Source organism: Bubalus kerabau, chromosome 15, assembly GCF_029407905.1.
Source record: "Bubalus kerabau isolate K-KA32 ecotype Philippines breed swamp buffalo chromosome 15, PCC_UOA_SB_1v2, whole genome shotgun sequence".
Classification (NCBI taxonomy): Eukaryota; Metazoa; Chordata; class Mammalia; order Artiodactyla; family Bovidae; genus Bubalus; species Bubalus kerabau.
Window position 1 is genome coordinate 56,647,829 of NC_073638.1, and position 71,410 is coordinate 56,719,238.

Genomic DNA, 71,410 nt, shown 5'->3' on the forward strand with positions numbered 1-71,410 from the left:
TGTAGTCAAAGTTTTGTTTTTTTCCAGTAGTCATGTATGCATGTAAGAGTTGGACCATAAAGAAGGTTGATGCTTTTGAACTGTGGTGATGGCAAAGACTCTTGAGAGTCCCTTGGACAGCAAGGAGATCAAACCAGTCAACACTAAAGGAAATCAACCCTGAACATTCATTGGAAGGACTGGTGATGAAGCTGAATCTCCAATACTTTGGTCACTTGACGCAAAGAATGGACTCATTAGAAAAGACTCTGATGCTGGGAAAGATTGAAGGCAGGAGGTGAAAGGGATGACAGAGGATGAGATGGTTGGATGGCATCATTGACTCAGTGGACACGAGTTTGAGCAAACTCCAGTAGATAGTGAAGGACAGGGAAGCCTGGCATGCTGCAGTTCATGGGATGGCAGAGTTGGACTCAACTTAGCAACTAAACAGCAACAATTACAGGCCTCTCAGATCCCCGCCAGCCACTGCCCACCCTTCCTCTAGTCTCCTCCTGGCTGAACCTATCAAGGCTGTTGTCTACTCTTGTGACCTCCATTTTCCCCACTCACTTCACTGCTTTCTCCACTGTCTCCAGCCCTATCATTCCATCCAGCTTTCCCCCAGCCTCCACATCTGGAACTGATACGGACATACACTCTTCTGTTCCCAGCTCCTTTGGTCACTTGGCTGCATTCTTCTCTGCTGCCTGCTAGAGTGGCTCCTTGTAACACCCTCTCCTGGTCCTCTTCCCGCCTCCCCATCACCACCTCCTGTATCCTTTTGTGGCAACTCACCCCCACCCCCTCCTCCTCGTGGTCTTTAAATGGGTCTCCCTCCTCCTTGGCCTTGCTCATTTCTCTTCTCACCCTTCTCTCAGGAGAGGTTCCTGCCCCAGGGTCTCCTTTTCCTGTTCATCCAGCCAGCCATTCACCCGCCACATGGTGGCCAGATGGAATCTCTCTAAAACACAGGTTTGACCAGGTCACTCCGCTGCTTAAAACTCTTTGATGGCCCTGGGGGTCCAAGCATATGTCACATTTCCCGTTTTCCTGTCTCTTTCACTACTCGTGAGGCCAGAGTCCCTATCAAGCGGCCACATACATCCTCCATTGTCCCCTCTCTCCTTTCCGGTTTTCCCAACTCTGTGTAGTCATCTGTCAAACTCCCTATCCTCGCCTCTCTCTTCTCCCTTCTCCCTGACGCTTCCATCTCTCCCCTCTGTCTCTGTCTCTGTCTCCATTAAAGAGCTGGTAGAGGGGAGGACTATAAGAACTAGTTAAGGGGCTCCCATACAAAAAGAAGGGGCTTTCCAGGGGCACAGTGGTCAAGAATCTGCCTGTCAGTAAAGGAGACGTGGATTCGATCCCTGGGATCAGGAAGATCCCCTGGAGCAGGAAATGCCAACCCACTCCAGTATTCTTGACTGGAAATTCCATGGACAGAGGAGACTGGTGGGCTACAGCCCATGGGGTCACAAAGAGTCAGACATGAATAAACATGCACACATGCATACAAAAAGAAAAGGGGAAAAAAAAAGCTAAGGCTTCTGACTGAGAGGGTGCTTCATGTCAATGAAATACAAGTCCAGGGGCCAAGAGAGGAGATATTGTGGCCGCAGACGTGAGAAACCCACGCTCCCTTGGGCTGCTCACAAGGGGAGCCTTAAAGACATCCTGTCCAGTGACCAAACTGGCTCTTTAAAAGGCTTTTGGACGGTCAGAGTTAATTCACTCTCCCACTGCCCCACTCACACTGCAGGTTCCAACCTCGACCTCTGTCCACAAAACACGCAGCTCCTCCATCCACCATCCAGGCCCTGGCTGTTGGTCTTGGCTTCACCCGGGTCCCCAGCCTCAGCTGCCTGCCCCTCCGGACCTCACCCCAGGACTCACACCACTTCCTTTGGTTGGTCTCACCCCGCGGCTGGTGGCTGAGGCTGTCACTGTGTGTGCGTCACTTTTTTCCGTGTAGTGTGTGGCTGCGGCTGACAAGGAAACCAGGATGGCGTGTGTTCCGGGGGCTTTGGAGTTAAGGTCCAGTCCCACCACTGACTTGCTGGGTGACCTTGGGCTGATTTTAGGAGCTTCATCGAAAATATGAGGGGAATGTGTCTACCTTGCATGACTGCCTCAGGTCCTTCTTTACAGTGAAGTACAGCATATTAAAAAGCAGAGACATTACTTTGCCAACAAAGGTCCATCTAGTCAAAGCTATGGTTTTTTCCAGTAGTCATGTATGGATGTGAGAGTTGGACTATAAAGAAAGCTAAGCGCTGAAGAATTGATGTTTTTGAACTATGGTGTTAGAGAAGACACTTGAGAGTCCCTTGGACAGTAAGGAGATCCAACCAGTCCATCCTAAAGGAGATCAGTCCTGAATATTCATTGTAAGGACTGATGCTGAAACTACAATACTCTGGCCACCTGATGCAAAGAACTGACTCATTGGAAAAGACCCTGATGCTGGGAATGATTGAAGGCGGGAAGAGAAGTGGACAACAGAAGATGAGATGGTTTGGTGGCATCACCAACTCAATGGCCATGAGTTTGAGTAAGCTCTGGGGGTTGGTGATGGACAGGGAAGCCTGGCATGCTGCAGTCCATGGGGTCGCAAAGAGCTGGACAATAAGCGACTGAACTGAACTGAACTGAAAGACCCTCCTATGGGCTGCCTGCAGGGGGAGCCTTGAAGACCTCCCCAGTGTTTAGAAGGCCTGAATCAGCCCTTCAGAAAGGCTCCAGGCTCTGGCCCTTTGATCAATCCTGCAGTTGCTCTTTGGGTAACTACCAATGGAGCAGGAAGCTGAGACTAGGTGCTGGTTGACTGGGAGCAACAGAGGGTGACAGGGAGGGACAGCGGGAAGAGCAGGCAGCTGCCAGGGAGGGGCCTGGGAGAGAGAACTGAGGTTCAGAGGAGTTCATGAAGCTTGGCTGCATGAAGGGTGAGGACATACTCTCTTCTGTGGCTCCCAGGAAATCTCTGGCAAACTCCACATGTTTCATTGCTGCACTGGGAGGTTGGGCCTGATTTTAGGGCTGTATCAAGTACTGAGCATGGGCTCAAGGTGGACAAGCAGAAGAATAGAGCCTGTGCCATGACCTAGCTCCCCGCCCAGGCCAGGCACCTAAAGACAACTCTGGAAATGGGCCAAGTGGTTATTGTGATGTTCCTCAGACTGGAAGGGTTTTGTCCCTGGACACAGTGGTGACAGGGCAAGGTTACACAGTTTCCAGACTATTGCTCCCCAGTCTTAGGGGCATTATTATAATGATTAATAGCAATGCGTTTACAGTAAAGATCCTCTAGGTTCAAACTGGGGGTCTGAGCAGTTTAAGGGGACAAGACAGGACTGGGCATGGGGGTGGGAAAGTCTGGGCATTGGGGGAGATGGTGGGAGGGTCCACTGGCAGGAGTTCTAGGAAGGGCCCTGGTCATCAGCAGTGGGGGGCATGCCAAGTAGGAAAGCGACATGGCGAGGGCTGCCCAGGGGGTCAACTGGGGCCGGCACGGGCTAGTGGGGATGGAGGCCAGAGAATGACGGGGAGGCTGCAGCAGTTGCCAAGGACCTACATGATGGAGCCTAGACTAAGGCAGACTTCATCATGGTAGGTGGTAGGTGGGACTTGAGGATTGATTATGGGGGGTGAGGCAAAGGGTCATGGGAAGGACAGGGAAGCAAGGGTGGTCATCCGTGGTCCTGAGCAGGGAACATGGAAGGGTATAGTCAGGGTGATCTGCAGCTCACTGGGGAGAGGCCCAACAGGTGGCCAGGCACTAAACTGGAGCCCAGAAGGAAGGCCTAAGTCAGCAGTGGAAGAGAACTGCCAGAATTGCCGCTCGCTCTCATCTGAGGGCATGGTAGGCTGCCTGAGACCGTGTCCAAAAGAGCCCTGGATGAGGTTATCATCAACTTTGTGTTATTTAACAAGAAATGCAAATGGCTAGAGACCAGACAAACCTCTGGCACATGCTGACTTGGGCCAGGCCTTTCTGATGGTGACAGATGCTGAGATCTGTTGTCCTGTCCATCCGCCCTCAAGCACGGCTCCTCAGTGTGGTGGGGTCCCGCCCATCACTCCCTCCTGGGCTGGAGGGCTGAGCCCAGGGACCCTGAGGGCTTGGGGAAGGGCTAGGAATCTTGGGGTTGAAGCAGGGGCTCTGGTTCTTTTGGGAACAGCTTGCCTGCCCCCTAGTGGACTTCTGAAGAGTCTTGAGGACTCAGGGAAACTTCTGGGAAAGGAGTCCACCCGTCCATGTCTTGTCTTAACGGAGAGACTGGAGCCCAAAGTAGGAGTGGCTTCTACAAGCAAGTCTGGAGGCAGAGCCGGGACAAGAGGCAGCATGGCCTGCCCCCAAGAAAGCACCCGGGCTTTGTCGTCCCGCAGCCCCAGATGAACTCAACAGCCACTGTGGTGAAGGCACCCATTTGCTAGGGCTGCGAGGACAGCTCCCTGAGACAGAGCACACACAATAGGCCAAGTACACGTGAGGCCCTCCCGCCGCTCTGTCACTTCATCCCCCACCCCCTTGTAAGGGTGTAGACTCATCTCTAGACTTTGAATGAATATGAATTTGCAGGCAGGTGTATTTCCTTAAAGCAATGCTCACCCGCCATCACTGTGGCCTTCTTTACCTCCCCTGCCCTGTTATATTTCTTCTTCCACTGAAGTCACAGAAAGGGGGTTTCAACCCAGCCCTGCCCTCAGGAGGCCCCCAATATGCAAGGACAGGGCTGGACAGGGTGACTTGAGGGCTGCTAAGAGGGCAGAGGAGGTGCCCTTCCTACAGTACAGAGGGGTGGAAGGGAGGGTTTCAGGGAAGGCTTCCTGGAGGAAGTGGCAGAAGAGCAGAGGCATGGAGGGTGCAGAGGAGCTGGCCAGAAGGGGTGGGAAGCAGAGGGGCTGGGGAAGAGCACCCAGGCCAGAGCAGAGGCTGGAGGTGGGGAAGAGAGACAGGGCAGCCAGGGAAGCCATGGGGTGACACACTGGCCATACCCACAGCCCAGAGGCAGAAAGAGCAGAGGAGAAACGAGGCAGGAGACTCGGGAGCTGGTATTGCAGGAGCAGAGACTGTTCATTGAAATCTTTGGGCTAACTAGTTCATTAGTTCATTCATTCATCAGTTCAGCCTCCCAGTGCACACCCTGGCCATTAGAGTAAAGCAATGAGCTAGATAAGGTTCCTACTGATGTGAAGGTCAGGCGAGACAACTACTAATCACATACAGAGGGAAGTTGGGAAAACGTTCTAGCTTTTTTTTTTTTTTGCCAGGCCACACAGCCTGTGGAATCTTAGTTCCCCCACCAGGGATTGAACCTGGGCCCTCAACAGTGAGAGTGTGGATTCCTAACAACTGGACAGCTTGGGAATTTCCAGGAGATAGCTTTTAAAGGATGTGTTCACCAAATGTTGAGAAAGAAATAAGGTCATTTAGATAGAGAAAACACGTGGTGGCATCGTGAAGGGTTTGGGGAGAGTAAGAGGCCTGACATGGCCCGAGTGTCAGAGTACAGGGAGCTGATGAGCTAAAGGCAGCGTGAGGAGAGCCTTGAATGCCAGGCTAAAGCATTTGTTGTTTCCAAGAAGACCATCCCAAACTGTGCCAGCCTGAAGGACCATGAACTGAACCACTCCAGACCAGGCCCCGCAAGGACCTTCTAGAGCCCTGTGGCCCCATCTGTCATATCAAGAACCCCAGTCCCCAGAGAGGCCGGGGTGTCCCATTGCTGGAAACCGACCCCGAGGGACAGAAGGATGGCCCCAGTCTGGTGGAGGAGAGTAGGGGACTTCATGGGGACCAGCTGGCACTGATTCATCTTGAAAGTCATGACTTGGGGCCCCATCTCTGGGGTTCCATCTGAGCTTATGCACGGAAGCCCCATGCAGATGCTAGGCCAGCTCCTCAAGAGGGAAGGGCCAGCTCCGAGCGCCTCCTCAGCCTCAGCTCGTTCACAGAGACAGTCGCTTGCCCCTGAGGGCACCCCTTCAGCATGTTCTCTCCTGGCTTCTGTAGCAGCTGTGCAGCCGCCTTGAATCAGGAGACAGAGGTGGCATGGACAGGTCCTTTCACTCCTCTGAGCCTCTGTTTTTACTTCTAGAAAGTGGGTAAACACCTCCTGTCCCAAGACTGGCTGTGGTTAAAATAATGTGTGTGGAAGCTCCAGGCATAGGGGCTGGCCCACAGCAGGCAGCTTTTGACTGTAAAGTAAATAAGCCCCAAAGGCTCTGGGACAGAGGAAACTGGCCCAGCCCAGGAGGGACCACAGCACAGGAGCCAGGTGAGCACTGGCTGTCCCCATGGGTGACCGCCTCCTCTACTAATGGGGGGAGGCTGGGGAGAGATGAGGACCCCAGAGTCACAGGGTCTATTCTTAGGCAGTGTGTTGGCTTTAGCACCAGAGTTTCTCCCTGGAGCCCCCAGGTTGTACCCTGGAGGGTCTGAGTAGAGGCCTCTGAGAACAGAGCCACCTTAGCCCTTCTCAGCACAGGCAGCTCTGCTCTTCCCACACTACCATCCTGGAGGGCAGAGCGAGGACACCTACCCACAGAGGGATCCAGACACCCCCGGACACACACCCACATACACACAAGGCAACACACACCACACCTGCAGACCCACATTGTGGGCACGGACACAAATATTGGAAGCTTGGCCACTATTCCCAGACTTTGGTGCCCAGAGAGACACAGACACATGATGTACACAGCTAAGGCAGCATATGTGCAGACACACCAAGGGCGCACACACATATCAGTTCACATGTACACGGATGCACAGCACACACACAGACGTCCGTAGACAAGCACACACATGCAGACACAGTCACGTGGTCACCTGCCTGCTCGGGGCCCCCGAGTGCTGACATCCACACGACGTACACAAAGCCACCAGGTCTGTTCACACACGTTCACCCTGAGTCACGGCTGCAGCACCCTCCCGGGGACACCAAGCTTTCACTGCTGCCTCCTTTGACCTTCAGCTGCGCTGTAAGGCAGGTGGGGCCACAAGCTGATCCCCAATGTGCAGTGAGGAGCTAGGGGCATAGAGGTGCCCACAGACCAGCTCCTGGGAGGAAAGTGGAACGGAATCCTGGTTTGAATTCTGGTCTGTGCCCACTGCTAGCTCTCCACTGACCACCTGTGTGCCCATGGGTACGCACAGAGGCTCACGCAGAGGGGCCTCATGGCGATTAGACCAGAAGCTTTTTACAGATGAAGTGGCTGAGGCCTGGAGAGAAATCCCTCAGGCCTTCTGGTCGCTGTGGAGAGTTCAGTAGAGGAACCAGGGCCATGCTTCTGGCCAGGCCACAGGGGCACGGCACGCGGAGACACAATTATGCACAGAGCCCTGGGCACGTCCCAGGATGGGCACGTGGACACCCTCCCTTCTCAACGTGGACACCACAAGCTTGCTGGGGCCCAGTTGTGGTGTTTCCAGTCCTTTCCATGAATCCTCACAACAGCATGGGAAGTAAGGGTGACCCATCCCACTTGGCATTTGAGGAAATTGAGGAGTAAAAAGATTAGGCCCAAAGCTGTGCAGGTCAGGATGGCAGGGGCATCTCTCACAGTGGAGTCTAACACTTTCCACCACACAGCAGCTCATGGCTCCACACACGTCACCCACATCCCTCTCACATCTACACACACACACACCCACACACACACACACTCGGCACAGCCCCCAGTAGAACATTCTCCCCACTACTCCCAGTTCAGCTTTAGTACCAGCTCCGCCCTCCCAAGGGGTCTCTTGAAGAAGGACGAGTTTGTTCAGGGCTTAACCTGTCCCCTGGCCCCCACCCTCTCCCCTCAGTCAAGGAAATGAATTCCATGTGTGTCTGGTCCGGCTGCTCTGAAATCAGCCTCGGGGATTTGGAAAGTAACCCTTTGATGTTGGAAGCCAGTTTAATGAGCTAGTTGTGGTTTGGTTCTTTTTTTTTTCTGTAAGACAGAAGTCTCATTTTCCTAACACCCCAGGAATTATCACTCCCCTCCTTACCCTTCCCTGAGATCTTGGGAGCCCAAGACCTGGACTCTCAACACAGTGCGCACAGAGGTTAGGCCAGCTAGGGAGGAGAGGCGGGGAAGGAGGAAGCTCGCTCTGAACATTTGCTGTGGACAGAGCCCTGTGTTAGGATCAAGCCTCGTGTGGGCCCTCTCCAAACCCATTTTAGAGATGACAAAACAGAGGCTTGAGAAGTGATAACAGAAGAGGATGACCTCCTCTCTGGGCTCGGGCACCGCGACTGTACAACAGGGACAGCGTTCTCGATGAAAGGAATAGTGAGCTCTATAATGAGCTCTGAGAGTCAGAACCGTTTGTCAAGAACAAAGCACAACATGAAAGGAAGGGACTATTTCTATGTTTTTTATTGTTTCTATGTCAAGAGGCAAGTTTACCCGTAGAATTCACAGAGGAAAGCATCAGTGACTATTGCCCTAGGGCACATATTAATGAGAGCCAGTTGGCTGCCAGAGAACTCAGCAAGGGAGCTTGTTGCAGGGAGTGGAGGAGGGAGAGGGCCCGGGGGTGTCCAAGCATAGGAGTCTCTGGGCTGGTGCTGGCCCCTGCCCCACTCCATCCTGCTCCTCAGGGCCTGGCCGAGGCCCTCCCCGCACCCCAGGGCCCCGCTGGGCTCTGGAGGGCTTTGGCAAAGGCCACTTTGATCTCTTGGTTTATGAGCTCCTGCCAGGCATCCCTAGAGGAAAAGGATAGACAAGAATAATAAATCCACCACCCAGAACAACAGTGGTGGGCATTCAGAGCCCACAGCTGATTACAAGGAGCCCCCTCACTGTCCTTGGAGTCTCCTGATTCCCGCAGCAGCCCAGCCACAGGCACACCACTGCTGTCCACACTTCCGTCTGTAGGGGACGGGGCCCAGGGAGGTGAAGAGCCGCTCACTCCTTTACACGTGGGTCCAGAGGCCTCCCAGGAGTTGGGCAGCTAGTCCCAGCTCTGTGCCTAACGCTCTGGGGTGAGGAGCTCTGTGGCTCTGGGGTTTTAACACAAGTCAGAGCAGGGACACTGGCTCCCCAGCCTGCACACACTTTCATTTTCTCACCTACTTCCCACATATGCCCAGAGGAGTGTGGAATGGTATTATTACCTATGCACGGAGAAGGGAGCAACGTGGTGAGTGACAGCCAGGGCCTTACAGCAGCTTGGCAGAGCTACTTCTGAGCACAGTTGTCAGGGGCAGAGTGGAAAACGGGTCCCGGTGTGGAGTGTCTCTGTGACAGGTGACGGGAGGCCCTTCTGTGGGTTCTGCTGCCTAGGTCATGGTTATACCAAATCACGAGGTAGGGGATTCCCCATCCCCTGATCTCGACCAGCTTCCCCAAACAGCCCTCAAAATAAAGATAAGTAACTTCAGCAGATACGGCAAATACAGAAAGTAAGGATAAAAGCATTGTTAGAAAACGACTTAAAAATCAAACTATTAAAAAAAGAAATCAAGTTAGAGCATACAGTTCAAGCAAAGATTTGGTAACTGCCTCATAAACACAAGTCCAAGACAAGTTCCCACCCAGCTGGTCCTTCCTGCAGAGATTCTGTGTGTCTGTCTAAGCATCTCTCTGTGGGTCTATGAGTCTGTCTGTCTGTGATCTCATGCCCCAGTAAACAGAGGGGCACGTGGTGGTGTTTCTGCGTGCATACGTATCTGATGCTCATGCAGGGTGGAGGGTGTGTGTGCACAGGCGGGTGCACTTGTGTGCTTGGACTCCCGTTCCCCCACCTGCTGTATCTAAGTCCGTGGGCCTAAGTGGATGTGAGATTCTTCTGTGCTTCCGAGAGTCCTGGGAGGCTCCCAGGTCAGGTCGAGCTTGTTGGGCCTAATCTCCGCTCTCTTTCCTCCCTGAGCCAAGAAGATGAAAACGTTGCTGGCACTTTCTAAAGTTTCTGGCCTGGAGTGGAAAAGTCATCAGCTGAGAGAGCTCAGGGTGACACATAGCTGCCAGACCTGCTGGGTCCCACTCCCAGGATGGGGCAGAGGGGTCGGGAGAGAGAGAAGATGAGAGCTCACCTCCCTGGGAGTCTGTCACCTGCAGACCTGCAGGCGGATCGGCCAGCCAGCCAGACCCTCCTGGGGGAGGTTCCATAAATGCATCAGCAAGGAAAATCAAGGAGTAACAAGTGCTTCAGGGACACAAGGCTGGGAGATGGGGTGGGACGGCGGCAGGACTGATTAGAGTGTGTGGTGAGAGCCTCTTTGCGAAGGAGGCAGCAACAAAGCTGAGACCTGCAGTACAGGAAGGGACCAGGCACAGGGTACAGCGAGAATGGAGGCCCTGAGGCGGGAAGCTCAGTCAGTGAGTCTTAAGGGGCAGGAGGGAGGCCCCGAGGTGGTAACTCACAGTACAAGGTGCTAGAAAACTGAGCCCACGGGGCAGGCCCAGGCCCAGGCCCAACAGAGCAGGGCCTCAGAGGGAGCATGAAAGAGTTCAGGTAGGAAGACCCAGAGGGTGTTAAACAGGGAACAGCCATGTGAATCACGTGTGTGTTGTTATTTAACGATCACGCTGGCTCCTGGGCAAAGATGGATAAGGATGAAAGCTGAAGCTCCTGCAGCGGCCAGGAGAGAGGAGGTGATGGAGAAGCCATCTGGCTGAAGTCTCCGGGACAGGGACTGGCTTTCTGACTGTGGATGGTGAGGCCACCCACCAGAAGAGAACTCTGGGGGAGGCCAGGCCTCCGGTGGACCTGGCGAGTCTGAGGTCCTCTGATAGCTCCAGAAGAAACTGTTGAGGGGGCAGCGAGAGCTCCGCGGGCCTGGAGCTCAGAGCAGGTTGGGGGCCGAGGCCCAGAGGGGAGGGGGCTGTCATCAGTGTCAGGAGAGGAAGGGCCGCCTCAGGGAGGAACTCTGTCCAGCCCCAGCGTGGAAGGGCTGGGGAGAGGAGAGGAGCGGCGGGGAGCCGGGGGAGGAGGAGATGGGGAACGGGGTGCATGGGCAGTGTGCCGAGGAGGCCTTGGAGAGCCTTTCTAGGAAGAGGGAGGCGGGGGAAACGCTACTGCGCAGTCAGGTTGGGAACTAAAACTGCCCACGATGCTGGTGACATGGGTGCAGGTCACCAGTGACCTCACAGAGCCTTCTGGGCGGATTGGGGTGGAAGTCAGGCTGCGGGGGCCGGGCGGGAGTGGGCGATGAGGAAGTGAGGTCAGCGTCAGCAGACGGGCCTTCTGAGAAAAGTGTCTGCACGTAGAAGCAGAAACGGGCCGCTGCTGAGGATAGTAAGCTCAGAGGACAGTGGCTCTTGGGGGCTGGAGAGGCGGCTGGAGTAGAGGACCTGGAGGGACTGAGCAGGGCCAGGGGGCTGCAGCCACTTGCCTAGGGGAAGGCCCTGGGAGGTCAAGAGCCTACTCCAGGTCACAGAGCCTGGCCGCAGCCTGGTCCTCACCCAGCAAGCCTTCTGCCAAGCTGAAGGACCCAGGGTTCTGTGGAGGCTTCTGTGAACACAAGCTGGTTTTGCACCCAGCAGTCTGGAGTGTCCTTATTTTTTTTTTTAAAGGGTGCACCTGTGTGTGTTCTGCACCTTGGGGGCTTCTCCATATGCCAGTGTGTGTGTCCCCCTCTTCCTTCCTCGCTGGACCCCAGGGATGGAGATGAATGGGGCACTGCCTGCCCCCGGGCACGGCCCTGCCTGGGCTCCCTGGGGTCCCAAGGCCTGGAACACCCCAGCAGCGGGGGTAGGAAATGGCCACTCTGACTGCCCTCAGCTCCTGTCCACACCAGTCCTTCCACGTGGAGGATGTGCTCTTGAGGCTGCTTGAGCACTGGTCTTTTCCCAGGAAGCCCGTGTCTGCCCTACATGGGGTTTCTCATCTTTGAGAGATAGCAGGGGGGCAGCCTGGGATGGGGCCTGTCCTGGAAATGCTGAGAGGAGTCAGTTGGAAGTTTTAATGAAGGAAAAGCCCCACTCAGGAAGCTCTGATGTGGTTGTGCTGTGGACCCCTGATGGGGCTCTGTCCATCCCCAGGCCGGCTGCCCATTGGTAGAATGAGCCCATGGGCCCCTGTGGTCCCTAGGTCCTCCTCATTTCTAGGAAACTAATTCTCAACAAGAGGCAGCACCTGTGCCCTCTGGCCTCTGCAGACTGCCTGTGGCTCCAGTGGAAGGGAGTAAGGAACAGCATGTTGCTGTAAAATGTACTTGCTACCCCTCTACCAGCATCCCTGGTGGCTCAGCAGTAAAGAATCTACCTGCAATGCAGGAGACTGAAGAGATCCAGGTTCAATCCCTGGGTCGGGAAGATCCCCTGGAGGAGGGCATGGTAACCCACTCCAGTATTTTTGCCCGGAAAATCCTATGGACAGAGGAGCCTAGCGGGCTATAGACCATGAGGTTGCAAAGAGTCGGACATGACTAAAGTGACTTACTCACTATCATTTATAGGAAGTGGGGGGGGGGGGCTTTCCTGGTGGCTCAGATGGTAAAGAATCTGTCTACAATGCAGGAAACCCAGGTTCAATCCTTGGGTGGGAAAGATCCCCTGGAGGAGGGCATGGCAACCCACTCCAGTATTCTTGCTTGGAGAATCCTATGTACAGAAGAGCCTGGTGCAGTCCACAGGGTTGCAAAGAGTCAGACATGACTGAAGCAACTGAGCACAGCACAGCACAGCACAGCACTCTCCTACCTCACCCTCATTGCCCTCAGAGTAGGATGCGGGATCACAGAGGACAGAGGACAAAGGGAAGAGCCCAACTGCAAGGCAGGCACCAGCTCTCCAAGAATTTGCTTCTTTTGACCTCCTAAAATATGAGGACCTTTGATCTGTAAATTCCTCATCTGCAGAAATAGTCTGAATGGTGACAAATGCCCAGTGATATTTATCAACGTATCACCTAGGGCTTCCTTGGCAGCTCAGATGGTAAAGAGTCTGCCTGCAATGCAGGAGATCCAGGTTTGACCCCTGGGTCAGGAAGATCCCCCAGAGAAGGAAATGGCAACAGAGGGCATGGCAACCCACTCCAGTATTCTTGACTGGAGATTTCCGTGGCAGAGGAGCCTGGCCAGCTACAGTCCATGGGGTCGCACAGAGTGGGACACTGAGCGACTAACACTTTCACTTCACCTCTAACCGGCTCAGAATGGGAAGAGTCTCCATGCTCGGCGACAAGAGGGAGCTTGAGCCAATCATGGTGCCCACATTCTGCAATCCCGATGCTATGAGTGTGTATGTAAAGTGCTCTGAATAATACAGAAGGGTGCTCAGGACTCTGAGCAGAGAACAGACCAGAATGAGAAGTTATGGAGACAGAATGATCTCATTCATGAAAAACCTCCCAGAAACAGGCTGGCAGGAACCATGCTGAAGTACTAACAGCAGCTGTCTCTCAGGAGAGGAAAGATGGAGATTATTTAGTCATGAAACAATCCTGTATTTTCCAAGTTTTCCACACTAGGCAGGTAATACCTTTATAATTAGAAAAATAACAAGTGTCAAATTTCAAACAAAAGAGGCCAAGCTTTGGGGGGAAATTCCTCTTACTCACCCTGGTTTGATGTCCAGAGGTGTGGGGAGGGGTCTGGGGAAGCCCACCTTCCCCACCAGCCCTTCCCCTGGAAGAGAGAGGAAAGGAGCTTAGCAAACCTCCTCAAGCAGAGAGTAAGGGCAGCGGCGTGATTCCCACCGCTGGGAGGAGAGCAGCCTAGAGCCTGGAGGCAGACTGTCTGGGTCCAAATCCTAGCTCTGTCACTTGGTAGCTGTGTGACTTTGACCAACTTACATCACCTCTCTGTGCCTCCATTTCCTAAATACTTTACAGAGTTGTTGTGAGGATTCAATGAATTTATGTTTATCCATTAGAGAAGTAAATAAATCATGAATCTTGAATTCTATAACCAGCAGACATGGAACACTAAGATCCCAGGAGTCTGTGATCTGTGAGTCTCCCAAATAGCCAAAGGTTCCGGTGGTCTTCCTTGGGGTGGGGGTGCAGCTGCCTGGAGGTTAGGAGTGGAGGGGCCACGAGGGGTACAGGGATCAGGGCTGGCTGTCCTAGAAGTTTCTTGTCCCACCTGGCCCAGGGATGGGTATAGACCCTGGGATCCCTCAGGTCAGGCCAAAGAACCTGAGGTTGGCATGCTGCCCTCCCCACTCCCACTCTGCGTCCCCTCCCGTCATCAGAATCCTCCGCTCCTCAGGACTTCTAGCACCCACTCCCCTGAACAAGACATGCCTGCCCTTACTCCAGCTCACTCTCTCATAACCTCAGCCTCCAGAGCAAAGTGTTCCACGTACACTGGCCCTCTCAGGCTATGTGACCCTGGGCAAGTTACTGCTCGTCTCTGAGCTGCACTCTCCTGCTCTGACATCTCACCGTGTGATGAAGTCAGTCCCGTGGGGCACCCAGTTGGTGGGGCCCAGTCACAGCCCTCGGCCTTTAAATGCCTTGGCTGCTTCAGTCACTCAGTAGGCCCAGCTCTACCTGAGGAATTGGGGATACGAAAGGGGGTAGGGTAAGAAGAAAAGTCATTCATAGGATGGTACCATTATTAAATGTGATATTAAAAAAAAAAAAAGAATACAGAGGTGACGACCAATCCCTGCCTTTTCAGGGCTGAGGGGCAGGGACAACCCAGCATCACTCTACAACAGCAGAGGGTCAGCCATGGGACTGGTGGGTGCACAGAGAAGACAGGATAGTTATTGTTGGGGGAAAGGAAGAAGAAGTATTCCTGGGTCAGGGCAGGCTTCAGTGAGAGCTGAGGTCTGTGCTAAGGTTCTGAAGGATGAGTAGGAGCCCGACAGTGCTATGGAGAAGGCACAGGCTTTGGAGCCACCAGATCTAAGACCAACTCTGTGACTTTGGACAAATCTCTTTGCATCTCTAATTTAATTTCCTCAACTATACAGTAGGGACATGGAGCCTCCTTTCATCATTCCTGTGGTAATAAATATGTTAATATCTGTTGCGCATCAGTATGCCGCCCAGGTAGGCCATCAGTAGAAGTAACTTCTCTGCCCTGGCACTTCTCCTCATGAGGAGCCAGATGAGGCTGTGGCTCCCAGGAAGAAACGTTTCCACAGAACTAGGGGAATACGGAGGACACGGAGGGCGATCAGCTCCCAGGCTGGCCTTGCTTCAGCGACATCAGTCAGGTGAGAATCTCTCCCACTGCCCACAGAAGCTGGACCTCTGGAGATGTTTCCAATCAATTCCAGGAAAGCAAGTCTCTCACCTTTATCTCAGTCTGTCCTCTGATGTCAATTTTGTAGCCTTCATCCAGATTGAGCAGTGTCTGGACGGTGCTTCTGCTGACATGAATTCTGTACGCTGAGGAGAAAGGAAGGTAATAGTCAAGTTATTCCCTGGTGAGATCATACCTAGTGTTTGGCAAAATCACTGAGCGCCTGTAACAGCCCCCACTTCCAGCCATCAAGGCACACAATTCTGATTCATGCAATGCCCTTTGCCTGGCCTTCTTGTCCCCCAGTAGATTGTTGGGCACTAAAGCAGCAGTTTCAAGGAAAAGCAAATTACGTGGATTGAGGTTAAGAAGAACACAAGCTGAAGCCAAAACAGAAGCTGAAGTCTGAACGTAATCTCTACTTGTAGGGAAGTCTTTGAAGGCTGATCAGTGCAGATAAGCAGTTATTTTACTTTCAAGGGCAGGACTCCATACTAAGGCCACCACATCTGGTTAAGCACGATGTGTATGGAGCAACATCAGAGAGCACACAATCTGTGCAGCCAGAGCAGAGGCTGAGCTTTTTCACTGCTATCAGATCAGATCAGATTAGATCAGTCGCTCAGTCGTGTCTGACTCTTTGCGACCCCATGAATCACAGCACGCCAGGCCTCCCTGTCCATCACCAACTTCCGGAGTTCACCCAGACTCACGTCCATCGAGTCAGTGATGTCATCCAGCCATCTCATCCTCTGTCGTCCCCTTCTCCTCTTGCCCCCAATCCCTCCCAGCATCAGAGTCTTTTGATTTCACTGCTATAATCAAGCCATCAGAGTGGCTCCTGCTGCCAGCAAGTGGCTAACATGGCATTTTAAAAATTGAAAGGGGTCCACTCACTGTGTGTGTGTGTGTGTGTGTGTGTGTGTGCGCGCGCGCACGCATGTGCGCACACTCAGTCATTTCTGACTCTATGTGACCCTATGGACTGTAGCCCTCCTGGCTCCTCTGTCCACGGGATTTCCCAGGTAAGAATACTGGAGTGGGTTACCATTTCCTTCTCCAGGGGATCTTCTTGATCCTGGGATCGAACCCACGTCTCTTACAGTGCAGGCAGATTCTTTACCACTGAGCCACCTGGGAAGCCCATTCATTTTAAAGATGGGGAAACCAAGACCTAGAGGAGCATTTTGGCTCAAGGACACTGTGGATGCTGGGTCCAGCTGAGGACCCAGGTTTCCTGCCCCTCAAGTCATTGTTTTCCCTGCTAATTCTCTCATGAGATCATCACAAAAGCCCTGTGTTAAGTTTTTTTTTTTTTTTTTTTTTAAATAAGCGACATCCATCATCTCCTTATGCCGCACTGGCTTCACTGGTGACTAGGGCACGCGGCCATCAGGTGGTGGCTTGGTTACTAAGCACTGGTTCAAACAGCCAGGCTGTAGCGGTTATTGAGAGTCCCTCCCTGGACAGGGTAGAAGTATGAGACACTCACACAGCCCTGTAGACTCCATCTGGGATGTGGTGTTAACAGTGTCCCCAAAGAGGCAATACCGAGGCATGGTGAGACCCACAACCCCCGCCACGCAGGGCCCTGAAACTCAAATGTGCCCAGTGAGCTCCTAGACCCAAGAGAAGTCCCTGCAACAGTCTCGTCCTTCTCACCCTTCCCCCTAAACTACTGTCCCCACCCTACATTTTGGGCTCCAGCTACAGGGTGAGGATGAAGCTGTATGGCGTCTCCAACAACACCCAGAGAAGAGGTGATATCTGTGCCTGGCTCTGGGCTGGGGGTAGGAGGACACAGAAAAATCTAGGCTCTGCTCTTAGGGAGCCCTCAGCCTGGCAGGGGGAGATGTGTAAACTATAACCAATGTCATGAAGAGGGAAGCACCAGAGCTGTGCCAGTCCAGAAAGGGGACTCTGACCCAGCCCTGAAGACTTCCTGGAGGAAGCGGTATATAAACTGTGTCTTGAAGGATAAGAAAATGAGTGGGCAGGGAACAGCAGGTGCAAAGCCACAGAAGCAGAGAGCCCACATGCCTGTGGGAAACTGCAAGTGGCTGAGTATGGATGAAACACCAAGTGGGAGATGAGGCTACAGAGATTAGCAAGGGTCTTGGAGGCTATGTGGGGCTGAGAAGTTTGGACTTTATGGGGTAGGGGCATGAGAAAGATATACTATAGTAGAGGCCCCGAGGCATCTCCTAGTCCCCACCCCGCAGAAATTTAGTTGTCTGCCTGACCACAGAAGGTCTCTGTCCTGCCTCTTCTATCAGCTTCTCACCAGGGACTTAGATGCCCTTGACAGATGATGAGACCGAAAAAAAAAAAAAAAAAAGTGAATCTAAGCAAAACAGATTGTTTGATTTATAATATCTTAGAAGCTTAAAATAATAGAAGAAAATTGTTAAAAAAAATTGTATTATGGAGTTTTAGAATCTCAGAATTTCAGAACCCATTGGGTTGTCCCAGCCAGCGCCTCCGGCAGGGCTGGGAGGCTCCCACAGCCCCAAGTCCTTACCTGAGTGCAGGCCAGCCCTGATGCAAATGGGCACAGGGGGCACATGCCTCATCTGGAAGTCACCCACAGAGCTGAGGATGTCCAGGGCCATGTTGGCATCTCGGCAGTGTGCCGGCTCCCGTTGTGCCTGGGCAGTCCCGAGGGCACCATGTAAGCATCCCCGATGGTCTGCACCTAGAAGTCACAGCCTTCATGCTCCAGTACAAGCACTGTCCTCCCTGGACTGATCCACGTGCCACACAAGGCCACCTCTCAGGAACCCCTGGCCCACCCCTCAAATCTCTGGCCCACAGTGGCATCTTTCCCCGCCTCTCTAGCAATGATTAAATCTGCATGTTTAAGATCACCTTTGTCTGAATTGAAGGTAACCGTGCCTGTCTCATCTCCTTTGAGCCCAGGCCATGAGCATCTTGACAGCAGAGCTGGGTGTCCCAACTGCACAACACTGCAGGCAGATCAGGGCCTCATCTGGAGAGAAGCACACATATATTGGATACATAGCCTACTTTCCCAACCCTTGATCTTCCAAGATGTACTCCAAGAATGTAGAGTTTGAAATCCGATAGATGGATATAAACCTTGGGTCTGCCATTTACCCTAGTCTGGCCGCTTCACTTGTGCGAGCCTCTGTTCCTCTTATATGAAATGCATATTAAAGATACAGTAGTAAAGAGCCAGTTTCATCATAGATGTTCAATAAGCAGAAACTTCAGTCTTTACCATCACCACCATCACCACCATCATCATCTCCTGCACTAACAGTTTTGGAGACAACAGAATCTGAGTCTAAGAACCAGGAGGGACTTTAAAAGGCCACCCATCTGCCTTTCCAGTGGCTGTCTGGGCCTGTTCACATCTTCTTCTTGAGGTGGCTGCTTCTCCCTCTAGGCAACTCTAATTCACAAAAGTTGAGTTGAATGGCAACTGCCTTTCACCTGCTGGCTCCAGCTCTACCTTCTGAACTCAAGCTACAAACCTTTCCTATTCTCAAGCTCATTCTCTATTCTGAAGACACCTTTTCAGTTCCTGGGGACACAGATGTGTGCCATGGCCTTCTCCCCTGTCACAGGCCAGGCCAGCCAAGCTTGAAGGTAGCAACTCTACTTCTCGAGTCTTCCCATTTGCAGGTTAAAGAGCCCTGCTCCTGCACTGCCCCTCCTCAAGCATCACTGGACCTGAAGAGCAGAACCTTCTTTCTAGCCAAGTGTGTGCACTCTCCCTTAGCACCTGGGACATGGAATAACAGACTGGTTCCAAATCGGGAAAGGAGTACATCAAGGCTGTACATTGTCACCAGGCTTATTTAACTTTTATGCAGAGTACATCATGAGAAACGCTGGGCTGGATGAAGCACAAGCTGGAATCAAGATTGCCGGGAAAAATATCAATAACCTCAGATATGCAGATGACACCACCCTTATGACAGAAAGTGAAGAAGAACTAAAGAGCCACTTGATAAAAGTGAAAGAGGAGGGTGAAAAAGTTGGCTTAAAACTCAACATTCAGAAAACGAAGATCATGGCATCCAGTCCCATCACTTCATGGCAAATAGATGGGGAAACAGTGGAAACAGTGAGAGGCTTTACTTTTGGGGGCTCCAAAATCACTGCAGATGGCGGCTGCAGCTGTGAAATTAAAAGACGCTTACTCCTTGGAAGGAAAGTTATGACCAACCTAGACAGCATATTAAAAAGCAGAGACATTACTTTGCCAACAAAGGTCCATCTAATCAAAGCCATGGTTTTTCCAATAGTCATGTATGGATGTGAGATTTGGACTATAAGGAAAGCTGAGCACCAAAGAATTGATGCTTTTGAACTGTGATGTTGGAGAAGACTTTTGAGAGTCCCTTGGACTGCAAGGAGATCCAACCAGTTCATCCTAAAGGAGATCAGTCCTGGGTGTTCATTGGAAGGACTGATGCTGAGGCTGAAACTCCAATACTTTGGCCACCTCATGTGAAGTTGACTCATTGGAAAAGACCCTGATGCTGGGAAAGATTGAGGGTGGGAGGAGAATGGGACGACAGAGGATGAGATGGTTGGATGGCATCACTGATAGACATGGGTTTGGGTAGACTCAGGGAGTTGGTGATGGACAGGGAGGCCTGGTATGCTGCAGTCCATGGGGTCACAAAGTGTCAGACATGACTGAGCAACTGAATTGAACTGAGACAGTGATAATAATGATGATGCTTCTCATGTCCACAGGGGGTGCTGTAACTCAATGCATCTCCTTCCCCATCATTAGCTGTGGACTGTGCCCTCCTAGCTCTGTCCCCCAACTTTCCCTCTCCCTCACTTGGGATATCTCTGCCCCAGTACCCAGAAGTGATCTGCCCTAATCACGCCCTACTGAGCTCAGATACTTAAATTTGCTCCCTACAGCCAATGGCTTAAAATTCACTCCCCATGGAGCTAGTGATCAGGGATTCCCATGATTTCTAGAATTCCCTGACTTACTCCTAACAATTGCTACTGGTTTTCCATGCTTCAGCCAAATGGGAACCTTTTTGCTCTCCACAGAGACACTCAGCGCTTGCTCACCTCCAGGCCCTGATTGCCCCTGAAATGTTCTCTATCTGTTGAGATCTGGGCCCTCCATTAGCCCAGTTCACATTGTATTGAGACCATAAAGTCTCCCTCATCATCAGCTGGGAAACACGTTTCCTTCCCCTTCCATCTCCCTTCCATCATTCACTGTCGCCCACCCAGCACTTACTTGTGGGCTGGCATGAATGCGCCAGGGACAGGACACAGCTGCCCCCCTACTGTGTACATTTCCACAGAGGAGAGCCCTCCCACCTCACAGCCCAGAGGGAAGAATATGGGCAAGCCCTGGCTTTCCCTCTGCCCACACTTCTTCCTCACAGGAAGACGAGCGCATTATCTGACTGGCAAGATGGGAAGAAGCACTAAGTAAGTGCTCCTTTAAATACTTATACAGCAGTCATTACATGCCAGACACAATTCCAAACCCTTTACAAATATTAATGCTTTTGATCTTCACAAAAATTCTGTGAGGCAGGTACTATTGCCATTTTGCAAACAGAAAACTGGGCCAGAGAGGTTAAGTCACTCACCACCATCACACAGCACAGACGTGAGCTTGTTCAGAGCAAATCCAGAGCCCATGTTCTATGCTGCCTCCTGATGCGCACAGCTTGGGCCCTTTCTCTCTCTCTTGTGGGGAGAATCTGCCTGCTATGTGGGGTTCCCTCTTTCCTGCCCTGCACATGGTTAGCACGTATGTCTGGGCCAAGTCCTGCCTCCCAGAGGCAGCCCAGGAGTCCTCCTGCTCGCTAGCCCCACTCCCAGCTCACCAGGTGTGCAGGGGCAGTGCAGGAACAGTACGCTTGCTCTAGGCACCCAGCGCGGCCTCAGATGGGTGACCCAAGGTCCAAACTGGCATGGAGGAGCAGGAGAAAGCCCCGAGGTGGCCGCACATCCAGACTACATTCTCCAAGCCGCTAAGCTGAATTCTAGCCCTCCACCTGCCTGCCACCTGAGCAAGAAGGGAGAGTTTGATGTAATTAATAACCACCCTACAACCCTAGCAGCAGAAAGGTGACCAGGCACAGTCTCTGCTCTCTTGGAGCTCAGACTCCCAAAGACGATCACCAGAGATTTCTGTCACAGGGGGCACTCAGCTGCAACTGAGAGCTGCAGCTCCTTGTACACAGGTGTCCTTTAGCAGCGGAGAGAACACAGCCAGAGGAGAGGTGGGTGCAAAGGCTTCCATACTAACAGACACAGACTCGAATTGCTGTGCGACCTTGGGTGAGTCACCTACCTCTCTGAGCCTGTATCCTTATCTGTACAGTCGGAATAATAATCCATCCCTCTGAGGGGCACTGTGAGGATTAAATGAGATATCCTGTGACAATCCCTAGGCCAAGTCAGTCCTCTGTTGATGCTTAACTGGCGCGTCTGCGTGAGTTCAGTTGCTTAGTCATGTCTGACTCTTTGTGACTCCATGGATTACAGTCCACCAATCTCCTCTGCCCGTGGGATTTTCCAGGCAAGAATACTGGAGTGGGTTGCCATGCCCTCCTCCACAAGATCTTCCCAATCCAGGGATAGAACCCACATCTCTTGCATGCCCTGCATTGGCAGGCAGATTCTTTACCACTAGCGCCACCTCCCCCTATTGGATACTTTCAGGAGGAGATATCAATGCCAGTACATGCTGTGCTCATCATTGTGTTGGCATGAACATCAGCACCTTCTCTCACATTCCGCTCAATCTGCAGGACCACCCTAAGCCAGAGTCACTTTCACCTCTGTTTTACAAATGGAAGCTTGAGGCTCAGAGAGGTGAAGTGATATGCTCAGAGTGGCTCAGCCATGTGGGTGGGGCCAGGCTCACCCTCTGGGTTGAGGACTGGAGTAAAAGCCCTTTCCTCCCCACTCCTCCTCCATACCTCCGCATGCAACCCCCCGCCACCCCCCAGCCCCCCCACCACCCGGCAGCCCACAGGGCCCTGCTATGGAGTTCTGTCCATGAAAGTGCTCTCTCAGTATCTGCTGGGAGGGAATCGCAGACCCCTTGGGAACCAGGAAATGATCACCTGGCTGCCTCCCAGCCCAGACTGGATTAAAGAGCAGTAACCAGATCCTGCTGGAATGGAGGGGAACCCAAGGCAGCTGAGTGAGCGATGAGAGAGCTGCCTGCACTTGGGAAGGACCCGGCCTCCCATTTCCCTACATCTGGACGGGTGTGCAGGCCTTGTTTTATTTCATTCCGGTCTGCCAGAAAGATGCAGACCTCCTGGCCAGAGTTCAGAGCAGATCAGAAAGCGTGATTCAGAGCTGAGAGGGACACATGTGTGAGAAAAGACTAGCAGGAGAGGAAGAGACAAGGCCAGGGGTGACTCAGGGCGCATCAAAGCTGCAGGGCCCAGCACGAGGAGATGAAGAATCTTTTCCTAGGCTCTGGAGACAAGAGGGGAACACAGCCAGCATGACAGAGAATGCCTCAGGCCGTGGGCTGGGGCAGGAACTTGGAGTCCTGAATGGGAAACAGGAGGGAAGCTGTGTGCTAGGAATATCAGCAGCTCAGGTGTCCGCTGGTCAGTGTGGGGCAGTGAACAGATCTGGGCAGTGGTGGTGGACTTGGCAGGCTCCTGTCCTGGCTCTGTCACCTACCAGCTGTGTGATCTCGGGCAAGTCGTTTCCCTCTCTGGGCCTTAGTGAGCTCCTCATTTAGTCAACACATATTTTCTGAGGACCCACCACATGTTGGACATTGCCAAGCACTGGGGACAGAGTGGTTTAGGTTGGAACCGACACGTCCGGGGGTTGTTATGTGAGCATCACGCAAGAGCTCCTAACTACGGGTGCGAGGGCAGGGACGCTAACCTGACACCAGGAGGGAGCAGAAGAGGAGGGTGAGCAGGGTTCCAGGAGGAGGGAACAGCATGTGTGAAGACCTCGTGGCTAGAGACAGCAAGAGAGCAAAGCCTGTGTGAGGAATGCAGAGGGCACAGAGGCAGAGTGAGAGTCACTGGGGAGGGAGGCGGGGCCCACTCCTGGAGGGCCGGCTGTGAACCTGTGGCTTTATCCTGAGGAGGTCTGGGTCCTGGGAGGACCATGACCCCTGAGGAAGCTAGTTTTCAGAATGTCCAAGTTCAAGTCTCAGCTTCACATCCTGCTGAGTCCAGCTGCTCAACCCCATGTTTCTTCATCAGTAAATTAGGGGTGCTAGTACCTACCTCACAGCTTGTTATGTTGTTATGATGATCAAATGGTACGATACATATAAGGCATCTAGACTGCATACCCGGAGAAGGCAATGGCACCCCACTCCAGTACTCTTGCCTGGAAAATCCCATGGATGGAGGAGCCTGGTAGGCTGCAGTCCATGGGGTCGCTAACAGTCAGACACGACTTAGCAACTTAGCAGCAGCAGCAACAGACTGCATACCAGTGTGCAGTATACAGTAAGCACTCAATAAATACTGGTGACTACTGCTGCCTGGATACTGTGTGTAATGCTATCAGCAGGTTACCTGGCACCTCAAAGAGTTAGTTCTCACCTCTGAAACTTCCTGCCCATGCACCCTTCCCTTCCTGGCTTCAGCCCAGCCCAGGGCCTGGCCCTCTCCAGCCCCAGTCTTCCTGGAGGGCTGTGGCAGGAAGGGGGCTGGCAGGTCACAAGTGAAGGTGAAGAGCAGGGGAGCCAGGGTATGGCTGTCTCCTGGGAGCTCCTCCCCACCTCCTCCACCATGTCTGAGGCTGATCTGGGACCCCCAACAATGGGATCAGAATAGGGGCAGGGTTGGGTTGGGAAGGCCCCCATGGCAGGCAGAGAGGGCAGAAGGCTATTCACTTTCACAGGCTTACAGCTTTATACAGAATTTCTACCAGGGGGAGAAAATCTGCCCATCGTCTATGAATCCCCTGGGACAGGAATCATTATTCCTGTTTTATATTAATAAATAAGGAAACAGAGGCCCAGAGAGGGGAAACCAAAGTGACACAGAAGCTGGTGTCCAGGGTGGGACTCAAACCCAGGATTGAGAGGTACACGGGGACTAGATCATGGAGGGGGTTGGTGGCTCTGCCAAGGCCCCTGCTGCCCGCTCCAGGGTCTCCCACCCACTTCCACTGATGGCCCACTTCATGGCCAGCCATCAAAGCCCATTTGGCATTTCTCACACTCACTAGGGCCACCCTCTCAAGCCTCAAAATTTAGTACATTATTACCCCATTGCTTGCCCAGAGCAACCACACCCGGGATGGACAATGCTAGGAAGCCAGCACCTCTTCCAGGAAGACTTCCTTGCTCTTTACTCTAAACATCTACTCCCAGCTGGATTAGAGGCCCTCTCAGCCTCCTCTGCCTCCCCAGATCATCAATTTCACAGTTGTCTTCCTCTTTTACAGACAGCACTGAGAGCTCCCTGTGGGCAGGCCCAGAAGCTGATTCATCTGTCGACCCTCACCTGGAACAAGTAGAATTTATTTTCCTACCTCTTGAATCTAGGCTGGTCTTTTGACTTACTTTGACCTATAGAATATGTCAAAAATAATGTACCCAGTTTCAGCTTAGATTTAAAAAGACTTCTGAACTTCTGCTTTCTCTCTCAGAACTCTGCCAAACCTTTTAAATAATACCAACTCGCCTGCTAGAGGGTGAGGTACCATGTGGACCAGAACCGAGTTGTCTCAGCCAAGGCACTCAGAGTCCAGCCAAAATCAGGAGAGCTTCCTCTCACCCACACTGACCACAAATGTATGAGTGAGCCCAGCCGAATCCAGAGAATTTTCTAGCTGGACCTATAGGCTTGTGAGCAAGAATAGATGTGTATTGTTTTACACTATTGGGTTTGGGGGTTGTTTGTTACACAGCAATAGCTTACTGATAGAAGATGCATAAGTAAATGACTGGAAATATAGGTGTGATGCAAACGCAACGTAGAGGAGAGAGAGAGATGGAATGCCTGCCTCCGAGTCCTCTTACCTTATACGTGTCATGGTTGCCCAGAACCTCATCAAACAGTGTGTAGAGGTCACTGAGCAAGCCCACCACCTCAATGGGCTCACTCAGGGCTGCGACGGTGGTAAAGCCCACAAGTCCCTGAAGTATATGGTAACCTGATCAAAGTACTCTGGCTCCACGGCTGCCCCCATTTTCAGAGCTTCAGTCACAGACCTGAAGGGATAGGAAGGGCCAGAGTCACAAGGTGGGAGGACCCTCTTTCCACAGTTGGAAGTGAGGGAGGGGTATCTGTGGGAAAGTCCTGGGATGAGTGTCAGGGGGTCTGGGATAGGTCTGCTGTGTGCTGGTTCCCCTCTCTGGACGTTACTTCCTCTGAAGTCAGGTGGGGACACTGCACCTTGTACTTGTTCCCAAAGGAAAGAGGCAGCAGAAATTCAATACTCATGTGCACAGCACAGTGCCTAATGCATGCAAGGGCTCTATGAAGATATGATGGGTAAATAAACAACAAATGAACTGAATCAACTCATGGAACCCAGCTTTACTGAGTACCTGCTTTGTCCCAGCTCCCCAGGTCCCATGCTCAGAGGCACTGAGGCTAGAGGCACAATCAGGTCCACTCACAGGGGCAGCATCCGAGAGAGCAACCTTTCTGTCCTGTCTCTCCAGCTCCAGCTCCTCAGTCCGCTCCTGGGTCAGGTCCTCCAGGCTTTGGAAATACTTCTCCAGCATCCGCAGCATAGGGTCAGCAACACTGGTCTTCTTGCCTTGGCTGATGCTTTCGAACTGAAAATGGAATGAAAATCCCAATTTATCCATGAAGATCAGCAGAGCACTTGGCCCTCAGGTTGAGAATCTAGGCCACGGGAATGAACCAGATATAGTCCCTGCCCGGAAGAGTTGGATGGTGGGGAGTAGGTAGGTAATAGGCAAGGGGTGGCAGATCTGACAAGGGAAAGCAGAGACAGCAGGGAGGAAAAATGGGCTAGTTCTCTGTGAGGCAGACAGGCATTGAGAGGACTTTGCAAAGGAACCCATGCCCAGCATTGTATCACCATTAACAAACACTTTGGTTCTTACAAAAACACTGTGGAATAGACATTCTTTGTTCTCAAAGATAAGTTGGTTGGGTGAATGGATAGATGGGTAGATACACAGAAGCATTATATGTAGATTGCTCATGTATATAATCTATTTCTGCCTCTTTATTTCTCTCTTTGTTCAAAAAATTTTTTTACAAAACAAAATTATAAATATGTAAGGGCACTGAGACCAAAGGAAAGCAAAAGCTAAAGAAGTCAATCCAGGAGTGAGGTCTATATGTAAAATGCAGGCTACAATTTGGCCACAATTTTGGATATGAGCTCCCTAGCAACAAGGAAAAGAGGGAAACAGCGATTACATAATATATGGAGTCCATGAGACAATGGAGCATTAAACTAGTTTCCCGGAAGGAATACAAACTGCTGGTGCTGAGCAGAAATAAGTACCTCTCCTAGGTCTTTGTAAGATGATGTTATAAACTGTACCTTCAACAACAACCTTAGCCTTGTTTTCTAAAGAGACTTACTAGAACTTTTCCCAGTGTGGTTTGTACCTTACCAAAGTGCAATCAGCAGGAAAATCAAATTAATGATGATCAAAGTGGAGGAGTTTATTCCTGTCTAAATCCAGCATCTTGACCTGTGTGTGTGTGTGTGTGTGTGTAGGTGTTTATATCCAACCTTCATTAATACTGCTTTTCTCAGGCGAATGTCTGTAAGGTGGGGAGTGTCAGCAGCCCCTGAAAAGCACATATTTTGTATTGCCCATTAGAAGCAGAGGCACAAGCTTTAGGGCAGCTGCCATGGGTGTGAGAGCTGCTGACCCTGAGACAGCAACATGGACAAGAAGCTGACTGTAAGATCGACTCTGCAAGGAGGGCTCCCATTTATAATGAAGAAACAAGGGATCTGAGAAGTGCAACTTGCTGAGAACCACATAATGGTGGAACTGCATTTCAAACAGGGGTCTGTTATATATTAATTCTATCACCAGCCACCCCACTGAATTATTTTATCATTTGGAGTGTGTTTTCCATTGCTTCCCTTGCATTGCCCAGGAACAAAATCATAGAATATGCAAACACAATTATTTTTTTCTTTGTTGTTGCTGTTTAGCTTCTCAGTCATGTCAGTTTCTTGCAACCCCATGGACTGTAACCCGCAAGGCTCCTCCATCCATGGGACTTCCCAGGCAAGAATACTGGAGTGGGTTACCATTTCCTTCTCCAAGGGATCTTCCTGACCCAGGGATCAAACCCGAGTCTCCTACATTGGCAGGCAGATTCTTTACCACTAAACCATGAGGGAAGCCCATTTTCTTCTTCCTTTACAACTTTCATTTTCTTGCTTAATTACATTGGCTGATACTCCCAGAACAATCTTATATGAACACAGTTTAAGTCTTTCAACTTCAGGGTCAGTGCTCTTTCTCCTTATTCTCTCCTCAGAAAAAATATTTTTTTTTTTTGGCTTAGTTATTTCACTTGATGGTCACACCAGTGTGTCCAGTTGGATCAGAGTTAGTCCTTTTAGACATCACCTAAGGAGATCTGAGGCTCAACGGTGGAATTAATTTGGCCAAGGTCAAGTAGTAGGTAAGTGGCTATGGTTTTTCCTGTGGTCATGTATGGATGTGAGAGTTGGACTGTAAAGAAGGCTGAGCGCCGAAGAATTGATGCTTTTGAACTGTGGTGTTGGAGAAGACTCTTGAGAGTCCCTTGGACTGCAAGGAGATCCAACCAGTCCATTCTGAAGGAGATCAGCCCTGGGATTTCTTGGGAAGGAATGATGCTAAAGCTGAAACTCCAGTACTTTGGCCACCTCATGCGAAGAGTTGACTCATTGGAAAAGACTCTGATGCTGGGAGGGACTGGGGGCAAGAGGAGAAGGGGACGCCAGAGGATGAGATGGCTGGATGGCACCACTGACTCGATGGATGTGAGTCTGAGTGAACTCCGGGAGTTGGTGATGGACAGGGAGGCCTGGCGTGCTGCGATTCACGGGGTCGCAAAGAGTCGGACACGACTGAGAGACTGATCTGATCTGATCTGATCTGAAGTGGAAGCATAGATCTGAATGCAGGCTCTCTGACCCTTAGCCTCCCCACAGTGTGATATGGCTCTCATCTTCTGCATGTGGAGTCCATCGTGTGCCAGTCTCTGCCTTCTGTGCCACTGAACCTGAAGCAGGCTTTCCGCACAGTCACCCCTCACTCAGGCTAAGATCCTTCTTCCCCACCTCACTAGCCACGGCAATCTCTAAGCCCTGGAAAGATTCTAGGCTGGTGTTTTAAGCACTGATTTTTTGGCCTAGCTCTGCCACCCACCCTCACAGGGGCCTCTGAGAGCTCATTCACTCTGAGGTCCACGTTTCCCATAGGATGCCTGTGTGTTTCTCCTGTCTTCCTATCTCCCGCTCCCTCATCACCTGTCTGGATGCCCCTCTGGTTCACTGAACCTCCCCTTGGCAAAATTCCACTGTGGCTGGGGAGTGGAGGGCAGGAAACGGGAAGCACAAAAGCTGTCACTGCAGGCTCGATGAGTCGGCCCCGTGAGAGCCGTTAGCCAGCTCAGTCAGGCACACACACCACGTCCGCCCAGCAAACCCGTCCAGGCTTGCCTCACCCCTCCCAGTGCAGTCCCCAAGGCAGGCCGGGGGTGGGAGCGGCAGTCCCATCACACCTTCCACTCCCTGATGCAGGAACCAGGGCTGTCTCCATGGCCGAAAATGGCCCCTCTGCTCTGGTGCCAGGAGGCCTGGCGTGGGGTCGGGGTTCCTAGCATCAATGCTGCAGAGACAAACCTGGGTCTGTGTTCCAGCCCCACCTTTCACTTCCTTGGTTACCTTTGGCAAGTCCCATCACCTCACCATGCCTCAGTTTCTCTCTTGTAAAGCCCAGATAATAGCAATGCTTCCTTGGAGGGCTATCAGGAGGGTTAAATATAAGCACAGGACTTAGCATGGAGCTTGGCACTCAGGAAGGAAGTGTCTATGAACCCAGAGTTCTGAGAAAGATTCCCCCAGATGGTAGACCTCAGGTTCCACCCTCAGGGGTGATGATGCTGGCCCATTGTCCCCTCTATGCACAGGGTTTCCAGGCCCCTGGGATACGGGGGCCCCCAATGGGCAAAGTGAGGTGAACTGATTCACTGTTTCTTGTGAGTAGCCAGCTCCTCTGGTGGCACTGGCCTGGCTATAGATCTGGTCCAGATTGGGTCTGTCCTCTGGAGCCTCCTTCCAGCACTGCTCCATTAGCTGGATGCACTCAGGTGGCCCGTGGTCAGGGGACACCAGGGGCTGGCACAGGGGAGGGAGACATACCACCTTCCTGATGATTTCTGCAACAAACACAGACCAGCCAGTGGGGCTGAGGTCCCCAGGACAGCTGGTGGTGAGGCATGGGCCTGGGATCCTGAGATGGAGGGCAGGGTGGGCCTGTGGGGTGTGGATACCAGGCTGTGAGAGTGTTCCTCAGCCTCTTGTTCTCTGCTCCAGGGCATGCTGGCCAGCAGTCCAGGATTGCTGTTTTCCTGGTCCCATTCCATAGTGTGGCGGGGAAAAGGGTCTCAGCTCGGAGCTTGGAGAATGGGGCTTGAATTCTGGATCCTCCACCACCTGTCTGTGAGATGGTGAACAACACAGCCATCTCTCTGAGCCTTGGTTTCCCCATCTATGAAGTGAGCTTAACAAACTGCCTTCGTGAGATGAGTGCTGAGGAAGGAAATGACAGATGCTAGATTTTGGGGTGCTAGGTTCACCCCAGCCCGTGAACCCTGCACAACTTGCTGCTCCTCTGTTGCCAGCAATGTCCAAGAATGTGCTCACGACCTGGGCACTGCAGATCTGCCTGGCAGCCCCACCACCCGGAGGCCATCTGGGGTTGACTGTGCACAACTGTGAGGCAAGACTCTCTGCTTTGCATGTTCGCCATCATCATGACTCTTTTCCCAGGACAATCCCTGCTGTGGATCTTCCTGTGCCCGTTCCACATGATTAAGACCACAGACTGAGTCGAGATCTGATGAATCAGCGATCCAGCTCCGTCTCTGTCACTTGTCATCACTCTGTGCCTCGGTTTTCCCACCTCGGGCAGCCCTAGGGGTGCCTCAGGGAGCTGAGAGATTCATGGGCACACCGGGAGGAGGAGAGGCTGGGTACAAAGCTCAGGCCTTCAGCGGCACAGGAGGAGATGTCAAGATTATCCTTCTAAACCTGTGCAAGCTATGCTATGTTCTGAACCTCAGTCTCCTCACCTAATGATAATAGGACAGACCTCACAGGGCCATTAGGGGTGAAACAGGAGGGCTGGGACCCTCCTCAGAGGAGGCAAAGAGGTGGGTTCCTTGGAGAGAAAGTTCCCTGGAGAGTGAAGAGAAGCTTCTCTCTGGATTTCCCTTTGCCGACCTCCTTGTTGGGGGAAGCCCATGATTCACTGTCCCATTTTACAGACAGGGAAACTGAGGTTCTGAGGAGGTGGTAACATCGGTCAACTGAGCCACAGGGCCAGTAAAAAGTAGATGCTAGAATTGGGCCTGATAGCCTCCCGGCCAGCACTTTTTTCTCTGCCCAGAGGCTCCCAGTCTGTAGGCGTCAGGCCCTGAGGGCCTCTGAGTAGAGGGTCTAGGAAGCTGTATATGCTTATAAAGGAGTGTGCACAGATGGAGCTCGTAATATATCTCACACACACACACACACACACACACACACACACACACGTCCAGCTGTTTTTCAAAAGCATTCTAATGGTGTGATGAATAAAATACAGATCCATTTCAAAGTGTTGCTTATTTCAGAGCAGATTTTTGTCTCTGGGTATTTTCTCAGTCACCAGATACTAAAAGTCAGATAGTAGCATGTGAGGCTCCAAACTTTTTTGTCATTAAAGTAGAGTTCTCACAGGTGGTCATGTTGGGAGCCCATAGCCCAGGCCAGGCCAGATCTCCTTTTCCCTCCCCATGCTGAGCCCACTGTCCACATCCAGCCCATCACTGGGATGGATCAGTCCTGCTGGCCGCTGACCAAGAGGCTGTACATCCAGCTCCATGGGAGAGATGCTTTCTGGATGACTCCAGGAGATTTTAGGCCAACACCACTGAGCCCACTGGGATCCCAGACTCACAGCTTCCCGCTGGGGAGTCCTGCCCCTCTCTGAGCCTCACTGCTTCATCTCTGAAGAGTGCACTTACCACCTCACAGCACTGTCCATTGGCATAACACAGATGACAGTGCTTAGGAAACCACAAGTGTCCACCCCGCCACAGAACCTTAAAAAGATGCTACTTCTGGGACTTTCTTGGTGGTCCAGTGGTTAAGGATCTGCCAGCCATTGCAGGGGACACAGGTTCCATCCCTAGTCAGGGAAGATTCCACATGCTGCAGAGCAGTTAAGCCCAAGCACCATGACTGCTGAGCCCAAGCTCTAGAGCCCGTGAGTCACAATTACTGAGCACCCCAACAAAGAGTAGTCCCCCACTCACCACAGCTAGAGGCAAGCCCACTCACAGCAACGAAGACCCAGCACAGCCAAAAATAAATAAATAAAAATTAATTAATTGTTTTTTCAAAGATGCTCTCTCTTAGAGCAAGGAAGTCCACTTCTCAGGAGGAGAGTGGAAAGAACCTGGGCTCTTCCCCACTCGCGTACCCCTAAAACCACCCAGGGTCTAGCATGTGCCAGGTTCTTGCCTAAATCATTTCACTGAATCCTCACAAATACTCTTGGAGCTAGGCATCATGGTCCCTATTTTACAAATGAACAGACAAGCTCAGAGTCTGAAAGAGATTTACTCAGAGTCATGAAGTGAACTGGTGTAGAGCTGGGCTCAAGCCCATGTCCCCCAAAGGCTGTGCTCTGGACATTTCACTCCCTGAGATCAGGAAAAGTGCAGCCAGGAATTAGCAGGTCCGGACTGACAGCCCAATGCAGGGCAACCCTGGGGTCCCTGAAGTCTCAGGAGCACTGGCCTGAAGGGCCCTGCACGGCAGCGAGACTCACAGACCCCATCTGGCTGTTCACCTTCCCACCCCCTCAGCAGGCAGATGTCAGCAAGTTGGAGGTGGGGGGAGAGCAGCCAAGGAGAGTTGAACAAATGGTGTGACCAAGCCCTTCCCCGTCCCACTCCTCCACCCCATAAATTTGGGACCTGGAATGCTCATGATTCATGGAGCAATACTTTGGTGGAGAAAAGAAGTAAGGCCAGGCCTCCCTGTGAGGTACAGATTCTCCATCTGGGGTGGGAGGAAAGGGGGCTCCATCACTCCATTACTGCCTGTGCTGCGGGCTGAAATGCAGGGTATCTGTGGGACAGGTCCCCGGGATTGGACAGAGGCAGCCGGGGGGCAGGGGGCACAGGCTACTGAAAGAGCAGCACAGAGCCCAGGGAGCCCTGAGAGAGAACACAGACGCAGAGGCGGTGTTTCTGAAGGTGGGCCCCGGCACTGGGGTCTGAGGAGAAAAAAATGTGTAAGACCAGGTGCTGATGGGGTAGGTGTGAGTGATTACCCCAGAAGCACAAAGATGTGCTTCAAGGAGCCCCACTCAAGCAGAAGACCAAGTCCCCAAACACCCAGCAGACTGGTGACATCTGACGGGGATTGGATGCCTGACATTTTAAAATTTAATCCTCACTCTAAAGATGGGGAAACTGAGGCCGAGAGAGGGTAAACTAATTAGTGTACAGTCAGGCAGTAAGTGATCCAGGGGAAGAACTGAGGTCTCCATAGACGCGAAATCTGTGCTGGGCAGCTGGATGGTTAGGGCATAACCACCTCTGGACATGGCAATAACACTGGGGGAGGAAGAAAGGGGTTGGGCTTTTACCCAGAAACCAATGTTTTTAGTTCCAGAGATGGTGAGCTGCCATTTTGGTAGCTGCTAAAGGCTGCTTGGCTTAAGCCAAAGAAACCCATTTCTTGTCATCAAATCAGGCATGTGTATCTCTATGGTTATTTTCAGGCCCTGGTTTCCTAATGCTTACAGAGCTACTCAACTATGTGGGGACTCTGCCAGAGACAGGCCGAGGAAAGAGGAGGAGGATGATGTACCTTCCGCTGGGAGCCCCGAGGAACCATAGGGCGGGCCTCGAGTCAGCACCTCCTGCAGGATAATGCCGATGCTGAAGGTGTCTCCTCTGAGGGTGCCCCGCCTGGGTGCTCCGGGCCCCCGCAGCAGCTCTGGAGCCGTCCACAGCAGCTCTGCAGTCACAAGGCAGGGCCACACGGCCGTCACTGGTGGACCACCCAAGCTGGCCAAGCTGGGTGCGTGCTTCATACATGTTGTGCCATCGCCCTGTCCCTACAGTCCCAGAGGAGGGACTGCCCTCCCCCATTCACAGATAAGGGTCCTGAGGCTCAGAGAGAAAAAGCCATCCACTCCAGGTCACACCACAGGAAGTGCTGGAGGACCAGGCATCTCCCCCTCTCCCCTTCCCTCCAAGCGCCTGGCTTAAACAGAGGCAGCACCTACTGGCAGCTCCCTGCCCACCCTGAGCTGACCTTCTGGGGCTGGCTGGGGACAGGGAGTCCTCTGAGCATCCAGGAGCTCTGCATAACTGTGGTCAGTGACCTTCAGCACAAAGCGCCCATCCACCACGCAGTTTCGGGACTTGAGGCGGCCATGAGGGAAATGCCGATGGTGTAGATACTGCACCCCCTAGTAGAGTGGAATCATCAGGGTCCCTTAGGACTGTAGTGAATGAGAAGGACTCCTGCTTCTCTCAGAACTCCCAGGAAATCTCCCTGCGTCCCTTCACCCTTTGCCACACTGTTCAGATTTTTCTCAATAAGACAAAGTGGAAAATGAGGCCTGGGAAATGAGCCTCTCTTGTCTCCCTTCCCTCCCTGTTGCCCCCACAGCTCCAGGCCTGGGAAGGGGTCTCACATGGATCAAATCCAGCAGCAGGGAGGCCTTGAAGGTCCAGTCCAGCCGCAGAGCCTCATTCCTCAGCAGGTCCTTCAGGTTGCCCCCAGCACAGTGCTCCAACACCAGACCACTAACCCAGGGGCCACGAAGAAGCCCCAGAAGGTGGTGATGTTCTCATGCTGCAGCTCCCACATCTGCCAGCACAAGGGCACCTTAGCAGCCCCTGGGGACTCTTAAAGGGTGGACATCTGGCCCCCTGTACTTAGAACCCTCTGTGTTCAGCACAGGGCTGAACACAGAGAGGCCTCAGAAATGTTGGATGGAAGTGATGGGTGGATGGATGAGTAAATGGATAGTGCAGATAAAGGATGAGTGGATGGATGGATGGATGATGGATGAATGATAAATGTGTAGATGGATGATGAGTGTGTGGATGGATGATGGATGGAGGGATGGACAGATGGATGAGCCAGTGAAATCAGGGCATGGAAGCATCATGGATGAATAACTCAATACACCACAGAATATGGATCTAGGCCTATTCTCCACCTAAGTGACATCATGATCCGTAAAACTGTAAAATCTCTCCCCAAGGCTCAGAGACAGATGAGGAGAAGAACTGAAGGGATCAGGAACAAGCAGAAAGCAGCTCAGCAGGTCAGAGAACTCAAACCCCACCAGCTAGGCTAGCATTTGCCCGAGCAGGAAAGAGGGAAACACTGTCTGGCATGGCTTTCCTCTCAAATACAGTTCAGGGGTCAGCTAAGTGAGGGAAACCTGAATACTCTCCCTACCTCCTTAGGGATTTGCATGCTTATTAGTATATGTGGTGAGGTAAGAATGGCTTCAAATCCTTTAACCCTGCTGCCAGCAAGAGGTTGGGCCTCTGATCCCTCCCTTTGAATCCGTGTTGGCCAGTAGAACAAGGCGGAAGTGAACTTGTGTGTTTTGGGTCTAGGTCTTAAGAGACTGACAGCTTCCATTTCCTGTTTCTTGGAGCCCTCTTTGTTGGAGGACTGAATGTTCATAAAAAGTCCCTCCATCCCAAGTCACCCCACGGGTGAGATCATATGGAGAGGCCCTGAGACTATACTGAGTGGAGAAGCAGGTTCTGTTGAGTACGCTTTTCCAACCGCCCAGCCAAGGCATCAAGAAACCACTGAGAAACCCCCAGTCAAGGCCAAGTGGAACAGAAGAACTGCTTGGCTGAGCCCTGCTCAAATTTCCTACCACAAAATTGTAAGATATTGTAAAATGGTTGACGTTTTAAGCCGCTAATTTTGGGATAAGTTGTTACACAGTCACAGATAACTGAAACAGACTTATTAAATGTTCTGAGAAGCCCTGTGCCTAAGCCAAGCAATTCCTAAACTCATTTGACCACATATAGGACCTTTTCTTTTAAGAAACATCTACACGTCTCAGTTGTAAGATGCCCACTGGGGAATGTCTAACCTAATCTCTAATCACTTAATCTCTCTGAATTTGATTTCAGATGACATGATGTTGGAAATAGTAATAAAATTCACCATTTACTAAAGGCACTCTTCTTGCCAGAGACAGTTCTAGGTTATTCTATATACTCTCTCTGTGTGTGCTAAGTCGCTTCAGTTGTGTCCGACTCTTTGTGACCCCAAGGACTGTAGCTTGCCAGGCTCCACTGTCCATGGATTCTCCAGGCAAGAATATTGGAGTGGGTTGCCATTCCCTTCTCTAGGGGATCTTCTTGACCCAGGGGTTGAACCCAGGTCTCCTGTGTTCCAGGCAGATTTTTTACTGTCTGAACCACCAGGGAAGCCCTCCTAATTCCCATTTCATTAGCTCCATTTTACAGGAAAACTAAGTGTCCCAGGCAGAATTCCATCTGGGATCTTCCTGACTCAAATCTTATGCTCTGCCCTCCATCCCACAGTGCTTCTCAGGATGGTGATAATCTCAGAGGTGAAGGGGCTTATGTGAGTAGTGATGACAAGTGGCTGGAAGTTCCCCGAGGGAAAGGATCCTGTCTCTCTTCTCCACTGCTGTGTCTCCAAAGCCCAGAGCATAGAAGGTGCTCAGAAGACAGTGGACAGATGAACAGATACGTGGAGGGATGAAGGGTGCAAGATGAGGTCCTTTGGCGGTGCTGATCGTACCCTGTGATGATAGTGGTGGAGATGGCTGTGCCCTGGTTGTCACGGAGATGATCATATGGGCTGGGGGTGTGACATGGGGGATGCTGTGTGGGATGGTGGCAGCGATGGGGCGTATCTGTCATGACAATGGGCCAGGGATCATGATAATAGCAAGTCCCTTTTTGGAGGCTAGGAGCTTCTGCATTGAGTAGGGACCAATCCAGACCAGTAGGGGTCTCCTGACAGCACCCCTCCACAGCCCATCCTCCACGCCCTCTGCCCTACCTTTCTGAGGACTCTAAGGCAGCTTGGCCGCAGCTCAGGGGCTGTTTCACCTTCAAATCTCTTTAGCCACACCAACTCTCCCTGTTTAAGAAAAGACAGCAAAAGTTTATCCACTGCTGGTCCCCAACTGGAGTCAACTCCTCCACCGCTCTCAGCCTCGGCTTCTTCCCCGTACGTGTGTTCTTTCTGTGTGCTCCAAGCCAGGAAGAGCCTGGCCATTGGAAACAAAAAGTTAGACTTTGTCTCCTTCACCTGACAGACCCAAGATCCAGTCCTTACTCCACCACTTTCTAGCTCTGTGACCTTGGACAAGGGACTTCAGTTCTCTGAGCCTCATGTCCCAGCTCTGTAAAGCCAGGATGATATCCTCACCCACATGAAGAAGGCTAACAAGATCATGGAGAGAAAACATGGTAGCTCCTGGCCTTGGGCACCTGCAACATTCCAAACCCAGCAAAGTGAGGGGGGCTCTGAGACCCAGAGACCCTAGGGGAGGAGGGGAGGGTGAGAGAGGCAGAGCCCCTCAAGCTGGGGCTCAGTCCTCACCCAGAACTTTCTGTAACCTTTGCCCTCTCTCCTCTCATCACTGGTGGATTCCTGCCTCCTCAGTCTGGCCTGAAGTGCTTTCTGTGGAGCAGTCAAAACATGTTTTGTACATCCTTAAAGCCTCCTTTCAGCAGAAGAGAAAAAAGATGGGATTCTCTGAGGGAGAAGGTGGAAAGAAGGAGCACTATCCTCATGTAGCTTCCCGTAGAAACTATTAACCTGGTTCATCCACCGTGAGACACAGAACAGGAGAGTCAGAGATCAGTTAATTGCTGGATTTGAGAAGCCAGCTCTAGAGAAATCATAGTGTCCTCAGCAACTTTAGTATCTGACTGGTCTCACCTCTGTCCTGTCAGCTGGTGACCCAAGCTCTGCCCAGAGGCTGTCCTGGGCCTGGGTGCTGCCCCACACTCAGGGCCATGGGGGACCCCGGACCGCACCACCCCTTTCCAAAGCCCAGTTGGCCCAGTGCTGAGAGAGGTCCTGGGCCGGACTCATACCAGCAATGCCTGGATCCAAGTGGCCGGGGACTGGTTGTTTCCCAAGGTCAGGTCACAAAACATGGGTAACTGGGAGTTGGAAGTCCTGCTTCCCACTTCTAGCCCTGCCACCGACTTGCTGTGAGACCCAGAAAAGTCACTGTCTGTCCCTCAGCCTCGGTTTCCTATGCCATAGCAGGAATGGGGCATACAGAGATGCCCTGGGTTCCCTCAGCTTCTCCCAAACTGACAAGAGCTCTCAAAACCTGGGCCTGGGGGTGGCAGGGGCCCTCACTGGTTACAGAGCCATGTTGGCGGGCTCCTGGGGGCCTGTAGGCTCCTTGCTGACCACTGGGCCATAGACCTCAGGCTCCTGCCGTCTGCCATACTTCTTGATTTGCTCACACTGTCCATGTGCAGCCTCTGGAGGCAGTAGGTGTGGTCAAGAGCTAGGCAGCTCTGCCCATGCCCTGCCCACCCCCCCAGCCTGGTGCCCGCCTCCCCCCAGCCTGGTGCCTGCACCCCTCAGCCTGGTGCCTGCCCACCCACCCATCTGCTCAGGGGCTGCTGGATGAAGGTGAGCTCCTGGGCCGTCAGCAGGATCCGGTGGGGGCCCCGCATCAGCTGCAGCTGCCGGATTCTCCATCTGGAGGTGAGCAAAGCGCAGGACAGAGAAGATGGAGCTGTCGTCACTCCCCCATCTGGCTCCTCAGAGCTGCCTCTGATCCAGAGCCCTCCTGGTCCTCCCCGTCTCCCTGCCTGTCTCCCCCATCAGTCCCTGCTGGGCTGAGAAGGCACCACTGAGCACTGTCCCCTCAGAGCCCCTAGGTCCGGCTCAGGGCTGGATGCACCCCAGGCCTGATGTGTCTTCTGGTCCCCAGCTTCGGTGTTTCCAACCCACCTAGGGGCAGAGGGCTGTCCCTCTTGGATGTCACTGAGGCTCAGGGAGCACAGAGGACTTCAGACCCAGACGATTGCTTTCAAAGCTGAAGAACTCTGAGGTCATCCCGACCAAGCCCTCAATGCACAGGTGTGTAGCCTGAGCTTCAGGAAGGATGGAGTCTTGTCCGAGGTCCCAGGCTTCTTCCTCAGGTCTCTAAGGACCTCCCAAGAGGCATGCCCACCTTGACAGGGCCCTGACTGAGGCTCTAGGATGGACAGGAGGGCGGGCGGTCCTGAGGTTGGGATGAAGGTTGGGATGAAGCTCCCTGCAGATGCCAGGGCTGTATACACAGCCAGGAGGCCCAGCGGGGTCGGGGGCACAGGGCAGATGAAGACTCAGGAGACCAGGATCTTACCTGATGAGGCAAGTGAGGGCCCCACCGGCCAGCACCAGGACACAGGCCAGGGCCAGCGTGAGGAGGCCTCCAGGGGGCTGCTGACCTGTGTGGGAAGCAGGGGCGGCATGAGTCCCAACAGTAATTAACAACCACACAGGAGCTCATCCCCTTCACTCAGCTCCTGCACCTACTGGCACATGGGGACACACCCCTGCCCAGTGCCAGCCCCCCGGGGAAGGCACAGAATGGCCCCGGCCTGTGGCCTGGCCATCACACACACGTTTGATTCCCAGCACTGCTCTTAGGGTTCTCACTTCAGGCTCCTGGCCACAGGGGCCCCACAGACCCTGCACAGACCCCATGACTGTCCTACACTCTGGCCCTCATCTGCCAGGATGCTGGGCTCTTCCCACTAGACTGAGAGCAGCTGGACAGTAGGGCCTGTTTCTTATTCAACTTGGGGCCCCTGGGCACCTTACACAGGGGCTAGACAGGCAAGATATTGAATAAAAATGGTAGATCCCTATCAATGATTATTCTGCTTCTTACATAACCCCCACCATGGGCTGCTTGTTACCTATTTCAGCAGCCATTTTCAGTGTCATTCACTTTGATTGTTAGAGGAGCCTGGATCTTAACACTGAATCTTAATCTCTCTAGCTCTCATATCAGGATTGGGTGTGTAAAGTCTTCTTGGGACTGGTGGGCAAGGTGGGGAGGGCCACTTGGGCAACTCTAGCATCAGCCTGGGCTGGCAAGGTGGCAAAATGCCAGGCCCGATTCTGGAGAGAGGACAATGATCCCTACTGTCACACAAGTGGGGGGGCCATCGCTTCTTCCTTCCTTGCCTCCTTCCCTTCCTTCCTTTTGCTGAAGGACAGCACTGTCCGTCTGCCCTCTGATGAGATGAGCCTCCTCCAATTTTGTCCTGATAATAACAACAGCAGCAAATAGCTTGTAGCGCATATTATTCTGTTGTTTAGTCGCTAAGTTTTGTCCAACACTTTCGCAACCCCATGGACTGTAGCCTGTCAGGCTCTTCTGTCCATGGGATTCTCCAGGCAAGAATACTGAAGTGAGTTGCCATTTCCTTGTCCAGGGAAATCTTCCTGCCCCAGGGATTGAACCTGTATCTCTAGTATTAACAGGTGGATTCTTTACCACTGAGCCACCAGGGAAGCCCGTTTATTGTACTCCTGTATATTGTATTGCACTAAACACCTGTTCTAAGGATGTCACATATTGCAACTGAGTTATTCTGCACAGTGACCTCTGGAAGTAGGTATGATCATGATTCCATGGAAGAGGAAACAGAAAGACAGGCAACTGTCTCTGAGTGGCAGAGCCTAGGTTCCCAACCACCGCCCGCCCTGCCCCTCACCCAGGAAGGAGGCTTGACTCCTGATCTGGAGGAGGTAAGAGAGGAAGCATAGACAGGAAAGCAGTCAGCAAACACAAAGAAACAGGAGCATGGCTGGTGGGTTCAATGGGAGGAAGACGGAGGGCGGGGAGCCGAGGGTGGCAAGGGTTCTGGCTGTACTCTAGGGGAGGCAAGCTTCTGCAGGCTCTGAGCAGGGGAAAGCCAGCTCTATTAAAATATTTTCCAAGGATCTTCCAACTGCCATGGTGAGGTCCAGAGACAAGGGCAGAAGCACAGAGGCCTGTTGGGAGGCTGCTGTGGTAATCCAGCAAGAGATAATGGGGTCTGGACCAGGGAGGAGGCAAGGGAGTGGTGAGCAGGGCTCTGCTTCTGGGCAAATTCTAAAGATGGAGCCCCCAGGGTGTTCTAATAGGCTGGGCCTTGGGTGTGGGGAGACGAGGGTGCCTGAGCCTTAGGGAGGATGGGGTTGCCGTCACCTGCAGTGGGAAATGCTGGGGAGGAGAATGGGAGGAGGCTGGAGGCAGATCCGGCGTTCAGTTTCAGACAACGTCAAGTTGAAGACACCATCTAGGCATCCAGGCAAGAGGGGCTGCTGAGCGGTGGCAGAAACCTGAATGAAGCCTCGTCCCTGCCCTCATAGAGCAGATGTTCTTGAAGACCAGCCCCAGGCTACACTCGCCGGGGGCTTCTGTCTGGTGGCAGAGACAGGGACAGCAGAGATAACACCACACAATGTGGCCAAAACTGTGACAAGGGCAGCCAGAGGCTGATGGAGGTCTTCATAAACACCTCCACCAGCCCTGGCTCACAGACTTTACCCTCTGACAGGAGTTTGCTCATTCCTTCAATGAATCCCTCAGCAAACATTTCTAGAGCACTGTGTGCTGAGTTCAGTGCCAAGAACTGATGATACAACAGCAGATAAGATTCAGAGTCACTGCCAGCATCGTGATGGAGCTCACCGGGGGAGGAGGGCAGGTGCTCTAAGCCGGTGCAGGGACAATGTTTCATTCATTCGTCCTTCCCTGGGGCTGAGCACAGTAAATCTTCAGTCAATATTTGTAGAAGAGGCAAAGAAACAACTGGGTGAAACTTTCTTTGTTGACCTCCTATTATTAGCCTGGGGACAGATGGCACTGGTCTCCCCAACACAGGACACACACCCTAGGAAGCTATGTCCCCAGGGACTGTGGGGAGCACCTCAGTAGCACACACACCGCGCCCCCTCCACCCGCCATGGCTCAGACTGGAGAGTTATTCTGGAAGGAAAAAAAGGATTTAGCCAGGCAAGGCCAGAGCATTCCAGGATGAGGAAAACACACATGTTTAGGGAGGCTGGAAAGGGTGGCATGTGTTTAGGGGAAAGACAAAGAGGAACAGTGTCAGGAGATGGGGCAGGAAGGACAGCAGGGTCTGGGTCGTGGGGTAGGGGAGTGGCTGCTGGAGGTTTGGGGCAGGGGGATGTCAGCAAGCCTGGCCAGACCTGAATTTACCCCCAACAGCAGCCACTGCAACTAGGTGTGCATGAGGAGATGCGGGTGCACTCGGTATACACGTAGGAGTGTGCTCATCTCCACCTGTGCGCTTGTGTATCAGTGCAGTTTCATCAGCGATCAACGCCTGGGTGGGTGAATGTCAGAAATGAGAATGTGTGGGTCTCATGTCTCACACTCCCCAGTGGTCATAAGGTAAAGGGGATCTTGCCCTTGGAGTTGATGGACTTGGGGCCCCCTGTGTAACCTTAGGCAAGTTACCTAAACTTTCTGAGCTTCAGTTCTCCACTGGGGCCCATAGAGGATAGTGTCCTTGTCACAAAGCTGTGGCGAAGTTTAGGAGAGCTGAGAGGTGGGAACAAATGCTTTAGCTTGCTGGGCTGAGGGGTGGCCTTGCTAGGCTCCCCTGGAGCTTCACAACCCCTGGTTCAGTCTTTTCAGTGGCTGGTCAAGTCTCTTCCTTGCTCCTGCTCCTCACATGACTGTCCACATGGAGAGCCTTGTTGAATGATGGATGAGTGAATGAATGATGGATGGATGGATGGATTGTGGAGAAATGGATGAATGGATGAATGGATGGATGGGTGGATGGGTGGATGGATAGATGGATGGGTGGATGGGTGGACAGATGGATGGATGGGTGGATGGATAAATGATGAATTACCTCCTATGCATAGTGTATTAGGGTCAAACCAGCAGTTGGAGTTGTGAGCTGGAGGGGCTCCTCCTGGAAAGTGGACAGCTCTGTTCAGGGGCTTCACTTGCCATGGGTCTGTGTCCAGGATGTGGGTGGGAACCAGCTGGCTTCCCTGACCATCTATGTCCAAAATGACGTACTGAGCCAGCCTCCTCCCCTTCTCATCTATCCAGATCCTCTGGCTAAAGCCAGCCACATCCAGAGGCCTTGTGTGGTCCCCAAAATGGGCCCCTGAGAGTCCTGTCCCATGGCTCTCAGAGCATTTCAGGGCATGGGCCAGCAGGACAACAGCATCAGAGATGGTTCCAAAGAGCAGGGACACCTGAGGGAGAGAGGCTCTTTCAGCTCCATAACCCCCCGTCATAGCCTCCCAGACATTTCTGAGCCCTGGCCCTCCTGCCCTCAGCAGTTGTTTGAATCACCATCCCCTTTCCCCATCCACAACACAGTCCTCTCTTCAGTCCCACCATTACCTCAGTCCCCACTCAGAAGCCTCAGCATCTCCATGGCCACCACCATCATGCCGGCTGCCACCACCACCCTCGCCACTCACCTAATACTTCTAAAACAAACTCCCAATTCTGCACGGTTCTTCATGGCCCTACTGCACCAAACCCCATTCCTCCCAAATTTGAAGAACTGGAACTACCACCTGTCCAGTTTCTCAAGCCTAGGCTTGATTCCCAATTCCTGTCTCTCTCTCTCTTCAGTTCATCATCAAATCTTTTTAGGTTTATATCAGAATTTGTTTCCAGTCTAACTGACTTTTCACCACTTCTACTCCTGCCCTCTGGGTCCAAACCCCCTTTACTGTTTACCTGAACCACACAGGAACCTCCTAAGGGCCTCCCAAGGGCCTCCCTGCTTCACCCAGCCCTCTTCAGACCACTCACCACAAAGCAAGCAAACCATGTTTTTTAAAAAAAAAACAAAACATAAATAATGTCTTACTTAAACCTTGCTGGTTGTCTCCCATTTCACTTATGATAACTTCAGATGCCTTACCCAGTTTACAAAGCCTCACATGATTGGGCCCCAAGCTCACCTTGGAGCCCTCTCCCCATCACTCATGACAGTCCCACCACTCCACACTCCCACAACTGTTCCTCTGGCCACTGATGCTCACTCTGCCTCTGGGCCTTTGCACTTGCTGTTTCCCCTGCTTGGTTGCTTGCCATTCAGATCTTCACCTGACTGCCTCTTTATCATTCAAAACTCAGCTCAAGTGCACCTCCTCCACGTGAACGTCTCTGCCAGTCCTCTCTCTCGTTGCCAGTACTCCATCCCAGTTACTCTCTGTCACTCTATCCTGTTTTACTTTCTTGATGACACAGTCACTACTTGAAGTTGTTTATTAAATTGCTTGGTTAGTGTCAGTCTCACCCTAACAGAATGGAAGCTTCTTGAAGGCCAAGGCTGTCTACCCATCCTCACAGCCTTGATGCCTGGCACAGAGCCACGTGAAAGGGACTCAACCCACATTTGTCAGATGAATGACTGGTTGAATGACCCTCCACCATCATCCACATTCCCATCACCACCTCCAGGCACTACTGGCTTCTTATCACCAGGAAGTAGCCATCCTGGGAGAGACTCAGGCAGCTGAGTCCTGAACCAAAACTGAGCCAGCAGCCGCGTCCCCAACCACCCATACTCTTCAGATCCACAGCAGTGACTTCAGAAACTCTTCCCGCTCTCCCATACTTCCATCACTCTCTCTTTCTGACCTCCACAGTGTGTTAGAGAAATGTGGGGAAAGGAGAGGAAGAATGTGTGTGAGAGAAAGAGCAGATGGGCTGGAGATGGGAATCAGAGGAACTGAGTTGAAGACAGAAAAATGGAGGCAAGAGAGACACAAGAGAAGGAGAATCAACAAAGTGGCCAAGAGAGTAAGAGACACGAGAAAGAAATGAGATGGACAGACACACACACACACGCTCACACACACACACACACACGCTCACACACACATGCTCACACACACACACGCTCACACACACACACATATAAGAGATAAAAAGAGACAGACAGAGCAAGACACTTTGTCAGATAAGGGACAGGCCATGTGCCCACAGTGGAGAAGGAACCGGTTGGCCGGGTGGGTGAGGGACGTTCGCGCCGGCCCGTGAGGGTCTGCGCCAACCAGCCTGCTGGCTCCAGGTACACAGCTGCCTCTCCATCTGCCCCAGAAGCTTCAAAGGCCTTGTCTCTGAGGCTGGACTCCAAGCCGACGGTCAGCACCACATCGCACGCCTCCTGCAGGGGCCTGCCAGTGCCCAGGGCCCGATAGGAGTGGTCACAGGAGGGCAAGGTGAAGAGCAGCGTGTCGTAGGACAGGGAGACCAGCCTCCCGTCTGTCAGGCCCCGGGCCCACGCCCTGCTCAGCAGGGCGGTCTGCTCGGAGCGGCCCAGGAGCACTGAGTGCATGCACAGCACCACAGCTGGGGGAGAGGCCGGGGCTCACCCTTCAGGCCTTCCCCAAGCTTCTGTGGCCCTGGAGAGCAACAGCAACTCACAGTTCCAGCTGGCCCCCCTTGCTGTCCCTCCCTTCCTCCCACTCCCTCAGTCCGGTGCTTAGTTGCTCAATCATGTCCGACTTAGAGACCTTATGGACTGTAGCCCGCCAGGCTCCTCTGTCCATGGGGATTCTCCAGGCAACAATACTGGAGTGGGTTGCTGTACCCTCCTCCAGGAGAATCTTCCCAACCCAGGGATCGAACCCAGGTCTCTTATACTGCAGGCGGATTCTTTACCGTCTAAGCCACCAGGGAAGCCTCAGTCTGGGGGAAAGAGGAATTTTCCCTTTATCTGATGCCCCCGCAACAATAACAGCTAAGGTTGATAAATTCGGGTTTAATCTGGTGAAAAAAAATCCCCTCACCTGAGGATAAATTTATATTAATATGTACCTTCCAATCTTCCCACCAAGCAATTCTGATCAAATTTTCACCCTCCCTGTGCCACTGGCTCTGAAAATTGCTAATATTTATTGACATCTTGTTATGTGTTGTCCTAAAGTACTTTAACAAACATTTACTCGTTCAATTAACAACAATACGAAGAAGTATGTTCAGGACTTCCCTGGTGGTCCAGTGCCTAAGACGCCGTGGTCCCAGTGCAGGCGGCCCAGGTCCTCATAGGCCACAACTAAGACCCAGCACAGCCAAATAAATAAATAAAACTAAATATTAAAAAACAAAGTATGTTCATCATTATCTCTACTCTCAGATGAGTAAACCAAGGCACAGAGAGGTTAAGGAGTTTCCCCAGGATACACAGCTACCAGGGTGATAGAACCAGTCCTGGAACTCAGGAAGGCTGGCTTCCAACTTATAATCTTTCTATATTTTAACATTTTCTAAAATTTTAGATAATTCATATATCATAAAATTCACCTTTTAAAAAGGGTATAACTCAGTAGTTTTATGCATAAGGTTATGAAACCACTGCCACTATTTAATTTTAGAACATTTTCATCACCCCAGAAAGAAATCCTATACCCAGTACCAGTTACTCCCTATTTCTCTTTCCTCCTAACCCCAGGCAACCACTAATCTACTTTCTCTCTCTATGAATATGCCTCTTCTGGACATTTCATGTAAATAGAATTGTACAATATGCAGCCTTTTATGTCTGGCCTCTTTCAGTTAGCATAATGTTTTCCAGGCTCACCCATATGATAGCCTGTATCAGTACCTCATTCATTTTTACTGTTGCACAATATTCCATTGTATAAACATTTTGTTTATCCATTTATCATTGGCTTGTAATCTCAACTGTGGATGAGGGCATCCTCAAGGTCTGAGCAGACATGAATACATTCCCCTTGGCCTGTGTAACAGAAACGAAGCCCATGATCATAAAGCAGGCAATTCCATCCCCAAGCATCCAGGACAGAAGAGAATCCTGCCCCAAATAAGGGCCCCATGTAGTTGCCCAAGTAAAGGTTTTTGCATCTTGGGTTCCTGACAAAGGTTGCAACCCCTGCCAAAAAAGGGCCACCACTTGTTTTAGCTGGGGCCAGGTTCCTACTGAAATTGCTTCTCCAGAAAAATCCAGGAATATGGAGCCATCAAGGAAGGCCAAGGGTCTCCATGGTGAGGAGGGATTCCTATCCAGGAATAGGGGGCCTTCATAAAGAAGACGGAGCCAGGAACCCTGGACTCTGCTGACTCCTAGGTGGCCATGATATGTGGGCTATGGCCTCGAGCCACCCCTCTCTGCCCCCCAAATAATGGGTAGGGCCCTGGGAGAAAAATCCACCAGGACTGAATGGAAACACAACCGGGACTATCTTGGTCCCCTCCCCTCTGCCGTGCTTGTATTTCAGCTTCTCCTTTCTCTTGAGGCGCTTTTCTTCATTTGGCCACAAGGGGGAGCTAATCCACACAACAGATCAGATCAGATCAGTCGCTCAGTCGTGTCCGACTTTTTGGGACCCCATGAATCGCAGCACGCCAGGCCTCCCTGTCCATCACCAGCTCCCGGAGTTCACTCAGACTCACGTCCATCGAGTCAGTGATGCCATCCAGCCATCTCATCCTCTGTCATCCCCTTCTCCTCTTGCCCCCAATCCCTCCCAGCATCAGAGTCTTTTCCAATGAGTCAACTCTTCGCATGAGGTGGCCAAAGTACTGGAGTTTCAGCTTTAGCATCATTCCTTCCCAAGAAATCCCAGGGCTGATCTCCTTCAGAATGGACTGGTTGGATCTCCTTGCAGTCCAAGGGACTCTCAAGAGTCTTCTCCAACACCACAGTCCAAAAGCATCAATTCTTTGGCGCTCAGCCTTCTTCACAGTCCAACTCTCACATCCATATATGACCACAGGAAAAACCATAGCCTTGACTAGACGAACCTTTGTTGGCAAAGTAATGTCTCTGCTTTTCAATATGCTATCTAGGTTGGTCATAACCTTCCTTCCAAGGAGTAAGCGTCTTTTAATTTCATGGCTGCAGTCACCATCTGTAGTGATTTTGGAGCCCAGGAAAATAAAGTCTGCCACTGTTTCCACTGTTTCCCCATCTATTTCCCATGAAGTCATGGGACCAGATGCCATGATCTTCGTTTTCTGAATGTTGAGCTTTAAGCCAACTTTTTCACTCTCCACTTTCACTTTCATCAAGAGGCTTTTGAGTTCCTCTTCACTTTCTGCCATAAGGGTGGTGTCATCTGAGGTTATTGATATTTCTCCCGGCAATCTTGCTTCCAGCTTGTGTTTCTTCCAGTCCAGCGTTTCTCATGATGTACTCTGCATATAAGTTAAATAAACAGGGTGACAATATACAGCCTTGACGAACTCCTTTTCCTATTTGGAACCAGTCTGTTGTTCCATGTCCAGTTCTAACTGTTGCTTCCTGACTTGCATACAAATTTCTCAAGAGGCAGATCAGATGGTCTGGTATTCCCATCTCTTTCAGAATTTTCCAGTTTATTGTGATCCACACAGTCAAATGCTTTGGCATAGTAAATAAAGCAGAAATAGATGCTTTTCTGGAACTCTCTTGCTTTTTCCATGATCCAGCGAATGTTGGCAATTTGATCTCTGGTTCCTCTGCCCTTTCTAAAACCAGCTTGAACATCAGGAAGTTCACAGTTCACATATTGCGAAGCCTGGCTTGGAGAATTTTGAGCATTACTTTACTTGTGTGTGAGATGAGTGCAATTGTGCAGTAGTTTGAGCATTCTTTGGCATTGCCTTTCTTTGGGATTGGAATGAAAATGGACCTTTTCCAGTCCTGTGGCCACTGCTGAGTTTTCCAAATTTGCTGGCATATTGAGTGCAGCACTTTCACAGCATCATCTTTCAGGATTTGGAATAGCTCAACTGGAATTCTATCACCTCCACTAGCTTTGTTCGTAGTGATGCTTTCTAAGGCCCACTTGACTTCACATTCCAGGATGTCAGGAGGTCAGTGATCACACCATTGTGATTATCTGGGTCATGAAGATCTTTTTTGTACAGTTCTTCTATGTATTCTTGCCATCTCTTCTTAATATCTTCTGCTTCTGTTAGGTCCATACCATTTCTGTCCTTTATCAAGCCCGTCTTTGCATGAAATGTTCTTTGGTATCTCTGATTTTCTTGAAGAGATCCCTAGTCTTTCCCATTCTGTTGTTTTCCTCTATTTCTTTGCATTGATCGCTGAAGAAGGCTTTCTTATCTCTTCTTGCTATTCTTTGGAACTCTGCGTTCAGATGTTTATATCTTTCCTTTTCTCCTTTGCTTAGGGGAGGTTAAAAAAATCAAAGTCCACGTTGATTACAGTCAAGCCCTTTACCTGCAATAGTCCATCTCATCTTCACAACCCCATGAAGTAAGGGCTTTCATTAAAGTCATGTCACTGACAAGGAAACTACAGCACAGAGAGGTTTAGTGACTTGCCTGAGGTCACACAGCTGGTAGGAAATGGGTCCAGGAGAGGGATCTCGGTAATCTGATTTCAGAGAATGTGCACCTAACTACTCTGGCTTCTGGTTACCACCATGGCTGGAACTCAACCCCTACAACAGGGGTGGAGCAAGAGTGTACTGAGGTTTCCCCCATCCACTTCTGCCACGCTCCAGCCACACAGAAGAGAACTTGCTCGTCCTCTTAACTCTGCTACCAGGCTACCTCCATTCCTCTGCTCTAGCCGACCTCTCTGTCAGTAGTTCCTCTGCCATCAACTTCCATTTCAGGCCTCCCCTGACATCACCTCCTCTGGGAAGCCCTGCCCACACCCCTGCAGATCATTCCCCCCAGGCTCTGGGCTCCTCTGTTCCCATATCCACATCTGTCTTCCGCCAGACTCAGCTCGCCCTGCTGGTGCCCGGCCAGTTCCTCTCTGTGTCCCCAGAGCCCAGCGAGGATCACGCAGAGTAGTGCTCGGTGACCCTGTTGGAATGCAGTGGGTACAGAGCACTCGACCCTGTGAAATAGGTCTCATTAGCCCATTTCCCCTCCTGTCAAACTGGGCTCAGAGAAGCCTATCTTGAGGGGCGGTGGGCACATGTGGGCCAGGCCTCCCCCTCCACTCGTCTCTAATTCACTACAGGCCTCACGAGCTCAGAGGCTGCCCACCCTGGCTCTCCTCACTGGCACTGGCCTCACATTCCAAACAGACAGAACCCAGCGCTTGGTCTTTGTGGCTCTCAAACTGCTGCCAGCGCCGCAGTAAGAAGCGCATTTTAGCTTGGTGTGCTCTGAAAGCTGGGTATAGGACTGGAGCGGCCCAGGAAGCTGGAAATTTCACAGAGTCACACTTTCCCCAGCTGTCTGCCCTCCATTCTCACCTTCAGCACTTTTATCCTACCCTAGTCAGTTCCGTTCTTGTCCCTCCCTTTCTATTTCAGTCGCTTCCTCTTTTTTTTTTTGTAATGCTTGTCTTTTTTTTTTTTTAGATTTTAATTAATTTCTATTAGATTCACTTTGTACTATATTTTTTAAAATTCTTTTTAAATTTTTTTGTGATGCCACATGGCCTGTGGGACTAGGGATCAAACCTGCATCCCCTGCATTGGAAGCACTTAATCACTGGACCACCAGGGAAGTCTGGACCACTGGACAGCCAATTCTTAATCACTGGACCACCAGGGAAGTCTCCTGCAATGCTAGGCTTGATTCACTAAACTGGTTTCTTGACCAAATGGGCCATGACCCACAGTTTGAAAAAGCTCTAGTTCAGATGAACACTAAGCATCCTCTGTCTTCCAGAGGCTGCCACTCATACCCCACCTCACCGTGACTCTCCATGCCCAGCTACTTCCTTAAAGACAGGCCAAATGCCACCTCCTCCAAGAAGCCTCCTCAGATTCCCCCATTGCCCAGCCGCATACTCCTGTTGTTCTCCAGGCCTCCACTCCCTGGGGTGACTGTGACCTCTATCATAATCTCCTGCTTATACACCTGTGTCTCCATCACTCTGTCGTCTCCTAGAAAAGGCACTGTCTATCCCATTCATCAGGCAACCCTGCTCCCAGCAGAGCAGGGACTTGATAAATGCAGGAAGTCTTCCATCAATCAACAAATCCATGAAGATTCTGACTCTAACTTCAAGAAACTAAGAATCGCTCTAACACCCTTCCTGGGGCTCAGGTCCTACTACACTCTCTTTTTCTTCACTCTACCAAGGAAGAACCAAGAAAGCCCTTGGCTGCCACTCCTCAATTGACACATACACTGGAGCTCAAAATCCAGCTGTGCTGTTTGCCAGCTGTGTGACCTGGGTCTGCTACGTACCTTTTCTGAGCTGCAAAGTGCAGACCGCAGCAGAACTATTAATAGCTCACAGGGCTGCTCTGAGGTTAAATGTGGGCCTGTTGTCAAGGGCTCAGCCTAGTGGCTGATACAAGAAAACTCCCTATCACCAGCCATGTGAAGTCTGGGCTAGGGTAGGAGGAAGGCACCCACGTACACTTATTTTCAGGCCATCCACACTGCAAAGCTGCTTCAGGACCTCCATGGCCCCCTGCTCCCCGGGTCCCAGAGAGGTCACCAGCCCCACAGGCAGCCCGTGTGTCCTGAGAGTCATGGCCACCTGCCAGGCAGTAGGCAGCCAGATGTTCTGGTGGGAGGACACGATGGCCACATGAGCCCAGCCAAAGTTTCTCATGACAGAGAGCAGCACGTGGGCAGCCAAAGGCAAGGTGGGCACCAGCTCACCTCCTCCCCCTGCATCCCCACACGCCCAGAAGAAGAGGGTCTTGCCCCAGCCTTGGGCCAGCAGAACGGCAGCTGGGCAGTAACCAGGATTGACAGGGCCCACGAAAGCAGCCATGGTGTTCTTGTGGGCCAGGAATGTGGCCAGGGCACTAGGGCTGTCACGGCCCATGGGAAGAACCATGGAAGCCAGGCGTGAGCCCAGCATCAGTGAGGGGTCCTGGTTGGCTCGGTCCACAGCCAGCTGGGCAGCCACACTGGGGAGGGCCTGGGCAAAGAAGGAGTCACAGCCCCAGGGACCCAGCACCCCCAGAGTGAAGGTCTCTGTCCTCCAGGCCAGATCAGGGAGGGAGCCAGCCCACAGGAGAGCACCCCAAAGCAGCACAGAGAGAAGTGGCAGGGAAGGGACTGTGCTCGGATGGCTGAGAGTGGACCCCCACAGGCCTGGGCAGGGTTGGCGGGCCTTTACATGCAGCAGCATCCGAGACCGATCTTCAGGATAAGGCCCTCCCACAGTCCTGGAAAAGAGGGGTAAAGTCAAGGCTTGCTTTCTAGCATTCTCTGCCAGTGTTTCCTGCATGGCTTTGAGGCAGACATCGCTCCTGCCCCCAGAACTTCATCCTCTTCATTGGTAAAAATGAGGGATTCAGATCCTTGATGCCCAAAGACCCCCAGATGTGGGGACCTAAACCTCCTTCCCAGAACTGGCTCACAGCCTGCAATGCTCACACTCAGTCCTAGACTGGAGTGTGGACTCCGGAGTCAGAGCCAGCCAGACCCATTCACTGCTTCCCATCCTTGTGTCCCTAGGCCAATCTCTGAAGTTCCTGAGCTTCATTTTTCTCTTCTGTAGAATTCGGATAATGAAACCTACCTTGTGGAGTTGTTGTGATGATTAAATGACGCAAGGTGAGGCACTTAGCACCGTCCCTGGTACTTATATGTTCAATAAATCTTACCTCTTTCAACCTATTATTATTTCTTCCTTCACTCGTCCTCCAAAGCCGGCCAAGTTCTCCCTCTGAACCTCCCCTGCCTCTTACCTCTCAAACCCAGCACCATCCATAGCACTTAACTCTGCAGGACCCCGAGGGCCCCACAGCACAAGCAGCACCTGGGTCTGGGTAGCATCCCCATTGTGTGTTTGTGGCTCGAGGGGCTACAGTGGGGATGGTCATTGCAGTGAGCAGGTAGGTGAGTAGGCACTTATTAAATGGAATAGTTATCATTATCACCACCACTATATCACCATCGTTGGATCTCTGAGGGGAGGCAAATGTACCATGGGGTAGAGAGAGTTGGACAAGGGAGTGAAAGCCTGAGTTTCAGTCCTGCCCCTGCCCCATTCAAAACCTCAGCCTCGCCATCTGTAGAAGAAGACAGTTTGCCAGGTGGCCAGCTCTGAGCCCTTCTGGCTTGTGATGCTACATTTCTCCCATCTCAGAGGCTGGTGACTCAGGGAGGGCTGCTCGTCTACCAGTCTCTGAGGGCCCTCTGTACACTCCCTCCTCTTCTGCTGTGATGCTCTAAGTGGTCTCTCTCCTAGCAGCTTGCCCCAAGGGACGAACCCCTTGGAGCAGCTAGCTTGTCCTGGGCTCACAAACAGCGAATCATTTTCGGGTGGGAACATAGACATATGCTTCCAATACTGATGACAGGCACCTCTCCCATCAATCTCTACCTCCCAAAGCACCTGTGATCCACTGCTTTGCCTGGTGCTTCTAGAGGCCCTGAGGAGAGATCACTTATCCTCCTTTTGGGCGGGGATGGGGGGACTGACTCTGGGCAGGGCAGCGACTCGACCAAAGGCAAAGGCAAAGCACTCACTCAGTCGTGTCTAACTCTTTGCGACCCCGTGGACTGTAGCCTACCAGGCTCCTCCATCCGTGGGATTCTCCAGGCAAGAGTACTGGAGTGGGTTGCCATTTCCTTCTCCAGGAGATCTTCCCAACCCAGGGATCGAACCCGGGTCTCTCGCATTGCAGGCAGACGCTTTACTGTCTGAGTCACCAGGGAAGCTCAAGCGACTTGCCCAAATTCTCATCAAAAGTTAAGGCTGAGTTGAGACTGGAGCCAGGCTCCCACCTCCTAGTCAAAGAAAAAAATCATGTCTTTTATTGAACACTTAGATCATCAGAGCTGAAGAATCCTAGAGATCTAAGCATCTGAAGCAACTCCTCTGTGCACAGACAGGGAACCGGGTACAGAAGGGGTGTGGACTTCTCCCTCCCACAAAGCAGCAGCAGGCTCCCCTGGCCGCTTGGCCCTGCTGATCCTGCTCAGTGTCATGGAAATCCTGCAGCCAGTGGCCTGCAGGGGTCACTGAAGGCTTAGGTCCTTAGTGAGGCCAGCCTCTGGCCAAGGCAGAAGCTGACTTTAGCCCCAGCTCCACCTCTGACTCATGAGATAGAATTCACATCCTTTTCTGTACCATCTGTACAGGAAAGACTTAGTTAGATATTTAGGTCTCCAAAGATCCTTCATCTCCAATGTTTTAGTTGTCAATAGAAACCAGGAAACAGGTGGCTTTCATCTCTGAAGATGGCTGCATCCCCTCTCCAGTCCATCCCCCAGGAATGTGTGAGCTGCCAGTGCTCCCACCTCTAACACAATAGGTTCATGCGCCACCCTCCTAGGGGAGACCATTTGTAGTTTTAGTCTCAAGGAAGTGGACACCAAGGATTAGCCACAGACAGTATGGCTCATAAGAGCCAAGTGTATGAAGCTAGTAAACTCCATACTACCATAACCTAAAAAGATGAAGCTACCTTTAGCTACATTAACAGACAAGTGACCAACATATTCCAGGGAAGAGGGGTGGGTGATTCCTGTCAGAGCCGGGGCTTCTTAGACCCCAGTATCCAAAGGTCACCCTACTGCCTCCCAACCTGGTCTTTCTTGCCTTCATTCAGGGAAACTTCCCCAAAGACCCACCTGCCATGCTGTGCTGTTGGACATGACTCACTGTCTCTTTGCAGATCCTGAAAGGTTGTAGTTGAATCACGTGAATACACTGGGATTCTTGGCCCCTGGAGGAGAAGAATTCAATCCAGGGCCAGAGACCAGGCTTGATCGCTCGGAGCTTTTGTGTAATAAAGTTTTATTAAAGTATAAAAGAGATAGAGAAAGCTTCTGACATAGGTATCAGAAGGGGGCAGAAAGAGTACCCGCTTGCTAGTGTTAACAATGAAGTTATATAATCCAAAGAATATCTGGAGGTTGTAAAGACCTCATCAGACCTACTCCCATAATTTACATTTTAAGATAATACTGTCCTCAGGCAAGATACATCCTTGTAAAGACCAGGTCTACTCCCATAATTAACATTTTAAGATAACAGAAGGTTTAATCCAAAGACTGTCCTTAGGCAGGATACATTATTGTTATATAATCCTAAGGAATGTGGAGAAAGAAAAAAAGTTTGCCCTTTCCTCCTCCTTGAGAATTCCAGACCCCTCTCTCCTTGGGGACCCCTAGACTCCCTATCAACCTGCCTAGGAACTGACTCTCTCAATCCTAAGGCTCTTGAATGAGGTCCTCAGATGTCAAGCTCTCCAAGCAGACTCTGTCCTAGGACACCACCCCACCCCCACCCCCACCCCGAATCCCCTCCATTCCCACCTTGGCCTGCACAGTCACACAGTCACCACTCTTGCTTCCTGTCATCTTTCCAAGACTTCTGCCAGTGGAGAGGGCCTCATATATGGTTCATTCCCTCCTGTCCCCCTCAGGAGCTTGAAGAAGTCACTTGGAAAATTCTATCTGTTCAGACCCTAGGGCTCTGGGGAGCCAAGCACAGAAAGGAAGGAGGGAATGCAGGAGAGAAGACCTGAGGGAGGGAGGCAGGGAAGGAGGCAAGGAGGTAGGGAGGATGTCTTCAGCACTCCGGACAGCTCCACACCTGGCTGGGGCTCCCAGGAGGGAAAAAGGATGGTCAAGCCCTACAGAAACTGGTCTTATTGAACATCCACCACGTGCCAAGCCCTGTACTGGGCACTATATGCACAACGCACTGAGAAGGTATTATCATTATTATTCCTACTTTATATATAAGGAAAGGACAGCCTGGAGAGTTTAAGTAATTTGACCAAGGGCACAGAGCTAGTAAGTGGTAGGGCTGACTTTGGGTCCAGGTTTCTGCTCATCATACCACATGGATTCTTTAGGAATTATAATAGAGGTTTTTCTATCTTCTCTTTTAATGTGGGCCTTATGTGGAGATTGTTTACCAACTGAGCTATCACAGAAGTCCTTGAGAATCTCCAAATAAGGTCCACATTAAAAGAGAAGATAGAAAAACCTCTATTATAATTTGGGGCTTCCCTCATAGCTCAGTTAGTAAAGAATCCACCTGCAAGGCAGGAGACCCAGGTTCGATTCCTGGGTCAGGAAGATCCCCTGGAGAAGGGATAGGCTACCCACTCTAGTATTCTTGGGCTTCCCTTGTGGCTCAGCTAGTAAAGAATCTGCCTGCAGTATGGGAGACAGGGGTTTGATCCCTGGGTTGGGAAGATCCCCTGGAGAAGGGAAAGGCTACCCACTCCAGTATTCTGGCCTGGAGAATTCCATAGACTATATAGTCCATGGAGTCACAAAGAGTCGGACAAAACTGAATGACTTTCACTTTCACTTATGTGGAGATAGATGCCAGAATCCAACGGACTTTTAGCCCTTCCTTTGCCACCTGCTTTCTCCTACCAAGGCAAAGTTGACCTTTATTAAGTACACCTTGTGCTAAGGATTGAAGATACCCCATACAACCTCTCTGGGCTGTATATGGGGGGATGCTCAGTGATGTTGATTTCCCTGGTGCCCATCCATTCTTTTCTCCTCTCGGGAGTGTCCCATAAATCACTGTTTCTGACGGTTAAGTGCTGCCGTCTACCTGGCCTCCTGTTATCCACACCACTGTCCCCCCGCCCCATGGCCATCTCTGGCCTACAAAGGACAGCCAACATAGAGGTCTTCAAGGATGGGGAGTCCTGTGAATGCATTCCTTAATTCTTGAGTAAAAAGAGTGTCCTCCATGGAGAAGAAAATGGCAATCCACTCCAGTATTCTTGCCTGGGAAATCCCATGGACAGAGGAGCTGGCGAGCTACAGTCCATGGGGTCGCAAAAGAGTCAGACAGACACAACTTAGCGAGTAAACAGCAACAACAATGCTGAAATGTTTAGGAGTGAAGTGTACTGATGATGAAAATTTCTTTGAAATGTACTAGGAAATTAAATGGACTAGTAGAAAGATGGATGATTAGTGATAAAGAATAGTAAAGAATAGAACAGTAAAATGATCATAGATAGAATCTAGGTGATAAGCATATAGATGTTTGCTGAAAAATTCTTTCAAGTTGATATCTGAAAACTTTAAAAGTAAAATCTTGGGAGGAAACAAGAAAGAGAAGCAAGCTGGATATTGCCTAGACAAAACATGAGTAACCACTTTAACGTATACAATTAGATGACTTTAGTGCATTCAAAATGTTGTACAGCCACAACCTCTCTACAGTTTCAAAACTTCATCACCAGTGGGATTTTGATAGCGTTACATTTATTCCTAAGTATTTTAATCTTTTTAATGCTATTGTAAATGGAATTGTTTTCTCAATTATCCTTCTGGTTTGTTCATTGCTAGTATATAGAAATGCAACTATTTTTGTTTGTTGATTTTGTCTTGGAACTTTGCTGAATTCATTTATTAGCTCTAACTTTGTGTGTGCGGGGGTAATCTTTAAGTTTTTCTAGATATGAGATCATATCATCTCTGAATAGAGATAATTTTACATCTTCCTTTCTAATTTGAATGTCTTATTTCTTTTTCTTGCCTACTCACTCTGGCTAGAACCACTAAGATATTATTGACTAGAAGTGGCAAAATGGGTATTGTTCCTAATTCTAGGGGGAAAGCTTTCAGTCTTTCACCATTGAATATGTTTGCTGTTAGTTATGGGTTTTTTATATATGGCCTTTATCATAGTAAGCATCCTTCTATTTCTAGCATTAAGTGTTTTTATCGTGAAAGGGTGTGGGATTTTGTCAAAGTCTTTTACTGCATCAACTGAGATGATTTTGGTTTTATTTTTTTTCCCCTTAATTCTATGGTGATATATCATGATGATTAATTTTTGTCTGTTGATCCACTCTTTAATACCAGGAATAAATCCCACTTGGTCATAGTATATAACACTTTTAAAGGGTTTGCTTTTAAATCAAGCCTTGGTTTGCTCATATTTTGTTCAGAGTTATGATGTCAATATTCATAAAGGTATTTGTAATTTTCTTGTAGTATCTTTGCCTGACTTTGGTATCAGTGTAAAAGTTTTCAAAATATATTTGGGATGCAAATTCCTTTTCCGATCTATGAATTGCTCCCATTTTGTGGATTGTTTTCTCACTGTCTTCACAGTGTCCTTTGAAGCACAAAGTGGTTTTTAGTATTTTTTTTGGCCAAGCCGCCTGGCATGTGGGATCTTAGTTCCCCGACCAGGGACAGAACCCATGCCACACCAGTGAAAGCACAAGTCCTAGCTGCTGGCCCACCAGGAAACTCCCCCAAAAGTTTTGATTTTGATGGAATCAATTGATCGATTTTTTTCTTTTATCACTTCTGCTTTTGGTGTCATAGCTGAGTAACCATCACCTAATCCAAGATCACAAACAATATGCTTATGTTTTAAGTATGATAGCTTTAGCTATTACATTTAGTTCTATGGTTCATTTTGAATTAATTTTTTGTATGATTAAAGGTAGAGGTCCAACTTCTTCCTAAAAAAAAAAAAAGAGAGAGAGAGAGAGTCCTCTGGCTTCTCCTAGGGGTGTGGGCAGGTTGCATATAATAGATCTACTTCAATGTGCCCACTTTCCTGAGGCCTCAGACTCTCCTACACAGTACTCCAAGGAAGTTCTGGCCTCCTTCAACGAGCCCATCATTGTTTCCAGGCTTCAGTTAGTCAAATGATTAAAACCACTCCTGGGTGATTAAGTCAAATTATTAAATTCCTACCCTAGGCTAGGGCACCCATGTCAGTGAATGTGGCCCAGTCGAATCCTAATTCTTCCCCTTGGTCTAACGCCTTTGGAATCCACTCCCGCAGGCTCTGGCTGATACAGACTGACAGAATCTTAGAAGTATTTCACTATCTAGACGATCATCTCACAGTTCAGGTTTTGCACTTCACCTCCAGGCTATACTATTGACCTATGGTGGCTCAGACGGTAAAGCGTCTGCCTGCAGTGCGGGAGACCTGGGTTCGATCCCTGGGTTGGGAAGATCCCCTGGAGAAGGAAATGGCAACCCACTCCAGTACTCTTGCCTGGAAAATTCCATGGACTGAGGACCCTGGTGGGCTACAGTCCATGGGGTCGCAAAGAGTCGTACACGACTGAGCAACTTCACTTTCACTTTCCAGGCTATACTGGAACTGAGCACTGGTCATGGGCTTGTAGGCAATGAAGCTGATGAGAGTGTTCTGCAGAGCGTAGCTATTAACTTACAGACTTACTGCCCCCAGGGTGACCGCTGAAAGGCTTTCATGGAGAGGAGGGAGTTTAGGTAGAGAGGGGCTGCCTCTGCTGGTGAAGGAGGTTTAGGGGAGTCAGCAGATCAAAATTCTCAGCCCCACCTATGTCTCCCCAGGTCTCCACCTGCTGTCTTGGAGTCCCAATCTTTCCCTATTAGTGTCCCTCCTTCAATATGAGAGATTTGGGGCAGAGATTCAGCAACCTTGCAACTTTTGTCATCAGATCCCAAGTGTGGTTCTCAGTTAGACCTTCTTAGCACTCACAGAACATGAGGGACTCCTTCAAGTTCTCGTGGACAGCTTCTGTTGTTTACACACGTTTTCGATTTTATGATCATAATTTTTAATTTATTGCATGTATATGTGTGTGCATATATATGTGTATATACATATACACATACATTTTCTCTCTCTCTCTCGCAGGCTATAGGGAGAAGCCAAGTGCCTCCACTGTCTTTATAACCAGTACTGTTGCCACCGAGCAAAGCACCACAGCCATTTGCTATGCCGGAGTATGGCCTTCCAACCTGCACTGAGTCCCGTGCTACTACCCGTTGATCAACCGAGTTACTGTGCTGACTGTAGATGCCATGAATTACTTGCATCCTGGTTCCCCCAGCAGGAGATTATCCCCATGTTGCTCAAACACAGTGAAAGTGAAGTCTCTCAGTCGGGTCCGACTCTTTGCGATCCCCATGGACTGTAGCCTACCAGGCTCCTCAGTCCATGGAAATTTTCCAGGCAAGAGTACTGGAGTGGGTTGCCATTTCCTTCTCCAGGGGATCTTCCCAACCCAGGGATTGAACCCAGGTCTCACACCTTGTGGGCAGACGCTTTAGGCATCTGAGCCACCAGAGAAGCCCTACTCAAATACCGGACCAACCCAATTCCAGAATCCTATTTGGAGGATCAGGTTCCTAAGGCCACTCCTGGCACCAGACAGAGTCTCAGCAGGAAACTGAGGGCAGATTCAAATTACGGTAACTCTGGGAGGTGGGGTGGGGAGTGGGAAGGTTGGGGAGGTTGTTTACAAAGGCATGTCCTAAAGGTGGGAGCTGCTGCTGCTGCTGTTAAGTCGCTTCAAGCGTGTCCGACTCTGTGCAATCCCATAGAGGGCAGCCCACCAGGCTCCCCCGTCCCTGGGATTCTCCAGGCAAGAACACTGGAGTGTGTTGCCATTTCCTTCTCCAATGCGTGAAAGTGAAAAGTGAAAGTGAAGTCGCTCAGTTGTGTCCGACCCTCAGCGACCCTCAGTGGTGGGAGCAGCGGTATCTAAAGAATATTGCAGCAACTTGAGAGCAATGGTAACAGAACTGCTGTCTCCCCAGGCCCAAAGAGATGAGGAAAAGAGTATTCTGGAGCCCAGAAGGCAGCTGACTGTCTTGAAAGCTGAAAGGACACATCCAGACTATGGTGTCCCTACAGGGAGGAATTCAGGGAAGTGGAAACACCATCCCACGTGTCTTACTCTCTGACTGCCGCTAGGGCTTCTCATGGGCCAAACCCAACCAGAGTCCAGACTCTTTCCAGGGATGCTAGATGTTTCTCTGCCCATTGGAGAAACAGAAGCTCTTAGTGAAGAAGGAGACTTAAGTTGCTTCTGTGCCACTTCTCAGACAGGACAGGAACTCCACGTACCTCCAACCACATTTGCACACCTCCACTCGTTATTGGCCACTCACTGCTCCCTGGGCCGCTGCCCTGCTGTGAGCCACTCAGCTGCTAAATCTCCTGTCCTGTTGCACTGAGAAACTCATGTCCCTCTGACTTTCACTTCCCTGTTCTATACTCTCTGCCAACGGGGCAAGCCTGCCCCCTCTGGTGGTCATCAAACCCAGGCAGTCAAGTTGTTCAGTAGATAAGTTCTGTCTGACTCTTTGTGACCCCTTGGACTGTAGCATGCCAGGCTTCCTTGTCCTTCACTATCTACTGGAGACAGTCAAGGGGCATCATCAAACACAAAATACTGGCAAATATCATCCACAGAGCCTTTGCAACAACTCGAGATAGTCATAATAGCAAGCACGTTATGCTCAGGACCATTATAGGTGTCTGGCATATAATGATTCATTGCATCATCATATTCCTATGAAATAGGACAGGCCTTCCCTGTCTTGTTCATTTCTGGGTCCTTAAGACCCTCCCCAGCACTTATTAGGCATACAGTAAGTATGTGTTGTATCACTATCTCCATTTTGCTGCTGCAGGTCACAAAGCTCAAAGGGGCAGAGCTGGGACTTAGAACCAGGTGATGAAGCTCCAGACCCTATGCCCTCAACCCCAGAATGTGCAGCTTTTTTTTTTTAATATAATGTCAAGGATTTCCTCATCTTTATTTTTCCCAAGAAAGCATCTCCAAAGCCTTTCACATTTCTCCCATAGGCAATGACACGAAATGACATAAAGGGCACTTAGGTGGCACTGTGGTATATTCTCACCTCATTTAAGCCTCTTTATAACTTCACAGTGTGAAGCTTGAAGGGGTAGATGCCTCTTCAGTCCGATTCATTGCTGCAGCCCCAAAGCCAAGACTGGCACAGAGCATATGCAAGTTGAATATCAGCTGGGCAAGTTAACTTCACAGAGAAGGAATTGAGGTTCATAAAGCTTAATATACCTGCTGAGGGTGATGCTTCCAGACATTGGTGAAACTGCGATGGTTGTTGGTGGGTGCGTGGGTGGATGGGTGGAAGATGGGTGGATGGGTAGAAGATGGGTGGATGGGTGAATGAAAAAAAAATGCCATTTTGGAAAAGATGTTAACAGTGTGGACTCGAACTGGTCTTCCAGTCTTTATCCAGCAGAGGGCACCAAGGCTCCAATAATTGGCCCAGACAATACTTAGGCCACCTGATGGGAAGAACTGACTCATTGGAAAAGACCCTGATGCTGGGAAAGATTGAAGGCAAGAGGAGAAGGGGACAACAGAGGATGAGATGGTTGGATGACATCACCAACTCCATGGACATGAGTTTGAGCAAAGGACAGGGAAGCCTGGCGTGCTGCAGTCCATGGGGTCGCAAAGAATCAGACACGACTGAGCAACTGAACTGAACTGAATGGAAAGCTTCCTGGCAATAAAAAGCCTCTTGTGGGGTCAGGGCGGGGGTGGACTGTAGCCAGCCCTGGTGGTGGTCTGTATGTCTTGGCAGCTCTGGCAGGTGAAAGAACAGAAGACCAGGTCAGAGACCATGGGGTTCGGGGTGAGGCACTAAGCGCACAGGCTTAGAGACAAACACTCACACCCACATCCTGTAATAGCGGGCCTGGGGGAGAACACATCACACACAAGAGCCCAGTTGCCTTTTGTGAACTTGGGAAATAAGTGTACCTTTTAGATTTGGCATGAGGATTAAATGAGGTATAGCAGAGAGTGCTCAGTGTGCTGGACACCCTCAACACTTGCAAAGAATGTGTTCATTGCCCAGAATGGTTGTTTCACTTACTCAAGGCCATCCAGCAAGTACAAAATGGGAAACAAACATGATCTTTAAGGACCTTGGGCTTCCCTGGTGGCTCAGAGAGTAAAGAATGTGCTTGCAGTGCAGGAGATCCAGATTCAATCCTGGGTCAGGAAGACCTCCTGGAGGAGGACATGGCAACCCACTCCAGTATTCTTGGCCTGAGAATCCCATGGACAGAGGAGCCTGGCCGGTTACAGTCCATGTGGTCACAAAGAGTCTGATACGACTGAGCAACTAACACCAAGAACCCTGATGTGACTAGAGAAATTTCTGTCAGGATCAATGTGGTTCTGGGGGATGGAGACAGTTCCAGTTGAGAGTGGAAGTCTTGAGGGCGGAAGCTGCTCTGAGGCCGAGGAAGATTCTTAGAGACAAGGGCTGAGTTAAGTGAACTCATACTGCCACCTGGGGTGGCATACCAAATAACCACTTACCAGCCTGCCCAGGAACTCCTGGTGCACCTCTGTAATGAAGGAAATTAACATTTTAATGTGGAACTTGACTTGCACCTCCTCAGGCTGCTGGGTGTAAATGTGCCATCTGTTTCAGAAGGCTGACTTTTCCCCTAGGCATTTATTTTATGTGTTGTTGTCATTTGTGATCCTTGCCAGGGATTTATCACAGGGACCAGGCCTGGCTTGAATTACCCTGGAATGAGCTTGTCGGCTGGCGGCAACCTGCAGAAAGCCAAGATCTTAAAAAAATGAACAGAAAACCAATGTTGTGTTTCGCTGGAGCAAGTGGAGAGTTCTGCATGGAGCACAAAAGAGTGAGAGGTCTTTGATCATGAACTGGTCCCCTGACCCTGATCCTGAGGAGGAAGGTCTAAAGCAGTGCTCCTGTTTTAGAAAGTGACTTGTAAAGGGTGCAGCTTCCTTGAGACTGGACGAGGACCCCAAGGAGAAGAGGGGGTGCTTTATTTGCCCTTTTCCTTCCTGTAAGGCAGTATCTAGAACCTGCCAAGATGCTGCAGGCCAGTGTAGACTTGAGTGGGGCCATACTGAGAGAGTCAGTTCCTAGGTAGGTTGATAAGAAGTCTGGCGTCCCAAGAAGGAAACAGGGGTCTGGAATTCTTAAGGAAGAGGAAAAGACAAACCTTTGTTTCTACATTGTTTTGTCTTAGTCAATATAGCAACGTATCTTGCTTGAGGACATGTTTCTTCCTAAGACCCTTTTGACTAATCCTACCAGACCACCTGATCTGCCTCTTGAGAAATTTGTATGCAGGTCAGGAAGCAACAGTTAGAACTGGACATGGAACAACAGACTGGTTCCAAATAGGAAAAGGAGTTCATCAAGGCTGTATATTGTCACCCTGTTTATTTAACTTATATGCAGAGTACATCATGAGAAACGCTGGACTGGAAGAAACACAAGCTGGAATCAAGACTGCCGGGAGAAATATCAATAACCTCAGATATGCAGATGACACCACCCTTATGGCAGAAAGTGAAAAGGAACTCAAAAGCCTCTTGATGAAAGTGAAAGTGGAGAGTGAAAAAGTTGGCTTAAAGCTCAACATTCAGAAAACAAAGATCATGGCATCCAGTCCCATGACTTCATGGGAAATAGATGGGAAAACAATGGAAACAGTATCAGACTTTATTTTTCTGGGCTCCCAAATCACTGCAGATGGTGACTGCAGCCATGAAATTAAAAGACGCTTACTCCTTGGAAGGAAGATTATGACCAACCTAGATAGCATATTCAAAAGCAGAGACATTACTTTGCCAACAAAGGTTCGTGTAGTCAAGGCTATGGTTTTTCCTATGGTCATGTATGGATGTGAGAGTTGGACTGTGAAGAAGGCTGAGCGCCGAAGAATTGATGCTTTTGAGAGAATGTGTTCATTGCCCAGAATGGTTGTTTCACTTACTCAGGGCCACCCAGCAAGTACAAAATGGGAAACAAACATGATCTTTAAGGACCTTGGGCTTCCCTGGTGGCTCAGAGAGTAAAGAATGTGCCTGCAGTGCAGGAGACCCAGATTCAATCCTGGGTCTTAAAGCAATACAGTCGTATCAGACTACAATACAGTCGTATCAGACTCTTTGTAACCTGTGGTGTTGGAGAAGACTCTTGAGAGTCCCTTGGACTGCAAGGAGATCCAACCAGTCCATCCTGAAGGAGATCAGCCCTGGGATGTCTTTGGAAGGAATGATGCTAAAGCTGAAACTCCAGTACTTTGGCCACCTTATGCGAAGAGTTGACTCATTGGAAAAGACTCTGATGCTGGGAGGGATTGGGGGCAAGAGGAGAAAGGGACGACAGAGGATGATATGGCTGGATGGCATCACTGACTCGATGAACGTGATTTTCAGTGAACTCCAGGAGTTGGTGATGGACAGGGAGGCCTGGCGTGCTGCGATTCATGGGGTCGCAAAGAGTCGGACACGACTGAGCGACTGATCTGATCTGATCTGATCATCTTAAAATGCAAACTGTGGGAGTGAGTCTGGTAAATCTTTCTATTGTTAATTCTAATCCCGTTATCTTAAAATGTAAATTGTGGGAGTGGGTTTGGTAAGACCTTTACAACCTTGAGACATTCTTTCGATTTACTATAATAACCAATTGAAAAAAGTATATAAAGTCCTTGCTAAGACTAGCAAGGGGGGCACACTCCATCCCCCTTCTGATGTCTATGTCAGAAACTTTCTCTGTCCTATTTTACTTTAATAAAACTCTGCTACACAAAAGCTCTTGAGTGATCAAGACTGCTCCCTAGTCCCGAAGCTAAATCTTCTTTGGAGATCACGAATCCAACATCTTTCACTGTAAGCTGTCAATACCCACCCTGGTCTAAACCCACTTCTGCAGCCTCCATAGCTGCTCCCAGGATGAGTGACAGGCTCTGCCACCTGAGGGTCTGCCTCTTCCACCAGCAGCTCAGGGCCCCACTCCTCGTCCTGGCTCGTGCAGGATCTTTGCATTTGTCCTTGATAAAGCTCCTCCCATTCATGAATCCATCTTGTTCAGATTCAACCCTTCATCTATCTGTGACTTCAACTTTTCCTGAGCCCCTACTCTATGTCAGCTCTGTCCTTGGTACCAGGGGGATCTAGGCTACTAAGTCAGGGCCTTTGCTGTAACCTAGTGGGGGAGGCAGAGGTTTGCAACCTAGTGGAGGGTGTGTGTGGAGATGGGTACAGCAACCCACTCTATTATTCTTGCCTAGAGAATCCCATGGGCAGAGGAGACTGGTGGGCCACAGTCCATGGGGTCCCACAGAGTCAGAGATGACTGAAGCAACTGAGCATGCATGCATGCGAAGGGTGTGTCATAGGGAAGAACAAATCTGACTCCATATTAGATCTGTTTCTTTGACTTGAACCTTGTATTCCATTGCTCTTGCTTCAAATGAATACAGCCTGAAATAAGCAGGACAGCCCATTCTCAAGGCTCTGACCTTTAAAGGTAAAACACTTTCCCATTCTTGTACAAACAGAAAGTTGTAGTGCAGAGAATAACATTTGTCTTGTTGTGGTTTACAGGAACATCATGACCTGACCTACACGGAGAGCTGAGAACAAAGAATTCTGGCACCAAGACGTTTGCAACAACCAACCAAGCCCCTCCCTCACCTTGCCTTTAAAAGTGCTTTGCTGAAACCTTTCAAGGAGTTCAGGGTCTCGGGGGTGTGACCCAGCGGTTCTCCTTGCATGCTGCTGCTGCTCCTAAGTCGCTTCAGTCGTGTCCGACTCTGTGTGACCCAATGGACGGCAGCCCACCAGGCTCCCCCATCCCTGGGATTCTCCAGGCAAGAACCCTGGAGTGGGTTGCCATTTCCTTCTCCAATGCATGAAAGTGAAAAGTGAAAGTCAAGTTGCTCAGTCATGTCTGACCCTCAGCGACCCCATGGACTGCAGCCTTCCAGACTCCTCCGTCCATGGGATTTTCCAGGCAAGAGTACTGGAGTGGGGTGCCACACAAACTTGTGTTTGGTAACAAGTGGAGGCACAAAAGGAGGTGGAAACAACCCTCTCTGGTATGGATCCCATGGTCTGGTGAATCTCAGCCCCTCCCTTTGTCGCACATGTGCAGGTTGATCCCAATCTCCAGCAAAATGCTTGAGCAGGACAGAGGCAACAGAGGGCGGGTTGGCACAGAGGTGTCAACCGGTGAAGAGCCAACAGCAAATAGCAAAGAGTAGATGGGAGAAGCCAGAAAACATGAGCAGCAGCCTGATGAAAAACTGAGCCATGCTTGTCAGATGCCCTGGCAGCAAGCACCCTGAGAGTTTGCCGTCTGAAGTGCTGTCAAAGTCTTCTGCATGGCCCCAAGACCCCAGACAGGGCCAGCCGGGTGCAGTGTCTGCAGAGCTAGCCACATTCTGGGAGTGGGGCTGAATGCACAGGGCTGACTCCAGGCCATGGAGGCTGCCTCCATGCCAAGGGTCCTGGCAGTGAGTCGGGAGGAGGCGGCCCCTCCCTGTCCTACCAGACCACCAGCCAGCACCTCCAAACAGGCAGCCTGCCACTTCCGACTCTGACATCTGAGGCCACCCTGTGGGGACGTCTTGCTTCCTTTAAAATTGTACTATCAATATGGCCTGCCCCTCAACTCTTTCTGCCATGCGCCCTCCCCACAAAAATGCAGACCTCAAGCCTCTGGTCAGAAATCTGGCTATAACATGACACCTCCTGGGATAGAAGATCTGAAACTGTTGTGCCTTTTCCAGAGCTGGAACCAGCTGCCAGGGGTCTGCTCCAGCAGGATCTCTCAGCTCCTCCTCCCACTGTCAAATTTTCATCATCAGGTTCTTACAGTGCGTGGAAGACACTGTAGATAGGTCAGACTCACGCTGGGCTTAAAACTCTGCCTCTGAACTGACCTGCGATCTTGGGAACCAGTCTCCCCATCTATGGGATGAAGGACAATTGTGCCTGCCCCCCAAGGTTGCTGTGAGGCTTGTGTGGGGTGACCGGTGTGCCTAGCAAGGGTTGGGCGGTGGGAGGTGTCCAGCAAATGTCTGTTAGGTAAGGGTTCTGGAAAGCATGGGGCCAGACTGCAAGGTGCAGAACCCGTGGGTCTGATAGGATGGAAGCCAGATCCTAACCCCTGGATGGGTCAGAACTCTCTCTCCCTACAGATCCTTGATCTGTGTCTCTATGGGGAACATTCCAAGGGCTGAAAACTTGCAAATAAGGCCAGAGTGAAACTGCTAGGAGGTGTTTCGGGGGCTCCGAGGAGCTCTTGTCCTTTCTGATAAGAATTCAACAACAGGCAAAGTGATAGATAAGAAGTGATTGATTAGAATAAGATGCTTGTGAGGCTTACAAATAGGCAGACAAGTGGGTACCACACCCTGAGAACTTATGGGCTACAGTTTTATAATCAAAGGAAAAGTGGGGAGGGGGGAAAGACCACCTTCTTCCTCATTTTTGAGTAAACATCACATTTCCATCATCAGTTCCTTGTCGGGACTATCATGGCACTATGGAAAAATTACTTTAGGTCTCAGTACAATGAAAGTCTTTAAAATTTCACCTTTCCATAAATTACTGTTTTTTATGTGTGCAGAGAGCACGTCCTGGGGTCATTAACTTACTGAGCTCACTGGGCAGGATGTGGGTCTCACACCACCATTATTTTATTGTTTTGAGGCATGTCTTCTACTTCTGCTGCATGGTTTTGTTGCTAAGCAAGCCCACTTGGTTTTGTGGTTAAGCAAACCTGCTTTCTCGAGTGATCTTTAACTTACTGTGGTCTCCCAATGCCCACTAAAGTTCCCTCTCCATTTACAGTCCCCTAAATTGGGTTTCTGAGCTATTGATTATCCAACTCTATCCCTATCAAGAGTAGACTCCAAGGAGAGGGACACTCTTCAGGCAAACCTGAATGCCTGCTCAGTGAGAGATGACTGCCTGTGCTTATGCCCCAGGTGTGTGTGTGTGTGTGTGTGAGTGAGTGTGAGTGTGCACACATGTGCACGCACTTGTATAAACATGAGATGGGATTGCTTGTGCAGCTGATGCCTACTCTCGAGGTTTGGGCTGTGGCAGGACCTGACACCCCATCTGAGGGCTATGCCTGACTTTGGGAGCCTCCCTTCAAACAGAGGCAGCCAACTGGACCCATTGTGCCTCCTGGAGCCAGCCTCACAGCTGCTACTTCCATTACAGGGAGGAGCCTGGCTCCAGTAGGGACCTCGTGGCATCAGCTTGGGGTCCCAGCCCCAGGCCAGGGCGTGAATGGGAAAAGGGATTCTGGGAGGAGATAGGAGGGGAGGTGGACCCAGAAACACTGGTACAGGGATAGGCTGAGAAAACAATGCTGGGCAGGGAGTTATGGAGCGGTGATCAAGCAGCAATGGGGTAAAAAGGAGAAACAGTTCAGAACAAAGTTGTCATGGACAGGAGAGAGGTAGAAAGCCAGGGGGAAGGGCGAGAGGGAATGGAGACCGCAGCGTTGGAAGCAATAGAAACAGAGAAAGGGAGAGAGGGAGAAAGAAACAAAGAAATTCAAGACAGAAAAATTAAGGTAGGAAGTAGATGTTCAGAGATGGAAATAAAGTCACAGAAAGAGGAAGCAGATAAACTAAGAGAATCAGAGGCGAATAGGGAAATAGTTGTGATAAGTAAACAAGGAGCAAAGAGTGGTGGCAAATGAAACAGTGTGTGCCAGAGATAGGGTAAGGAGGGGGAGAGCTGGGAGAATCTTAAGACCTACCACACTTAACCCTCAACCCTATTTTCCAGATGAGAAAACGGAGGGCCAGCACATCAGTGGCAGAATCAGGTTTCAAATATATAGGTGACAGAGATAGTGAAAAGGGAAAGACACCTAAAGAAAAGCTGAGAGCCCCTCAGAAAGCCCCAAAGAGAGAGGATCAAGAAGAGAAGGGGAGAGGGTGTGGTGCCTGGGGAGACCTGGGCACCCAAAGCAGTGAATACGTGGCCTCTCCTTCAGCTGGGGGGCTGGCATGGGCCCACAGACCGAAGGCCTTCCTACCCGATCCAGGTCGCAGCTGAAGGCAGATAGATGTGGTGGGAGTGGTGTGGCTGAACAAACACTAACACGGTGAATCCACGTCCACACACTCCCATCTAGCCCAGTGACTTGGCTCCTCAGACCTCTTCAGATTAAACCAATAAATCTGAAGGAAGCGCCCTGCAGGTGGGCACATGGGCAGGCCTACGGACCATCAGCTGACAGCCGAGGAGGACATGGAATAATCGTGAACAATAGATACCAGAGGTCACCTTTTCTCAGCCAGGGACCAGGCAGAGCAGGAGTGTAAGACCAGTAACACTGAGGGTGCTTAACAGTGAACCATAGTTCTCATGATTGTGTAACCACACTAGTGAACGCTGCTTACAAAGCTGCAGAAGTATAACACACATTTTAGAAAAATGGTCTCAAATCCGTAGTCCAGCAATGAATTCTGAGGGTACAAGAACTCTCTGAGAATTTTTAACCATGCGTTTTCCTCGTTGCTGTTGTTCAGTCACCCAGTCGTGTCAGACTCTTCGCAGCCCCATGGACTGCAGCACAGCAGGCCTCCCTGTCCCTCACAATCTCCCAAAGTTTGCCCAAGTTCATGTCCATTGCATTGGTGATGCCATCCCTCCATCTCAGCCTCTGGCACGCCCTCTTCTCCTTCTTCCCTCAGTCTTTCCCTTACTTGACATTATTTTTTAAATTATCTTCCCAGTTACAACAGCAAATGATTTCCTTTTCAGTGACAATTCAAAGTTAAAAGAGGTTTTCATAGAATAAGATTTGAATTTATTGGTCAGTGTTAAGGGCTGACCATTGAATGGGTCAGCCAAACACGTGTTGACCTTTACTTCCCCTTTGCCAGGCCTGGAGCCCACATGGGGGCTGGCCTAGCATAGGGTATTATAGGACAGAAAGGGTTAGGAAGTTACCCACATGAAGGAGCAGGGCAGCGCCTGTGATGAGAGACTGGTTATATATGATCAACTAAGTAAATATATTCAGCATAATGAAAGTCAGTTTTCTCACTGTGGGATGAGGGAGTTACAAATATGGAAAGAGAAAAATAGAATTTTCTGTGTGGTATTGTAGCGGAATTTGAGGTAGTGAGATGAACGCATGGTTTTCCGGATAGATAATGCTCTCTAGCTCTCTCCACTGAGAGGAGATGGGAGCAGTAACATTTCAATAGCAATGAGAACATCCTTAACACTTAGCTTCTAAACGGAACCAGGTCTCCCTGTAGAAAAGGCTAATTCCAAGCCTGGGACAAGGAAAGAACAAGATGAGCCCAGAACAGCTTGTTATTCTGGAAAGTAGGGATGTGCTCAAAGAATGATGGGGATATATCAAAAGGACACAGAAGTCACTGGTCAAATCTGGAATACTCTGCGTGTCAAAATAAGTCATAAGAATAACAGATTATAATTCGTTGAATAAAATGAGAAACCAGAAGTCTAGTCAGGGAGGGAGGGAAAGGAGCAGAGGGAGAGAGAATTTGATGTCCATGGGATACTGATATAGTTTCACAATACTTCCCCACAAAATACTTTTTCATCACAAATGGAGAAGGGGTCATTTTCTGCAGCAATTTTCCTGTGGAGAAACTTGGCAAGCACCATCAGAGTGATCAAAGTGAACATCACCGGTAATGGAGCAAATGAAATCCACCTGATGGAAGGCACTGCGAAGAACGCAGCGTCACTTCTGTGATGCTCCTGTTCAAAATGCTAACCACGAGGGAGCATCAGATGAACCCAAGTTGAAGGGCATTCATCCTAGGAATAACTGGCCTGTAATTCTTTGAATATCAAGATCATGAAAGTCAAGGAAGAGCTGGGGGTCCATTTAAGCCTGAAGGAGACAAAGAGGCACGGCACAACACAGGAGTTGGAACTGGATCCTTTGGCTCTAAAGGACATGATTGGTACCATTAGGACTTACCTTATTGTCCAGTGGTTAAGAATCCGCCTGCCGATGCAGGGGACACAGATTCAGCCCCTGGTCCGGAGGATTCCACATGCTGGAGAGGGAGGGGGCAGGGGCAACTAAGCCCACACGCTGCAACTAGAGCCCTTGTGCCCTAGAGCCTGTGCACCATAACAAGAGAAGCCACCACGACAAGAGGCCAGCGCACGGCAACCCGAGTCACCCCTGATCCTGAAGCTAGAGAAAGCCCGAGTGCAGCAACCAAGATCCTACACAGCCAAAAACACATAAATAAATAAAAGTTAAATATAAAAAATAAAGACATTACTGGGACAATTAGAGAAAGATGAATCGGGTCTAAGGAGTACAGTAATGCATACATGTTCATTTCCTGATTTTGATGGTCTTATAGTGGTTATGTAGAAAAATGTCCTTATTTATAGGAAACATGAAAATATTCTTTCAGGAGAAAATAAATTATGGGTACTATCAACTTTCCTGTAAATGTGAGATTAAGAGTTTTTTTTAAATCTTCCTACAATGAAACTCCCAAATAAAGAGTTTTTCATATGAACAATGCCAAATTTTCAAGGAATAAATAACCCCGAATAAATTCATACTTCCATACCAAAATCAAAGTTGATGTGATAAA

The 71,410-nt window shown here is 50.6% G+C and overlaps 1 protein-coding gene across 1 annotated transcript; it reads right to left on the bottom strand.

Annotated features, from left to right (window-relative positions):
• Nucleotides 1-8,126: 8,126 nt before the first annotated feature.
• Nucleotides 8,127-51,970, bottom strand: LOC129627863 (guanylate cyclase D-like). Its single transcript, XM_055547327.1, is given in 24 exon segments — nucleotides 8,127-8,684; nucleotides 13,484-13,550; nucleotides 14,585-14,669; nucleotides 15,174-15,268; nucleotides 16,615-16,713; nucleotides 17,644-17,742; nucleotides 17,745-17,817; nucleotides 25,108-25,220; nucleotides 25,223-25,299; nucleotides 25,711-25,746; nucleotides 25,748-25,872; nucleotides 29,319-29,467; nucleotides 33,174-33,323; nucleotides 33,624-33,780; nucleotides 34,009-34,124; nucleotides 34,127-34,184; nucleotides 36,390-36,505; nucleotides 37,717-37,837; nucleotides 37,964-38,060; nucleotides 38,713-38,797; nucleotides 42,233-42,603; nucleotides 44,409-44,706; nucleotides 50,662-51,422; nucleotides 51,948-51,970. Coding segments are annotated over 24 exon segments (3,480 nt in total). The 3' UTR covers nucleotides 8,127-8,575.
• Nucleotides 51,971-71,410: the final 19,440 nt, after the last annotated feature.